General features: G+C 33.2%; 2 protein-coding genes and 1 long non-coding RNA gene across 4 annotated transcripts; 2 read left to right on the plus strand and 1 right to left on the minus strand.

Moving 5' to 3' along the window:
* Positions 1-4292: 4292 nt before the first annotated feature.
* LOC117911726 lies at positions 4293-5596 on the minus strand. Of its 2 annotated transcripts, XR_004650901.1 has the most exons (6): positions 5561-5596; positions 5418-5487; positions 5166-5258; positions 4968-5065; positions 4742-4827; positions 4293-4345 (listed from the first exon to the last, which is right to left on the minus strand). It is a non-coding gene; the product is annotated as an uncharacterized LOC117911726 (long non-coding RNA). The 2 variants fall into 2 exon arrangements; XR_004650902.1 differs by lacking the exon at positions 5166-5258.
* A 16482-nt stretch (positions 5597-22078) lies between these two features.
* On the plus strand, positions 22079-28252 carry LOC117908469 (peptide methionine sulfoxide reductase B5-like). Its single transcript, XM_034822069.1, has 3 exons — positions 22079-22387; positions 27613-27769; positions 27868-28252. The coding sequence occupies exons 1-3, from the start codon at positions 22116-22118 to the stop codon at positions 28030-28032; spliced, it is 594 nt and encodes a 197-aa protein (XP_034677960.1). The 5' UTR covers positions 22079-22115; the 3' UTR covers positions 28033-28252.
* A 1039-nt stretch (positions 28253-29291) lies between these two features.
* On the plus strand, positions 29292-55683 carry LOC117911277 (K(+) efflux antiporter 3, chloroplastic). Its single transcript, XM_034825577.1, has 19 exons — positions 29292-29503; positions 30766-31155; positions 31815-31916; positions 33071-33151; positions 34232-34333; positions 34799-34876; positions 37146-37214; positions 37390-37440; positions 43916-44029; positions 44119-44220; positions 44307-44441; positions 45246-45427; positions 45520-45655; positions 46092-46163; positions 46251-46352; positions 53735-53896; positions 54240-54329; positions 54430-54591; positions 55153-55683. The coding sequence occupies exons 1-19, from the start codon at positions 29453-29455 to the stop codon at positions 55429-55431; spliced, it is 2460 nt and encodes an 819-aa protein (XP_034681468.1). The 5' UTR covers positions 29292-29452; the 3' UTR covers positions 55432-55683.
* Positions 55684-55901: the final 218 nt, after the last annotated feature.

Genomic DNA, 55901 nt, shown 5'->3' on the forward strand with positions numbered 1-55901 from the left:
AAGTGTCATCGTATAGCATTTTATACCTTGACACTAAAAAAAAATGCCATGTTTTTTTAACATCAATGTAGACCCCCTGAACTGGGGGCATGGGTTGGTTTTTATTCATTTTTTTTTTCTTTTCTCTCTTCTTCTTTTCTGCTCTCTTTATCCACCCGAGGACGGCTGGAAGTGAGGGACCCGAGGACAGATGGGACGTGCAGCAGGGAGGATGGCTTGTTGAGGAAGACACAAACAGAGCAGGTGGGGATTTTTTTTTTGAGGAGTGGGCGTTCCAGAGAGGAGGTGGCTAAGGAGAAGCGGGAAATCCATTTTACCATCATTTTTCTGATTCCAGGTATGACTTCAATCCGCTTTGCGCTTCCCATTATGAACTGTTCTTTTCTGTTTCTCATTGTTCATGGTTCATGACGCTTGAAGACTACATGCATTTCTCTGTTCTGGAACGTTTCAAATAAAGATCCATCGCTGCTCTTGTTTTTTTTAAATAAATCTTCACAGCCTCACCTTTCTCTCATTTTTCTCTCGTTTTCTCTCCGCCCAAACATCCTTTCTCGGGGTTCTCTTCTTTTTTTTTTTCTTTTTTTTCTTTCTTTTTTCTTTCCTTCTCTCTCCATCTCCATGGAAAGCCACTCACCTGCTCGAACCCTTCTGCCAACACTAGTATAAAGCCAACTGCTAAAAAAATGGCAATGCTCCAGCAGCTTTGGGACCTTGCCCTCCAGACCAAACGCCCTCCATTAGACGTTGCTGAACCTGTGGTTTGCAAACTGGAAGACGATCCAAACTTCAAGGCCGAAAAAAGTTCAGTGTCGGCCACCAATGGCGCGGTTGAAATGGATGCATTCATCAAGATGGAGACACGCAGAAGCATAGGGGTTGCTGTAGGCAAGACCGTCATCGCCGGAGCAACCAACAAGCGCGCCATTATCGACGGTGGGAGCACATGCAGCGGCGGGCGCGTGGTTAAGCCGAAGGGTCCTTACGGTTGCACCTAGCTGGTGCCCTCACCTGCAAAGAAACCAGCTGGCATGATGGCCTAGAGATTGCTAGATCTCTATACGTTTCTTGAATGCAATGTTGGTGAGGAAATGTGGCAATGCCCGCATGGGGGACGCCTGCTATGGCTAGTGGGCTTGAGGACTTAGGTGTTTTTGTTAGTGGCTTTGGGCTTGTGATGAAGCCCAAGCCCAAGCAGGGAGATAAAAAAAAATAATGAGGAAAAGAAGACCTCATTGATTTATTGGCCCATTTTAAAATTGGCCCATTGGCTTGCTTCCACTTTATACGAATCACTTTCTTTAAAACACTAATTTTTTAATAAACTTTCTAACTTCCAATTTCCAAGCCCAATTTATAAAAATTCAACCTTCAAATAATACTTCAAAATTCCGATCTTTAAAATTCAATTCCAATTTCCAAAAATTCTCATACTCACTTTAATTTATTTAGTCACTAATATTTTATTTATTTATTTTAAGATTCTATTTTAAACAATTCTTTAAAATTTCCGACTTTCGAATTTAATTTCTAATTCCAAAATTCTAATATTCACATTAATCTATTTAATTATTATTATTTTATTTATTTATTCTAAAATTCTATTTTAAACAATTCTTTAAAATTTTCGACTTCCGATTTTAATTTCTAATTTCAAAATTTCCAATATTCACATTAATCTATTTAATTATTATTATCTTATTTATTTATTCTAAAACAAACAATTCTTTAAAATTTCCGACTTTCAAATTTAAATTCCTAATCCCGAAAATTCCCATATTCCCATTAATTTATTTAATCATTAGTATTTTATTTATTTATTTATTTCAAAACTCCATTTTAAATCAAATTCTTTAAAACCTCTAATTTCTGAATTAAATTCCTAATCCTGAAAATTCCCATATTTCCATTAATTTATTTAATCATTAGTATTTTATTTATTTATTTATTTCAAAACTCCATTTTAAATCAAATTCTTTAAAACTTCTGATTTCCGAATTAAATTCTTAATCCCGAAAATTCCCGTATTCCCATTAGTTTATTTAATCATTAGTATTTTATTTATTTATTTCAAAACTCCATTTTAAATCAAATTCTTCAAAACTTCTGATTTCCGAATTAAATTCCTAATCTCGAAAATTCTCATATTCTCATTAATTTATTTAATCATTAGTATTTTATCTCCATTTTAAATCAATTCTTTAAAACTTCAGATTTACAAATTAAATTCCTAATCCTGAAAATTCCCATATTCACATTAATTTAATCACTAATAGTTTGTTTATTTATCTTAAAATTCTATTTTAAACAATTCTTTAAAATTTCTGACTTCTAAATCTAATTTCCAATTTCAAAAATTCTAGCATTCCCATTCATTTATTTAATCATTATTTTCGTCATTATTATTATTATTCCATTTATTTATTTCAAAATTCCATTTTTAAACATTTTTTTGAATCCCAATTTCCGAACTTAATTTTCGATTTCTAAAATTCTAATTTCTTTCAAATTTGACATCCAAAATTCCAATTCTAAAATTTAATTCCCAAGACTCCAATTTTCAAATAATTTTCGAGACCTCAATTTTCAAATAAATTTCAAAGAAAAAAAATACAATCTTCCATCAAATAGTCTTAATTCTATTATGGTTTTCAAATAACCTTCTGTTTCTCTTTTCGATGGAGGCCCGAGATTCGAGTTTTAAAAATAAAATTTGAATGAACTGAAACGTGACGCTTGATGATTTATTATCCAATTTGGTGGCGGGTGTGCTATATTTTATATCTATTCGTTGTGCACTAACCCTATTTCATGATAGCGCATTACGGTTTGTGGCACAGGTATGCATTTGCTCATTCTGATTTTTTTTTTTCCTATACATATTCTGATTCTCATATATGCATGATTGATGTGAGTATCCATTGACATTCTTATCGATTGCCACGTCAGCTTCATTTTATTGGTAGAGACCCGACTTTAGGGACTTAGAGGGGTGCCACGGTCCGTACCGTACCTTCCCGATAAGTAACCTGACCCCCGAGCCCAATCCGGTTTTTCGTAGATCACCTTTTCCAAAATAAGGAGTCGCACTTAGGGTTTTCTTTCTTATTTTGTTTACCCTTTTAAAAATAAAACAAAAATAAGTGGCGATTCCAAGTCATTTTCTTAATCAATAAAAATCATTTTTCAAATTAAAATCGAGCTCGCCATCGAGTGGGAAACGCATGAGCCGAAATGCGGGGTCCACAATCAACCTTGACGCTTTTGAGAAGTGTCATCTTCTGTTTATTCAAGTAAAGCATGACGGTTTAAAAAAGCGTCATCTTATCTCATATAAAATTTTAATAGCCCAGAAATTAAAATGTCCTAATTATGCCCTGTTTTATAATTTTCTATCAACAATTAAATTAATAATGAAAACTTAATTTAAGAATCTCCATTGACAAAAAGTATCAAATATGGTCTTCCTTTTTCACTATTACAATTTATCCATAAACATCATACATAATCAACAACTAAAACCAACAATTTTACAACTTCTTCTTCGACTTTGAATTGTTCATAACCTTCACTACATCTAGTTTTACATCATTTTTCTTCCAAGTGCAAAAGGATGGTTGTAACTCACTTTCTAGATGCTCAATATGCAAAATAATTGAGAGGGTTACATATTTATTAGTATTAACAAATAGTTAAGAAGCAACTTTGTAAATGAAATGTGTATATGCTAATTTTTAAATTTCCAAAATATCTTTCTTCCATTGCAATAAATTTCAAAATATCAAAAGAACTCAACAAACTCCAATAATTTTATTACACCAAATTTCTAAATATTTTAGAACTCTTATTCTATTTTTTTTTTTAAAAAACAGAAAAAAAAAAAAGTTTTTATCTTATTGACTATTTTGGCATGATTTTTATCTTATTTGTGAAACTTCAACCATTAACATCTTCTCATTCTTCTTATAGGTTGTACAAGACATTAGATGTTTTGCATGAGAAGGAACTAAGGAATGAAAAAAAAACAAAAAAACTAGAAGTCCGAAAAATTATAAAATCGTAAATTAACATATTTATGTAAAATTATAAAATTGTGTTAAAATATCTATGTTCTTCTTATTGTATTAGTATATCAACATTTAATAATATGAGGATATCTATTATCTAAATATGGAACTTGCATGAAATGATCTCTAAACATGGAATTGATTCATAAAACTTACAATAACCACAACATGTTACCTCAAAATTCTTTTGATGATATATTTTGAATTGTTTGTGGGTGTCCTTCATCAAGAGCAGTAGTGACGCTGTTAATAGAATGACCTATGCCTTTTTGTACAACCTGAAGAATATATAATAAACAATTTAACAACCAATTAGTAAGAGGTGCTATTTCCTTCCATAGGCTTATTTGTAAGAAGTCTTAAACTAACTTCCTATTTTTTATGTAAAAGAAAATGAAAGTACAAGATATTATAGACTTTAAGCCCATTAGTATAGTAGGAGACCTTTATAAATTTAGATTAAAGAAGTTTATAAAGCTAGTAATCTTAAAGACCAAAAATGCTTTTGTAGATAATAGACAAATTCCTAATTCATGCACATGTAATGAAACTAAAGGCTCTACGAAAATGAGCTTGGACATGCAGGAATTTTTGTAGCTATGTTATTGTAGGATTTCTCCAAATCTAACTGATAATAATTTGTAGAGGAAATATACAAAAGTTGTTACACCTACCATGTCTACTTGGCTTCACCTCTCAATATGCCAACTATACATCAATCATAATAGAGCAACCCCCAAAATGATCCATATTGAAAACACTGTCAACTAGGAGTACAAAGATATACATTAACAAATTATCATTGTGAATAAATCCATTATAAAATTAACATTAACAAAATATTGACTACATCTTTAAAAGAATATGAAGTTGTATTAGACTATAAGTTATAAGAGGTACCTTCAAACATGAGTAATGATTAACTGAGTCACTAACATAACCCAATCTGATCGAACTTCATTAATTTCCATTTCACTATATGATTTCTTCCCGCAAAACTGAATTGGAGTGACATATACAATTCACTAAGTTCAATTGACCAAAAAAAAAAATGCTATAGTAAAATGACCAACCCTATGAATTGAATTGAGTGCAAACCTTTGATGTTAGTTAGTTTGGATTAGCAATGATTTCCTTCATATATCTCATCACGTAATACCCACATTCCACACTACCTAGTTGTCTTGGGCACTATGGGAAAAGTATCAACAATTGCAATAAACACTAGAATGATGTTCTTACTTCTTTAGCATCTTATTGATAATCATATTAATAACCATCCATTTTCTAATTTTGTCAAAAATTAAGTGGTGAAGCAATATATTTTAATCTAAACAAATAAGTACTTACAACCACTTTCACCCAAGTTGGCTCCCTCTTTGATGTTTTCTGTTTTTCCGGTGGGTTGATTCTCATTGCCCTACAAAAAGAATTAAAAAGATGTTATTTAGACACTATCAATTGTATTAAAATAGGAGAAAATATATACTTACATGTTAACTATGTCCTTAAGATCATCACATGGTTGATAGGCCATTGGATCAAGGTAATATGCAATCATTTTCTTCATCTCCAATGCCACTAACACCCAATGGAAACTAAAGAAAAGAAATGAAAATTGTAATATAGTATCCACAAATTCAAACATCACAAACTAACTTACAAACACCATATTGATATTTAGGATAAAAGGTTACTCTGGGTTGTATGGAATAAGCATATATTCAGCATGCTTTGTATTCTTTAGTCGATCTGCAATAACCCTTGACCTGTTTTCCTTGCTTCCCTCTCCCATTCCAACTTTTGAGACCAATGCTGGATTGACAAAAACATATCGTTCGGCCTGCTTTGCATCAATCAACTTTCTATGCAAATGCCTAATTATAACCCACATGACAAGTTATCAACAATCATTATAGGTCATTAGAAAATAACCTTCTATCTCATAATCTTGTGAAAAGTCATTCAAAAATTATAAAATCCCTTACCAGATGTAGTATAAAATACAATTGGATGACACTTCTTTTGATGATATTATCATTTCCATATCTTCTTTCATCATGAAGGTCTTGAAACTCTCACCAAAAACATCATCTGGGAAGTTTATAGGGTGTGTTCTTGATGTACTCAGCATGAGGCCAACCAATGTCTCAAAATTTTTCATATCTTGTGGGTTTTCACCCTTGGATTTGACTTCAACTTCATTTACTTTTTGTTTCTTTGCTTTCATAGATGCCTGTACAATTAAGAACCATGGTACAAATCAAATTAACTAGTTTATATATATATATATATATATAAAGTCACTATAAAGTTTGGTAATTAAATTTACTTACTAAGATGGGAGTACGGATGATGACCAAATCAGTTGGCCACAAAACTTGGTAACCAATTGTAGCCCCAACAGTAGTAGTTTGTCCAAGAATAGGAATGGGAAGGGGTACACTTGAATCATAAGGAGCATCAACAACTACTAAATAGTTGGGACCACATTCAAGTATAATTGTTTCACCTGCCACTATATTTTCCTTGGTGCCTATGGCCAACTCACATTTTCTAACCTACAAAACTCAATTCACAATAATCACTTCAATATTAGTGGGTTTATACAAAACTAACATAAATGCATTATCATCATCAATCACCTTATAGCTCCTATTACAATGATAAATGCAATTTCATTTACATTCAATTGCAACAAACTTGCATGATAACATTTCAATCCATTACATGTAACTCAACCCATAATTTAGACATATCATATTATATGTTGCCACATCAAAGAAGACCATATATGTTGCCACCAACATTTGAAGTCAATTCAAACAACAAAATTAAATTAAATTATTTCTCGTGTTAGAGGAAACTTTGTCATCAAATTAGCTTAATTGAATAAATACCTTCTTCTGTGGTTCTATTGCTTCTGGTGGGGTCACATCTTCAACTTTACAGATTGGCTTATCCACTAGTTCTGGTAGGAGAAGTTGTTTTTGCTTCATGTTTGAACTGCTAACATCAGATTGGGGAGTAACAGCTCCTACTTGAGACAGTTTTGCTAGCACTTCTGCCTGAAATATTCTTTGTTCTTCTTTAGATGCTGCTATGAAATCCCTGATAGCACGATCTGCAGCACTATTGAAATATTGGCGAGGTGTGTAGTGCTTCCCTTTGGCCCTAACTCGACCACTATACTCAGGAGTACCCAATGCTTCCACAAGTATATCATTACTTCCACTAACACTTCTACCATTCTCTTGAGACTCTTTCAATAGCTTGTCCTTAAAAAATATTAATTATAAAGTTAAATTGCAAATTTGTTATTGTAAATAACTTATTATAAATATATGTAATTAAAATTGAAAAATATTCACTTACTATTTTCTCAATTACTGGTATGGCCACTTCATCAAAGGTGTGTCCTTTTTTTCCCTTGCTTTCTTCCACAATATGCTTCGATCAATAGTTTCAGTTGATCCACTTGCAACCATCTTTCAAAATAGGACAATGTATAATATAATTATCATATAACCCTATTATGTATTATGCATAAAATAAATAAAAACAATTAATAGGCTTACACTTACCATCTCTTCCTCAAGACTGGCATATCCTTTCCTACTTAGATGGTGATTATAAATGTTTCTCTTTCTTCTTTCTTTTTGAATTTCTTGATATTCCTATAAATTAAAATTTTATAATTAATGAATGTGAATAAGAGGTATGTAAAGAGTCTTAATTATACCTTAAAGTTGTCAACAATCTATCTTTGACAAATATTGTCCAATCTTCATCCTCAATAAAAGTATATTGAATTGGTGGTCTTTTGAGGAGCTCCGGTTGGTCTTCGAAAGAAAGAATGTACTTCACTGTTAGCAAGTTCTTAAAGGACCGAAAGCATTTTCCCATTGTTAACATACAATTCCTCCTGCTTTTATGATTTAATGAAAAAGCAGTCTGCACATTAATACCAAACTTTAGTAATTTCAAGAGGTTAAGAATGATAGACATTTTGCATCAAGTGATTTAAATAAGAAATGGTTACCTCAATGCTGTCCCATAACTTATCCTTCAACTGTTTAGGTACAACATGCCAAGTTTTATATCTTATTGGCACCATAGTGCGTGCTAACACGCCTAAGTAGCTTGTTAGATGAACTGTTGATTCTCCTATGAAAATGCCATCAAGATTGTACTTAACCGGCAACTTAACCCCCTTGCTTCTGTTTTTTATAATCATATGCTTCTGTGTCATTCCTTTGTACTTCCTTTTTATGGGTTTTTCTCGTTCCTTTGTCTCCATTCTTGTAACAAAAAAAATAAAAAATGATAAAGATTAGTTAAAATTATATTGCATATAACCTAGTCAAAGAATAATTGTAAAACATAACTTTTCAAAGAAACAAATCCATAATCATTGCACAATGAAATGCAATAGATCATGAATTCAATAGATCTTTTTAGAATTGTTCATCATATAACAAGGATAACACTTCATTTAAACTTTTTTTTGTCCCACTTTGTTTAACATTTCATTTATTTTAAGCAACCCAAGGGCCTTTGTATAAGAAAGCTAAATTTGTAGTAGGAATTTCCTATAAGAATCAACATGGAAGGAGCACGTGGTTTCAACAAGTTCATCAAGTCCATAAGAACTTATGAAAGCTTTTGGACTATCGGTTTGTGTTACATTAAGTTTGGAAAACACAACATGCATATTGATAATAAAAAATTTCATAATTTTTTTACTCACAAACATAACTAATTTAGTATCTTCCATGCACAATTTAGGGAAAAGGTTTTAGTAAATATGTTATTGGGAGATGTTAAAGAATGGTCAATATTTTGTGCAAAAAAATAAAGAAAGGATAAAAATTACCTATTTTGTGGCTGTTGCAACCCATTCCATGGCCTTTATTCATACATTAGCATTAAAATACAGCTACATAGAGGATTTGTTCTCAATCCAAATCCCCTCACAATCGCCTCGCATACATGTTGCATCTGAGTCATCCATTACATCAAACGCTTCAATTTGTGGCAATGCCCCTATAAAGGGATGGTGTTCAATCGAATTGTCAACAAAGTCTTCACCTCCTTCCATATCCAAGAAATCTTTTTGAGGAGTTGACAAAACCGACCATCTTGGATCAAGTTGGTCTTGCACATAAAATACTTGCTTAGCTTGGGATGCCAAAATGAAAGGATCTGATTTATGAGCAATTTTGCTAAAGTCAACTAATGTAAAGCCAAGATCATCAACTTTTATGCCATTTTTATTATCAACCCAATCACACTTGAAAACCGGTATCCTAAACATGGTATAATCAAGGTCCCAGATCTCGGTAATAATGCCATAGAAACAAAGCTCACCAAACACTGGATTTTGATCCTTTGCACTTGCGATTTGCATTGTTGAAGCTACAATACTAACTCCACTATTTTGGGTAGCTCGTAAGTCATCTCGTTCCTTGGTATGGTATCGACACCCATTAATGACATATCCATGATATTTAGAGACATAATGGCTAGACCATGAGCTATCCACTTAAGGGTTTCAGATATAGGTTCATTATTACCAATTGCAGCTTCAATCTGTAATTATAAATAATAGTTATTATGTATGTTAAACATTAGTAAAAAGAATACTTCACATTTTAACACCATTCCAATACCTTTTTTCTCAACCAATAAGTAAAAGTCCGCAGTGTTCATCCTGGAGCCACTTTTGTCTTTTTGATTGACGAGGATTTTTCAATTTCAACCATTCCATGTGCTCTCTATGTAATTATTTATAAGAAATTCAAAGTTAATGTCTTAAAGTTATTTTAAGTATCAGACACAAATATTAAGTGTTAGTGGTTCTTACTCAATATAAGGTTGAACAATAGTTGTATTCTCTAAAACATAATGATGTGCATGTAACCACAAATTGGAATCAATTGTCACAACTTGACCTCCAAGTATTGGTGCCCCAACTTTTGGTCAATGTTTGCACTAATAGGAATCCCAATCGCATCTACATTTGATAAATACTTGTACAAAATTCAATAGCTTCCTCTGCAATATAGCATTCAGCGATACAACCTTCGGGCCGATTAGGTTTCGTACATACCCTTTCAAAACTTTCATGAATCTTTCAAATGGGTACATCCACCTTAGGTAAACTGGTCCACAAAGTCTCACCTCCCTTACAAGATGTACAGTAAGATGAAGCATGATATCAAAGAAGGAAGGTGGAAAGTACTTCTCAAGCAAGCATAATGTCACCACCAAATCATTTTGTAACTTATCCAGTGCAGACACATCAACCACTTTGCTACACAGAGCATTGAAAAAAAGCTCAATCTGCAAATAGCATGCCTTACATGCTTTGGCAAAAGGGATCGTAATGACATTGGCAATAACTGTTGCATTAATGTATGATAGTCATGCGATTTAAGACCATAAAGCTTCAAGTCTTCCATTGACACAAGGTTTCTCATGTTAGAGCAATAACCTTCAGGAACCTTTAATTGTGATAAAGTTTGGCAAAAAACCTTTTTCTCCACTTTAGATAACGTATAACATGCAGGTGGGAGATAAGTTCGATTTGATTCAAACCTTGGCCCCAATTCACACCTTAAGCTCATCTCTAGCAGGTCTAGGCGAGAATTAAGTCCATCTTTCGTCTTACCTGGAATGTTGAATAAGGTACCAATGATGCTTTCACAAACATTCTTCTCTATGTGCATTACATCCAAGCTATGATGAACATGTAGGTATTTCCAATACTCAAGATCAAAGAATATGGACTTCTTTTTCCAACAATTTGTAGTATTGACATTCAACTTGCCTCGAGAGTTTTTATTTTTCCCCATGAATTAGAAATGACATCAATTTTCCTTAGGATTTCCTCTCCACTCAATGGTTGCGGAGGTGAGCTAAACTCTTGTTTACCATTAAATGCCTTCTTTTGTTTCCTAAAAGGATGGTTGCAAGGAAGAAATCTTCTGTGACCTGTATATGAGTTCTTTTTCCCATGCTTCAATCTGTGAGAGAATGTATCTTCCCCACATATGGGACATGCAAAATATCCTTTAACTACACAACCAGATAAGTTTCCATATGCAGGAAAATCATTGATTGTCCATAGTAGAACAACTCTTAATGTAAAGACCTCTTGCTGATGCACATCATAACATTCAACCCCTACATCCCACAACATTTTTAAGTCATCCAATAATGGTGCTAAATAAACATCAATGTCATTTCCAGGTTGTCGTGGACCTGATATTAATAAAGATAGCATCATAAACTTCCTTTTCATGCACAACCAAGGAGGAAGGTTGTAAATGACCATTATAATAGGCCAACAACTATGTCTACTGCTCATTGAACTATGAGGATTTATACCATCTGCTGAAATGGCAAGTCTAAGGTTTCTAGGTTCTGAAGCAAAATCAGGCCATCTGTGATCAACTAGCTTCCATGATGGGGAGTCAGATGGATGACGCATTTTACCATCAATTCTCTTTCTTGAGCATGCCATATGAGGTCTTTTGCAATTTTTGGGGACTGAAACAATCTTCTAAATCTTGGAATAAGAGGAAAATACCAGATTACTTTTGTAGGGACTCCCTTCTTCTTTTTAGTACCTGTTCCATCTAACTTCCACCTTGAAGTTCCACAAGTAGGACAAGAAGTTGCATCCTTCAACTCATTTCTATACAATATGCAATCATTGGGACATGCATGTATTTTCTCATATTCCATTCCCAATGTATTCAATGTTTTTTTTTTTTGCTTTATACATAGACAGAGGCAACTCATTGTTTAGAGGCAACATATCTCCAAGAATACTTAAAAGCTCTGAAAAGATTTTATCAGACCATCCATATCGTGCTTTCAGGTTGTATAATTTGACCAATGCAGATAACTTTGTAAAGTTTCTACAACTAGGATATAAAGGTTTTTGAGCATCTTCAAGTAATGTTTCAAACAATTTTAGGTCATTCTTACGATCATCATATGCAACTTGAACCATTTCTATTGTACTATCCACATCGTTAAATTCTACTGTATGATGCCATTCTGCCCTACTAGTTGGTGGTCCACTTGGAGCAGCGTCTCCATGCCAAAACCATGTATGATAACTCTGATCAATTCCATAGAAGAATAAATGTTCTCTAATTTTTTGAGGAGTGTGGAATATCATATTACCACACTGAAGGCATGGACATTTAATGGAGTTTTTATATGTGGAATATTGTAATGCAAATGCGATAAAACTTTCTACCCCATCTGCATAATCCTTTGATCTCCTATCCTTTGACATCCAAGAACGATTCATTTGATGTACAAGAGATAAACACAACTCCTAGATACCACCAACAACTAAAGTTATTAATAAAATCCTATTAATAGGCTTAAAATATAAATCTACCAAATTAAAATTTCCCACATTGTCACAAAACTTAGACCAATCCAAAAAACGACAATGTGCAAGTCATCTAACAATAAGCAATATGACAAGAAACATAATTAGTATATTAGGTTATTCAATATTAGCATAAAAAATGGATCTTAGTTCATTCATGATGTTTGCTTTATTCATGAATAGGAATGAAAAGCAAGATCTAACTTTTAGTCTTCTCTTATATTATTGAATACACCAAGTTTGAAAATTTTAAAAACACATAACCACATGAGACATGATACCATGAACTAAACAATTAACGAATGGAACTAAGATTCGAATGAATAGAAGCAAGTGATTTATACATGATTTAGGCATTCTAACATCTCCAACATTCTTAATTAGGTGGTGGTTCCTATCCCATATAGGAATACATAATCCCTATGTGTCAATTGCCAATATACTTAAATTCATTTTAAAGAAATTTCGGCAGCATTTCCCTATAGTTCTCCAAGTACACAAAATGGATAAGGCACAATATGTGACCTTGTCCAAATATGCACCCAGAGAACAAGAAGAAAGACTACCAAATTTTCTAAAAATTGAATTAAGAACTAGCAATTAACTTCATAGATATCATGTTTTCCTATACTGTCCAACTGGACAATTCAAACATCATTTGTAGAGAAAAGATCTTTATCACATGGAAGACAAATTTAGTAGTTGTCAACTTGAAACTGGCTTAAATATACCCACATTTCACATTTTGACAACTTATTGTCTTAGTATGTAATAAGAGAAACTTCTGTCTCACAATGATACTTGAATGGGAATTCTAAGGTTTCATGCATGCATAGTTGATTAAAACTAAAACATAAATACTTATTAAAATATTACATCTAGTTATGTATTATAAATTATTCATATCAATTGCAATGGTGAGAATAGGAAAATATTGTTTGTAAGCATCACATTTTAGGCCTAAGTTCATAAACTTGGCTAAATCCATTAAAGACCCACTACATAAGTTCATGTTAAAATTGGTTCATCTCCAACCCCAAAATGATTTATCAAAGTTACTCATTTTTTAGAGTCTTGATTAATTAGATAATCGATATAGATACATATAATTTGTATTAATATAATATCATGATATTTTTTCATTTTGTTTTTAGGCTTAGACTTGGGTAGATTTCCCAAGTAAGGCTAAAGTAGAGCTAAGCCGCACCTTGACATGTGTTCTACTTATGTTGGGGTGACCATTCTAGTTTGTGGTCATAAGTGGGGTGTCAAATCTCAATTAGTTTATTGAATAGATGAACCAAACATGACGTTATTATTAATTAGATAACATGTTGTGTAACCCATTTAAAAATGAAGTTGAATAGCATCTTTTGTAACATAAGCAATGAAGCCTATGTCAGATTGTGAAGCTTAAATTAGTAGTAAATGTTGCACTTCGCTCGGGATGTCGGGGGTCGAGCTGATCGGTCAGCTCGCGGGGGTTGAAGGGGGCAGCGCCCCCTGAAGAAATTTTTTTTATTTAATTCAACAACCACATGATTCTGCTCATAGGCAGCAATTATTGAGTTCCATGACACTACATCCCTTAATAAAAATTGTTGAAAAACTTTCTATGCATTCCAAGAGCCCATATCTCGAAATGGCATTTCATCAAACAAGTTATAGGCAGTACCTACAACTCCATGGAAAGCAAGCTCCTTTCGGCATGAACCATTGTACACAAATGGAACAACACCAGAACCATTTCCAAATCTTCCAAAGAACATAAGAACCAGAGAACAAAAACAGAGGAGAGACACAACTGAGCCTAAAAACAGAGGTATAGTATCTTTTTATCGGAGATGCAAACCAAGAAAATAACTGATAATAAACAAAAACCACAACAGATTTACAAGCATTCATACTCAAATCCCAGAAATCAATAGTGAAGAATGTGAATCATGGGAAAACGAGAACATATGGGCTCGTACCCGACAACTCTCTCTTCTAGGTTTTTTCTTCTCCCTTCTTTTCTTTCCTCTGTTCCTTTGGTTCTTCGACCTTTCCTCCTTGCTTACCTCTTCAACCGAAGGCATCTGCCTTTGCTGCTTCTTGCCTCTCTCAACCTACAAATCTAAAAAAACCCTAGCTTTCTCTCATATCTCCATTCATTTCCTTTCTCTCAATCCAACACCCAAATAGTCAAATCGGTGGAACATCCATGAATGCTATCTTCTTGATTTGGAGTAAGAACTTCATTTTCTCAATCGAAATTGGCTGGAGCTTGCTGGTTCAATTAGAGACATATTTGGTAATGAAACTTGAGTGTGGGCATCGGGTATGGAAAAGGCTTTATTACATTTATCTCTTTTTTTTAATTGAAAAATGTGAGTAATTATAAAATGAACAGAAAATGACGCTTTTAAAAACGCCAAGGTTGAGGTTCTCCTACAATGGCACTTAAAAAAGCATCATTATTTGAAATGCATTGTACAATGACACTTTTAAAAGCGCCAAGGTTGAGGTTATCCTACAATGGCACTTAAAAAGGCGTCATTATTTGAAATTCATTGTACAATGACGCTTAAAAAAACGCCATTATTTAAAAACGTCATTATTTCTCCCATTAAAGCGCCAAGATAATGCAAGCGTCATTAATACCCATTTTTGAGAATAAATAATGGCACTTTATATAAGCGTCAAGAAAAAAAGCGTCATAAATTACATTTTTTGTAGTAGTGTACCTTATCATCAAGTTTGGATATATGTTATTTTGGAACATGAACAAAAGTTTTACACCCAAAGATCCTCAAGAAGGAATAAGAAACATTTTTTCTTGTCCATGCCTTCTCTAGAACCTCGAAATTCAATGGACCTGGTGGAGATCTATTTATCAAATAGTGGGCAGTTTGAGTAGTTTAACCCTAAAACACCTTAGGCAACTTTACAATCTTCAACATACACTTAACCCTTCTCAGCCACACCATTATGTTGTAGAGTGCTAGGGACTATTTTCTCATGACTTATACCATTCTTAATGCAGTAAGTTTCAAACTCCCTTGAGGTGTACTCACCTCCATTGTCAAACCTGAGACATTTCGATTTCTTTCCAATTTTTTTCTTAACCATGACACGAAAAACATTGAAAATACTGAAAGGCTTTATCCTTTAATCTGAGCAAATAAATTCATACTTTCCTAGTAGCATCATCAATAAAAGTGACAAAGTACTGGTTTCCTCCAAGAGTTTCCACACCATGGGGCCACAAACATTAAAGTATACTAACTCCAATTTCTCTAACTTTTTCTTGGATCTGCTATTAAAGAAAACCCTATGTTGTTTTCCAACCAAACAATGATCACAAGAAGATAAGGATTCATTTTTTGCCAAGGGAATTAAGAACTTCCTTGCCAAAACTTGCAATCCTTTCTCACTCATATGTCCTAACCTTTTATGCCATAACTCTAAGGAAGTACCCTCTATAGCATGTAACTCATCATTACAAACTTTCTCTTGGGTCTTGTACAAAGTGTAACCTGTTTCTCCTTTTGAACAAACCAATGAGCCCTTAGTGAGCTTCCATTTACCTTTGTCAAAGTGGTTTTCATAACCTTGCTTGTCCAAGGTAAAACCTCGCATCAAATTAAGGCGTAAATTTGGAACATGTCTTACATCTTTCAATGTTAATTACTTAGATCCCATATTGGTTTCAAAGCAAAATCACCCATCCCTACAATCGTAGAATGACTAGAGTCTCCCATCTTGACTGTGTCAAAGTCTCCAACTCTATAATAAGAAAATAACTCCAAGTGAGGAGTAGCATGGTAGAAGGTTGCAGTGTCTACAATCTACTCATCTACATGCAAACACTCATCCGAGAGCACTAAAACTTCATCATTGTTAGATATAGAGGCTATGACATTGTCATCATTTTTTTCCTGATTCTGTTTATTCTGTTCCATTTTCCAAATTCGATAATTCCTTTTCATATGTCATTTTTTCCACAATGGAAACATTTGATTTTATCTCTGAATTAAGACCTTCCCTCAAACTTGTCATGACCTTTCTATTCTCTTTTCATGTTTCTTTCTCTACTTTCTATTATGAGGGCATGTGTATTTTCTGTGTCATAAGCCTTCTTTCTTGTCTCTTCACTAAACAAATTTTTCTTCACAAGCTCTACATATAATGCATCATTCGGAACAAAGTTATTAATAGTCACAACAAAAGTTCTCCAACTATTTAACAATGAACAAAGCAACAAGGATGCTTGCATCTCATCACCCATAACCATTTTCATAGCAACCAAGTAATTAACAATACTCTGAAAAGCATTCAAGTGATTTATCATTAGTTTTCCTTCCTTTAACTTCATATTCACTAACTTCTTTAATAAGAAAATTTTATTCCCAATAGTTTTTTGTTCAAACATTGATTCCAATTTTTTCTAGAGATTATAGGCATTGTTTCATTCGCCACATAATGACGTGAGGATGTTTTAATCCATTGCCTAATATAGGTAGTTGCTTTTTTTATCCATCTTATTATTTTCCCAATCAAAAATATCTTTAGGCCTAACTTCTTCACCCTTAAGAGTATCTAACAAATCTTTGATGGTGAGAAAATCTTCCATCATGGACTTTCACATAGTCCAATTTGAATTGTTAAGTTTTATCATGGAGGTTGAGTTCCCTTCTATTTCCATTCCTTTCAAGAATAAAAGTTCCCACATCCAAACTCTGATACTGCTTGTTGGGAAGTTAAAGGAAAAGATTTAGAAAATTCACTTGTCAAGGTTAAAATATTCATCCACAATAATAACTGCCACTCAACAATAATAACCACCAACTCAACAATAATAACAACCTAACAAGAATGAATAATAATCCAAAAGCATTAACAAAAAAAAAACCAAATATAATGTGGAAAAACCCTCCAAAATGAGGTAAAAAAACCACGGAGAAAATTTCTTCCACTGCAATAAAGTGGGGATACAATAATTAGGTCATCATAGGTTTTTTCACCTTGAAAAGTTATATAAATATCTCAATGCTTATGGTAGGAATCCATCACCCCATAAGAACATGAACATAAAGAAATCAAGGAGAAAACATACTACATGAACTTCCCCAAAAGGTTCATGAAAGAATCTATAACTTCACCTTTAAGCCCTAGAATAGTGCCCAAAAAACAACCCTAATTTTCTTTCTTTTTCTTAATCACCCTTTCTCTCATAATACCAAAGACCTAATGCTATATATATATATATATATATATATATATATAGGGAATACCCAAATATAAAATAGCCTAATAAATGGGCTGGACAAACTTAGCCCAACAAAAAGACCTAAGGCTAGGCTACAAGCTTATTCATGCATGTAATTATGATTGTGCCCTATTTTGGAAAGAGTTTGAGAACCGAAAAAAAATACTTGGAATGTGACGCTATTAGATACAAAACCGATGTTGATAAAGGAAAATGAATTCTTCATAAGATGTTATGTTACTTGCTATTAAAACTAAGAGTACTGTGTTTTTCATTGATTCTATGAAGTGTTTTTAACATTTCTAATAATTGAAAGATAAAAATTTTCAAGTATTAGAAAGTTTAAAAATGTTTTCTAAAATTACTATCAAATGGACTCTAAGACTTAAACAATTTTTTATTTTTTATTGTCAACAATATGGTTATGGATATGAGATGGCACAAAAATAAAAGCATGTTGATGAAAATATGTTGAGGCATCCACTAATGCAAAAGCTTGAAAAGAGTTTGACAAGGAGTATGAAAGGTCTGCATGTGAGCCATGTAGTGTTAGACTTGGCTTGGCAATTGGTGGGTTTAACCCACTTGGTAATGTGAACAATTGTTATAGTTTATGACCAATCATTCTTATTTCGTATAATTTTCTCCAATGGAAATGTATAAAGAAGCCTTTTTTTTTCATGATGTCATTACTTATTCTTATACCTAAAAAACTAGGAAAGAAAATTAATGTGTTCATGCAATCATTGGTAGATGAATTAAAAGGGTAAAAGGAATTTGGGAAGTTATTTATAGTCCATATAATTCATCCATGTAATTGTAAGTTATATCTGGTAGAAGCATCATATGTTTTCAACCTAATTATTATATGTTAGGAAGATGTCTCAAATAGTATATCCTTTGTACAACTCCTAATGCATCCAAATCATGTACAATATAAGAGATATGGGCAAAATACTCAAATCAATGTTGATACACCAAAAAGATAACAAGGGGACAATCAAGTTTGACTTTATTACATAATATCTTACTCTTAGGGGTTTAATCTTAATAGAAACCCATTGGGTTTAGAGTTAGACTTTAATTTTCAAACTAGTAGTCTTCCAAAAACCCTAGCCTCTTCATCTCTCTCTCTTCTCAAGGTGTGTAGCCGCTTTACACATGTCCCAAGGATAGAAAATGAAGCCATTGAGTGGAAGGTCACGAGGCTGTTAAGATCTGTGCATCAATTGAAGTAGGGTTTAAGAGTAGGTAGGTCAAAAGGTATGTTTTTTATAACACCTAAATCTAAGCTTTATGTTTTTGTTTTAATAGATCTAGTAGCCCTAGGGCCTAGAGAGCTTACACTCTTGTGATCTTATTTGCAACAACAACTTCCTGGTTTCAATTAAAACTTCAAATTCCATTTTCTTTGAAATTCTTACTAAAGAACATTCAGCAGTCTAACTTGTTTTAACATAAAATTTCATTGAACATAACATACTTGCTCACAATGATTTTCTTTGCAAAGGGCACCATAAACGATTACTTGTAACACCATTGTTAAAACCTAAGAAATTTGCCTTTTTGGCTTAGGTTTTAACTTATTCTCTAAATATGGCGGTAAGCAAGACAATTGAGTATATTATAATAAGAAGTGGGAGTTCCAAACCATATCTCCATGGGAGTATTGCCCTTAAGTGTTGTAGAATGTCATTTGTTAATATGATAACATGTTTATATCACTTCCTCAACCTAGAATGTTTTTGCTAAATCTACAATATTAGATAACATGCATCTCACCATCTTTAACAATATGTGGTTCATTATCTTTGCCACCTCATTTTGCTATGGAGAATTCTGGATTATGAAATGATATATAATTTTTTTTCCCCATAAATTTGCATAAAAAGATATGACTTATATTCCTACCATTTCAATCATGGTCTTCCATTTGAGGAATACATTAAGAACATCACCTTTATGTCTCATTAAATACACCCACATAGGCCTTAAGTAATCATCAACAAAAGTCGCAAACCAATGCTTACCTCCTAGAGAAGTTGCTTTTATCAATCCCTAAAAATTTGTATGCATGTAATCTGATGTTCCCTTGATGTGGCAGATTGTAGTACTTAACTATTAGGATAGAGCCCTTAAAATCATGACATGATGTAATAAACTATTGGATTTTATTTGTTTAATAAAGTTTCAATTCAAATTTATCTATCATATTTCCATGCATTATATCTTATGAGCACTCTGACTTGCATATTTTGTATTGTACATGACTTAGGTGTATTAGGAGTTGTACAATAAATCCAAGTCATGGATTCCTTGCAAATAAATGACTTAATCAAAGTCGGTTCATTGGTTTAGGCAACCTATTAAAAGCTATAGTGCACCACCTCCTAATTAGAGAGATAACTAGTCTTGGATATTGGGATGAATTTCCCATAGTGAGTGCATTAGTGTATATAGTTACACATTAGACAAAACCTACGATGCGTCGTGACTTAAAGTTATCAAGTAGTCATGATTTCACAAAGTTGCTTCATTGTGTTGTCTTTTAATTGAGTTTGTCTTGAACTTAGTAGTGACTTTGACCTACAAGTGAGATCGTAAGTTGATCATATATTCCTTATAGGTTGGGTCACTGTTAATGAAAGTAGGTAACAATAAGTATTCTCAATAGAGACATCATAATATCTCTTAATGAGACGATATATCTTTACCCTTTCAAATTTTGATGTGTTTTACACGTTACCCCCTCATATTCGAAAGTTAAGACTTTGCGCCCCCCCCCCCCAAAAAAAAAAATTTTTGTTAAAGGGCAATACTTTGACCCCCAAATTTATTAAAAAGTTAATAAATATGTTGTTAAATGAAGAAACAAAGATGAAATGCAATGAAAAACATTTATTATCTAATTTTGAAGTTATCAAACTTCGCAGTAGCATACAAAAATCACAAATAGTAATGTGAATATCTATTTAAAAGCAAAAATAAAAATTGGTAGGTACTACATTTTGAAGGCATTTGAGACATTCAAGTTGAAAGTTGCTAATTCAAAGTTGGTTCTATCTAAGTTCTTGTTAAACTCATTAATAATTCAATAAAAAGTGTTTTGATTTGAAGTTCATTTTTATAGTGAAAAAATTTATGAAAATATAATTATATGCACAAAAAAAAAACATTTTTAGTTTTCTTCAAAAATAATTTTGGAAGAATAATCTATCAAGTACTTTTCCAAGAATCACTCTAAGTGATTTTTTTTTTAACTTTTTAAAAGTGTTTTCTAATTTTGCTATATATATATATATATATATATATATATATATATATATATATATATATATATATATATATATATATATATATATATATATTTATTTATTTATTTATTTATTTTAAAACACTTAGGGCTTGTTTGGTAATTATTTTTTAAAACAGTTCTAAAAAACAATGTTTGAGAATAGTTTTTGAAAATTATTCTTTAATGTTTTGTAAAATAAAAATTGGACACTTAAAAATGTTTTAAAAATAATTTTTCTGTGTTTTGTTTTTATTTTTAATTATTTTACATGTTTGTATAATTATTTTGTAAAACATTCCTTCAAAAACAAATGAAAACAATAGAAAATATCTAAAAAATATTGGATTAATTGATTAAAAAGGATGAAAATATCCCAATTTTGTAAAACTAACCTCCCTCATTTTTTTAACTTGAAGAGTAACAATTTTTTTATATAAATACCCTTCAATATTTTCATTATTTACATGCATGTTTTAAAAGAAATGGTTACTTTTACAAGAAAAATATGAGCATTTTTGTCAAAAATTGGTATTTTTTTAGGTTGAAAAAGGTGAAGGGTTAGTTTTCTAATCCTTTTTAATCTGTTATCCCAAATATATTTTATGAAAACACTTTATATTCTATTCTTAAGAATAAAAAATAGAAAAAAGTTTTTTATTATCAAATATGTTTTCCTGATTTTTCGTTTTGAAAAAATAAAAAAATTATTCTCGAAAACAGTTATTAAACGGGGCTTAGAGTTCGTTTTATAGTGATTCTAGAAAACGCTTTTAATATTTTTAATACTTTAAATTTTTTATCAGTCAAGTATTAAGAATATTAGAAACTTTTTTTAGAATTATTCTTAAACACACACTTAATCTTAATATAGTAGAAGTATTTTCCAAAACACCAATAAACAAACTTTCACTAATAACCAATTTTAAAAGGATTTGAAAAACTTTCTAGTGCTTAAAAATACTTTTAGATAAAAATTTTAAAATCTAAAAAAAGCATTATTGCTTATGTGTCAAAATCCAAATCCATGAAGCCTGAAACATTATCCCATGGCCTGCAACATTTCCCTATCTGAAGAAATTTTCCGAAATGGGCTCCAACGTTCTAAAGCTCTCTCCCTTCTCTTTCTCTAAGACCCTAGTCTTCCCCAAAACCATGTTCTCAAAACTCCTCCCAAGCCCCCAATTCACTTCATTCTCACCAAAAACCAATTATGCGGGTGGGCTTCGCCTATCACTCCCTCGCAGTAAGCGTAACTTTGTAGCCATGGCCGGACCCGGTTCGGTTCAGAAGTCGGACGAGGAGTGGCGGGCCGTCCTCTCGCCGGAGCAGTTTCGAATTCTGAGGCGGAAAGGCACAGAGTAAGATTCACGTATTCCATTTGGTTATCTTCAATTTTGGGATGTTATTTAGTTCATTTCTTCTTCTGGAAGCGGAAAAAATTGATTTATTTTTTCTTGGGTTGTGGATGTTCTTTGATATGCTGATAATTTGGAGAGAAAGTTACGAATGAATTTTCCTGCTTGTGCTGTGATTGTCTCTTGATTAAGTTGAGAATTTTGGAGATAATATAGGAATTGTTCTTTGAATCGTTGAAATTTTTGGGAAATTTGAGCGTCATTTAGTTGATGGAAAATTGGGATGCATTTTCATGAGTTTACGTCCTTTAGGAGTAATGCAAGAATTTTGTTATTGTAATCGACCTTGTATCACATTTGGATAAACCCATTTGATGAATGTGTATGTGTGGGATTCAGGGTTACCCTAATGAGAAATTTATTTGGATTCAAGTTTGTTGTTGGGTGGCTTTGCGGTTCAGTTGTTTCACATTTGGATTCACCCATTTGATGAATGTGAATGTGTGGGATTCAGGAGGTACCCTTACGAGAAATTATTTGGATTCAAGTTGTTGTTGGGTCGCTTAGCGGTTCAATTGTTCCATTTGTTTATTGTAACTTGGGGTTTGGGCTGAAGTTAATGGAATGGATTGGGTTTTCTTTAAAGTTGGTTAATGGTTGCAACTTGCAGTTCTCATTTCATAAGTCTGTGTTGATTGCTCAAGTTTGATGCAGATTGAAGTTTACCTGAATATTCATGCTTCTTTTGGTTGTTTTATTTTATGGTTCAAAATTGCAATACTTTGTTTATAAGTCTGTGCTGTTTACCAGTTTGAGATGGTAAGGTGTCTGGACATGATCTGCTACCCAGTTTCCCTTTTGGTTGTTTATCTTTGCATGAATTTTTAATTTTATATTTTTTCCGAAACATTATAATTTTCTTTCGCTTCTTTGGTTTTTCCCCCATTGTATATCAGATGTAGCTATTATTTATGAATAGTTAATGGGGAAAACCCAAAGAAGCGAAAGAAAATTACAATGTTTCAGAAATATGTATATATATATATATATATATTGTTTAAGGTGGTTTTTTTATTCTAATTCACTCATGTCATATTTGGTTGGTTGGATATAGGATAGGATAAGACATGAGATAACATATTCTATTCCATGTTTGATTGATGATGGGATAGGATAAGTTGTCTTCTCACTTATTACAGTCATATTCAACCAAATACATGATAGGATAAGTAGTAGGATATATTATCCAACCTCTTTTTTTATGTTCTCTCATTTTGTTTTATATTCCTTAACAAGCTTCTCACGCAAAGAAACTTGTCTTAGATGGAGCCCAAGGATCTAGATGACTCCTACTAGGAAAGAAGATGAGCTCCTCGTCTCTAAGATAGTAGAAAGAGACTTCACTGAGACTGTTTATTCACTTGAAACTGTTCACTCTACCTTATTCTCCTTTTCATTCACTGACATACATTATAGTTTAGCAACAAAAAATGTTGTATGTTTTCAAGCTCCTAGTCATTAAGATTTCTAGTAATGCAAAGGTTCTAACAACCCCTCTCCTTCGTCTACTCCCTCAAATCCACCACCCAAGCCTCCTTCGATGAGGCTGAAGCAAATAGTGATTGGAATTAGACATACAAAGGCTCCTTCATGCACTACCTATCTTTCCAAAACTTCACCCTCCTCCCATTTCCCTCGATTAAAGAAATTCTGCTATTAAAAGCATCCTAATCCTTTTTGATAATCTTCCATAACTGATAACGCAATCTCATACCCTTCTTCCTCCCCATATTTTTCACATATTACCTGTCTCCAAAACTCTTCCCTTTTGATTGCATACCGCCAACACCATTTGCACAACATCCCTTTAGTAAGCAATAAGAGTCTCCTTACTCCTAAACCGCCTTTTCTTCTCTCCATGGAGACAGAAGACCACTTCGCTAGATGAAGTTCTCTCTTGAAAGCCCGACCTCCCCACAAAAAATCCCTTTGAATCTTCTCAAGCCTTAATCTAACTTTCTTCGGGATGGAAAACAAAGAGATGAAGTAGATGGGCAAACTGGCTAAGGGGCTTTGAAAAACAATCCTCCCCCATTTTGAAATATATTTCTTTTTCCGCAATGAAAGCCTTCTACAAAACTACTCTTCCACTCCATCCTAGACCCCACTGACTTACACGGAGCACCCAAAGGAAGCCTTAGATAAGTGGTTGGAAGCTCATCCACATTACACTCAATTCGAATGCTTACTCCTCTATATTGTCCACCCTCCCAACTCTAATAAACTTGTTTTTATCAAGGTTAATTTTCAAACTTAAGATGACTTCGAACCATATGATCACCCAACTTAAGTGAACCATTTGGTCATCATCATAAAAAAAACAAGGGTATCATCTGCAAACAATAAATGCGAAATCTCCTCCTCAACCCTTCTCCCCCCTCACCCTTAAACCTGATAGGAAACCACCTTCCTTAGCCCTCATAAGTAGACTACTAAAAGCATCCATTGCTATAAAAATAAGTAGGGAGAAAGAGGGTCCCCTATCTCAATCCCTAGGAACTTCGAAAAAACCAAAAGGGATGTCATCTACTAGAACTGAAAATCTTGTGGAAGAAATACATCATTTAATCCAACCTATTCATCTTTGTACAAAATTCATCCTTCCAAGAACCGTTGGCAAGAAGTTCTAGTTGACATGATCATATACCTTTTCAATACCTAATTTGCATAAGACACCACATGAGTTACCCTTGAGCATTGAATTTATAGCCTCATTTTCTATCAACACTACGTCTAGAATTTATCTTCCCTCTACAAATGCATTCTGATGCTTCGGAACTAGCTTTCCCAAAACTTTTTTCAATCTCTTTGCTAAAACTTTAGCAAGGATCATATGTAGACCTCCCACCAAACTAATAGGCCTCAAGTCTTTTAGATCCTCTACACCCTCTTTGTTAGAAATTAGCACAAAATATTTTGCATCAAGGCTTTTCTCAAACCTTCCATGATAATAAAACTCCTTCAAAAACCTCATAACCTCTTCCTTTACAAACTCCTAACCAAATTGCCAAAAAGCTATAGAGAACTCATCCAGTCCTTAGGCTTTGTCCCCATTCAACTCTAACAAAGCACTAAACAACACCTCTTCTAAAAACGGTTCCTGGAGCTTACCTGCTTTTGACCCATACAAAGACTCAAAAGCTAACCCATTGATGTTAGGTCTCCAATCATCTATCTCAAATAAAAGGTTGCGAAAAGCCGTTACCACACCTTACTTAATCTTCCTATCCACAATAAGCCACACCTTGTTAATCTTAATGTTGGCCATCAAATTCCTTTTATGAGCATTGGACATTTTATGGACAATTTTAGTATTTATGTCCCCCTCCTTCAACCAAATCTCCCTTGATTTTTGTCTTTATGATGCTTCTTTGAAAAGGGCCCACTTTCAAAAATCTCCCTTAGCTAATGTCCTAGTTTCATCCTCTTCTTGAGCTAAGGGACCCAACCTCTCATTGGCGTCCCAAAAATCCACCTGATTTAAAGCCTTCTTCCTCCTAATGGAGTCCAAGACATTTCCAAACACTTCATTGCTCTACACCTTCAAGCTCAATTTTGAAGCTTTCAACTTTGCATCGAAAATGAAACTAGGAGTACCACCGAGGTTATACCCCAATCCACCAACCCCTGAACAAGTCTTTGAAACCCTCCTCCTTTAAGCACATATCTTCAAACATTAAAGGGATAGGTCCTCTCCTCAGATCTCCCCCATCGAGCAAAATAGGAGCATGATAAAAAACAGGCTTCAGCAAAGAACTTTGAACCACCCCACTGAAATGACTCTCCCACCTCTCAGACATCAAATGATAATACTGTTTTTTTTCTTATGACCAACAGATTGAATTAGAAAAAAATAAATAAAAGTTGTACACAATTACTAAAAGGGAAGAAAAGGTGATAAAGGTACTAGGTTACCTTGTATCATTGACCAAGTAAAAGGGAACTAAACAAGAGTAAACCGATGATTAGCAAGCTGATGGGTTTTCTATTTTTATTTTTTCTGCCTAACAGAATGTAAATCACAAGGAAAACATTAAGATTAGTTATATAAAAGGAAATCTCACTATTGGAATCCTTTTGAAATCAGCACCTGCTGTCTCTCTGCTTGAAACTAGCAAAAGCCAATCATCTCCATGCAATGGCTACATTAACCCCTTTATTGGGGAAAAGACAATCCTCAAGCCCTCCCTTTGCCCAGAAGCAAAATGTTTGTTAGTGATTGTGGGAAGATCCACTCAATTCTGAACTTCAACGCCAAAGAGAGGAGGCAAAGGGTAATGAATTAGAACCATCACCCTACTTTCTGCTTGCTTTGCACATGAGAACTCATTTTTGAATCATTCAACTCTTAGAAATGAGATAATCAGTATTAAGATCTTATTTAATATGACTTCCACATTAAAAAAAAATATTTAACAACATAGAATCTACCCTGTCCTTTCCCAACTCAAGATTCTGTAAAAGAAAGCCAAATGAGAACCTAGTCAATCTACAGGGCACCTTGACCTTCTATCCAGAAGTCTGGCCTAACGGGAGCAGTGTGTAATTTTCCCTATAGAGGTCAATACCCATCCATGGGGATTTGTTCTTTTTTTTTTTTTTTGGTAGAATTCAAATATGATATATGGTGCAACTTGCAAGAGAAAGCTATCCATAAGTTCAGAGTCTGAAGTGCCGAATGAGAACCCAAAAAAGGAAATGCATAGACACATTATCATATCTTTTCTCCAAAAAATAAAAAGAAAAAAGTAAGAATTTCTGGTTTCTTCATCATAACACACTCCTGACATCTCTCGCTGACCTTAAGAATACCAATCTAAAGATTGAATAACTTGGTTATTGTTTCATATCCTCAAACAATAAACTCGAGTCTGTTCAATTTGTGTGAAATTGTAAATAAATGAAAACATGAAGCTTGATATTAACTTTGGATTGAGTTCGCTGCTGTAAGATTCCAAGTTTAGTTTTCTTCTCCCATGATCCCAAAATAATCAAATGAAGGATGGGAGAAAATTTAATCAATTGTATCTGGTCTAAGTTAGTGTCAGAATCTTCTTGTTATAAAGAGGAGATGCAGCAAGCCATGATAAATTTCCAGAGTATCTCCGTAAGAAATAGTGTTTTCTTGTTTATATTATTACTCTTGACATGGTTTCAGTGCAATACAGGTATCCAGGCACAGGAGAGTACGACAAGTTCTTTGAGGAGGGAGTATATAACTGTGCTGGATGTGGGACTCCTCTCTACAAGTCCACAACAAAATTCAACTCTGGATGTGGTTGGCCAGCTTTCTACGAGGGCCTCCCAGGAGCCATAAACCGCACAGTGAGTACTCCTCTTCTTTTCTATTGCCTGTGTGACCTCTCAATATTGAACTAGCAATTTGATTTGTAATTGTAACTAGATTTGTCATATGTTTTCAGCCAGACCCAGATGGGATGAGGATTGAAATCACATGTGCAGCCTGCGGAGGGCATCTGGGTCATGTATTCAAAGGCGAAGGGTTTCCGACTCCCACAAATGAACGCCATTGTGTCAATAGTATTTCACTCAAGTTCGCTCCTGCAAATTCTTCATCCTCCCTGTGAATACTTAATGGGAAGGATGTTTAGGATCATCTATTTCTAATAAGAGAAGAATGCAACTATGACCTCTTTTTTAGAACCGTATTCTAATGCAGTTTTCTGCTTCTGTTTTGCCCTTTTTCTCCCCTGTCAAGCCGCTTGTTAACGTGTGAAAATTGTCTTATTCTTGTGTGGTGTACCAACTCTTAAGTCCTGATAACAAAGAAGAAACGCCATTGTTGCAGAGGGTTGCTTTCCCAGTCAAAATCATTTTATAATAATAAGAAGAAGAAGAAGAAGAAGATATAGCATTATTGTAGCTTATCCAAATGGGAACAGGGGGAAATTATTTGTCAGCATATGGCACATGAAGATGGCCAAAAATCCTAAGCAGCCATCCACCAAAATTTCAGCATGACATGAAAGGAAGGGGGACGTCATAATATTGAAATGGGATGCTGAAATTCCAAGTTTGGGTTCAAAGTGAGACTTGTAACAATTAAAATACAAGTACCTTTTATTTATTTATTTATTTTAAATATTTGAAGTCAGAATTTTAAAACTGCATTTTGGTACAAATTTGGAATTTGGGATTTGTAATTTTTATAAAAGTCATATTTAAAGAAAAAAGAAAGTAAGTAAATTAATTGATTAAAAGAATAAAAAGATTTCAAATTTACAAAATCTAATAATTTTTGAACCTTTTATTGACATAAATGGTTTTTAACATATTGATTATTTACGTATATGTTTTTTTTTTAAAATTATTTTTGTAAGAAAAAAGTAAGGATATTTTTATATGAAATTAATATTTTTAAGGTGAAAAAAAATGAAAGATTAGATTTATAAATTGAGAAGATTTCATTTTTTTTTTTAAATAACCCATTTACATAATAGTTTCATAAGATGTCTATGATAAGGATGATTTGGACTTACAAATTTTACCTTTTTTTTTTCTGGAAATAAATAATCAAGAAGTTTTAAAAATTTGAAAATAAGTTAAAATGTAATATAATATAATATTAGGTTGACTTCTATTTTGTTGTGTTACAGAAAAAAAAAAAAAATAGAAACTAAAAATTGTGGAGATGGAGGGAGAGGGGTGGGGGGAAGTGGGGAGAAAAAACAGACAAAAAAGGAAAAAAAAAAAATCAGAGATTTATTCCAAAAAGCCTGGCGAACGGGCCCAATGAGGTCTTTTATTGCAAATTATCATCAAATGCCACGTCCTCAGAGTGTAGACTTGGTTTGAATGGGCTCACAATTCATAATCTATTCCTGTCGTCTCTCTCCAAATGCTTACCTCTAGAATCACAGGCATGCCTCAAAAACATGTGGTCACAGCCCCTTCCTCTCCCTCTTTTCACCCATCTCTAGATTCTCTCCCTCTCTCTCTCTCTCTCTCTGTCCAGCTTCTTGAAATGCCTATTGGCTCCTCCACATCATGAGTGTTGTCACCATATTTGAATCAGTGGCATTTTCCCACTCTCATAAGGTACCTTTTTCGCTGGCCCAGTGACCCATCAATTGGTTTATTATCAATTTTCTTGTTTTTCGACTTCGTTATCTGTCTAGTGTTATGGGTTTCAGCTTGTGAATTTCAATCTTTCTTCCCATGTTTCTCATTTTGGTTTTGTCATTTTGAGATATGGGTTTTTGTGCTCTTAAAAGAGTTTATCATTTGTTTGATAGAAGCTATTTTTAGGGGCTCAGTAGTTCTATTGAAGTTGAATATTATGAGCATTGTGGATGAATTATAGCGTTACCAAGTTAATTAGGTGAATTTTATTATTCTGCCCATGTTTTTCCTTTTCTTTTCTTTTTAATCATATGGGATATGGTGGAATTCAATATTGAATGATTTAATTAATTGTTTGATGAAAAGTTATTTATAGGGGCTTTAGACTTTTATTGAAATTGGAAACTACTACTATTTTGGGTTGTTCTGTGTTTTAAATTACTTAAAAGTGGGGAAAGAGATCCGGACAAAATTGTATTCCAACTGAGGTGTGGAATTTTGGTGATATGAAGTGTTTTAGTTGATCAACTTGTTCTACAAGATTGTGAAGATTAAGAACAAGAAAGCAAAATTATCCAGTTCTAGATTAGATTATCTTTTAAGTTTTGCTAACTATCATTGCATTAATATTTATGAGGCTATGAAAACATAATAGAGCATTTGTTCAAATATGGCCATGAATAGGGCTGAATGGTGAAAAAGGGTTCATGCTGCTGACCTCATGTGGCAGGTATAAAACCATTTTTTCTGAATTGAATTGGTTCAATTTATATGAATTCTCTAATCCTCAATTTTTAATTTTTTAATTTTAATAGTTCTTTTCAACAACTGAATGTTCAATTTTATATTCTAGCAAGATCTAGAATCTAGACGAGCAAAAACTCTTCTGATATCAACTTAGATTATTTCTATGCTCCCTCGTTATGGTGTATTCACATGCACCCAAGTCCTTGGATATGTTTTTGGGACAATTGGGACATCATATATTTTCTTTTCATGAGTTTAGGTTACTCATAAATGGTCTAAATGTTTGTTTTTTCATTTATTACAACACACCTAGTCATACTGAGAATTTGCTACACTTGATTTCTTTTTTTTCTTTTATATAAATATTTTATTTTATTTTATTTTTTATTTCTTAACCATAAATGTCAAGTATCTAGTATAATATTTTGTATTCATGGAGTAAAATCATTGCTATAAATGCTAATTGATCACATATTGTTGCTTCCTTGCAGAGGCATGAGATTATTAGTCAGACAAGCTTGATACGAGCCTACACCCATGATTCTTCACGTCTTTCTCGACATTTTTTTTGTGGGCCACTTTCCCATAATCAGAGAGTACATTCATCATCATGTGCCATAAATTGCAGGATAAGTCATTTCTCTTTGACTTCAGGGAATATCTCCAAGGGCACACCTTTGTTAACTTCTTCTGTTTCTGGTTGGAGAGGATTCTATTTCTCCTACCACAGAAAGGCCCATTGGGAAAGATCCCGGATATATTCATCACTTGATGTTGCCAATGCTGTTGAAGTCATTAATGATTTAGGATTGGATACCCTGACATTCTTAGCTGTGACTGTTATGGTTATTCCTGCATTCAAGATCATCAGAGCTAGCCCTGTAAGCCTGATATTAGTACTTTGGATTTTTCTAACCTATTTACCTTCACTTGACTTGGTAATATTTATAGGATATTATTATTAATACCACAAGACTATAAGCATACTGATTAGAAAAATAAATATGCATACATAACATGCTTAAGAATTAATCATGGTTCATACTAAGCTTATTAAAATTTATGGCAAGATTTATATTCTTTAACTGAACTTTCACATTTAAATCACTGAACCTTCTTTGGAGAAAATAACCATCAAGGTCTAATACTAGTAAGGTTGGTTGATGTCTTATGAGCTTGATAGTTTACATGCACATAGATCAGTATATATTTATGCCTGTCTCAAAATAATTTCTAAATTTGTTAAATTTAGGGAAAATTAAAATTATACTACTGATCCATTAGTATAAAGAAGCATTTTTTAGTATTATCTACAAAAATTACATTCACTTGTCTATGTAAGTATATGTATATGTATTTGCTTGTATGAACATATATACATGCTCCAGCTATTGTGCATGAAAAAGATTCAACTATCTGGAAAAGACTAGATTTTTTTTTTTTTTTTTTTGGTACTAGAATATCCTAGTATAATTCTTGACAGGTTTTATCAGTTGCAATATTTTTCAAATGATGATTAAGAGATGATAACTGGTTTCAGATACTTGGTTTCTTCTTTGCGGGGGTTGTGCTCAATCAGCTTGGACTGATTAGGAATCTTACAGATGTTAAAGTTCTATCTGAGTGGGGGATTCTTTTCTTGGTAAGGCACTTAATTGCTAAGTTGCTCTTCTTCTGCTATATCTACTGCCAAATTTTCTCAATGCAATCTGATTGGCTGAGTCCTTCACCCATAATAATAGCAGTGACATCTAGAACAACATACTATTTATTAATATCATTATTGTTGTCGAACTTGTTTTTATCAACCAATCATCATCGTTATTTATTTTTAACTGAACTTGTTACTGATAAAGTGTGATTTTAGGAACATGCGTCAACACAATGTTAGAGAATTAGAGGAAACAATTATCTTGAGACTTTTATCATTGAGTGTAGCTGCATACATGGTTGATTGTGAAAAGCAATTCACTCAAATCTCCTGGATGAGTTATGCATTAGTGCTGGATGTATACTATCCAAGTGATATATAATGTTCATAACCATTAGAAAAAATGTAAAGTGTTGGTTGCTGGCTTCGATTACTTATTTAGCATAGAGGTAGTGTTTGTATTCTTAAACTTAAATTAGTGTAACTTTTAGCCTTCACACAGGTATTCTATTAAAAATATCATTTCAGATATCTCTTTTTTTGGCTGTTAAGGCAGTAATTGTGTTTAGATCTACTTCAACTCATCATCACACCTAATGACATATAATGAATGATCCCTTTTATATGGAGTTTTTAAGACATTTTTTTAGCAAATATCTAACAAGATGATCTAATATTATATTCTTCTTTAGATTATCTGGTGTGGAAGCAAAGAGTTTGCTGACTGAGTTTATTTGTGCTTGAGCCCCTAAGGCTGCAAAGTATTAGATATGATTTTCCTACAATCTTAAGCCATTGAAAGAGAATGAAAGTGTGCATGTGTGGATGGTGAATTATGAAGTCCTCCATCTCCAAATAGGTGTTTATCTGCTGATTAACTCTAACAATACTGCTAAAAGTTTGAGCAAGTACTTGAGGTTCATGTGTTGTACTTTTAGAGTTGCTTGCTGGTTTTTCCAGTTATACTTGTGCTCTTTATCATTTTATTTTTTTATGATTACTTTGTTGTTTTTATTTAGTTGCCTCCTAAAATGAGAACATATAATTTGACTAAGAAGCTTGTTATTCGCTTATGATGATGAGTCCTTTCACATGCAGCTTAACTGATTTATATTCATTTTGGACTAATACATTTTCCTTGGCAGCTGTTCGAGATGGGTTTAGAGCTTTCACTTGCACGTCTACAGGCTCTTGCAAAATTTGCTTTTGGCATGGGATTGACTCAGGTAAGATGTTGATAAAAATAAAGTTAAAATTGTCCATTGAGTCAATAGGTGTGCAGATATGTGGCCAATAATTATATGATATATTCATCTTTCAACATTTTAATGAATAACCGACTACAAATAGTTTAGTTAGGTTGTTTCAATATGCATGATACCAAAAATGAAAGAAGATCCTGACTTGTCAATTCAAGTTTTCCTCAAATTTAATAATATAAATGGTTTATTTTGTTGGAGTACTTTCCAATTAGTTGCAATAACTATTGCTTAAAAAATACTTGTATTGATGTTCTGATATGGCAATAGTTGCAAAAACTAGGTTTGAGATGGTTCCAGGAAGAGGGCCATCTGTTTATTTGTCTTGTTCACGTAAAATCCAGAGTCAAATCACAACAACGAAAATTGACTAGAACGTCTTTTTTTTTCCTGTTCAGTCTACTTCGGAGAAGAAGTAAATTTTTTGGTTTGTTTCAGACACCATGCTGCAGTATGATTACTTACCATACCAAGTTGAGACCCAACCTGGAACCCAAATGTGGAGAGGTCTTAAAAAAACTACCTCTAGAAATGAGATCCTGGTTGTCCTAACAAATGAATACGCTTTGAAGTTATTTATTTGAAGCCTTAATTTTTATATTTCTGTTATTGATAATGATCTAAACATTTAACCTGTAAGGCATATGACTAAATGGTGTTGGATCCTTTCACTATATTCTGTCCTCATCACATGACATGAACTAATTTATTTTGATTATCATTTTTTATTGCAGACACACTAATCAGCCATCTATTGTCACCTAAAAGGATTTCATGAAATTTTTTTGAATGAGTTTTATTGACGATATTACAAAACTACAGATATTGTATCTTATTTAAAGTCAATTCAGAAAGGTCATATTCGTATTACCAATCCTCTGATTTTATCTTCCTTTACTACTCATCTTTAGTTTTCTTGACTTGTCGTCTTATGCTATATGTTTAGCATGCTATTTTCTCAAGTGGTTTTTCCAAATTGTGATCATTCTATGAATGCTATATGGGTCTGATATTATTGCTTTATCTTACCACTTTTCACTCTCGAAGGTTGTGTTATCTACACTTGCTTTCACAGCATTTGAACTTCCACCTAATGGGGCTGTTGGAACTAGGATTTTGGAGTTCCTTTTCCACTCAAGACCTGATTTGGTGAGAAATCTCTTCTCTATTTCATTAATTTTAATAGTAATGATTACCTTGCATTATATAGCACTATCATTCTTCTGCCATGATTTTGGATTGGAATCTTTATTGATTATTCTTTATGGGAAGTTTTCGCTGCAACTTTAAACTAGTGGCTTTACCATAGTTTGCAGCTTGCTTTTGATATGGTTTTGTCATCCTTCTGCTTTAAAATTTTATTTAACTTACTCCATAAACATGTATAATGCTTTTCCAAATCAGTTTAGATTTTGGTCTTCATTTCTTGTCAAGACAACAACCATTTGTTTTATTAAGTTGAATAAATTTAAAAAGTTCATCCAAAGTTAGAATTTAAATCCATGATCTGAAATGGAGTGCTTTAAACTGTAGTTTTGGTGTAGAAATTCTTGCTGCTGTATAAATACCTTCAGTAATTCTGCTTTGTTGATATCTGGTTTGAATTAATTGCAGGTCAACATCAGAAGCGTCGATGAGGCTGTGGTGATTGGTGCTGCTCTTTCATTGTCTTCTTCAGCTTTTGTGTTGCAGGTATTCTAATTCTAGACACCTAAGAATGATTTTGTAAATGAAATATTTGTTTCCCATTAGCTGACAATGGCACCTCAACATGTTTGCATAATAAATAAAATACCGATAAATTTTGACCTTCAAGCCAATCTAATGGCATACTTACATTTTACATTATGTTTTATTAATTTTTTTGTGCAAGAAAAAATTCCAAGTTCGAATGGTTAAACTTCTGACTAATCATATGGAAAAAAGTTTTAAAGAAGTAAGGAACTCAGTTGGCGGTGGTAGATGGAAAGTGTTAACATATCCTACAATCTACATTTTACAAAAGTAATAATCCTTATAAGCTTCTTCTTGTCCTGCTTGGACTTAGTGAAGTTAAAAGATTGGAAGATATCTATGGTAAACATCAAAGTATATTCAACTGCTGCCTTATAAGGGACACAGGAGTTTAAGATGGCAGGTCAGGGGGAGTTTATCCTGCCACAACTTGGGGAGCTTCTCATTCTCATTATCAATTAACTAACTCAATAGAATACATGTTCCCCAAGTAAACGAGGAGCAATTTACAGTGCTTGTAGTGGGATCTCCTTTTTCATCTAACTCTGTACGTGCTTTGAGTTACATATATTCTCTTGCTTCTTAACCTCTTTTCTTTTGAGGATGTTTCTTTGTTGTATTCCTTCTTCTTTAATTTCCTTTAGCAATCAAATCAGAAGAATGGTTCTGCTCTATCTGAGTAAATTATATGCGGAAATTTCTTTCTTGTCTGTAGATTAGAATATTGCTACAAAGACTTGATATAGCAGTCTAGATCTTACCAAGCACAATATATAGCTTCTTGCAGAGGCTTGCCTTGTGGAAAAGGAATTATATCTCCAAAGGCGGTAGAATTACCCTAATTCGGAGTACTTTGTCAAGTATGCCCATATACTTGATGTCTTTACTTCGAATGCCAAGAGTGGTTAGTTTAAGATTGGAAAAATTCAAAGGGATTTTTTGTGGGGGGGAGGAGCTTTGGAGAGGAAGCCTCATCTAGTAAATTGGGATTCCGTATGCTCGGACATAAGGAAGGGTGGCTTGGGAGTTAGACGCTTGTCTATTCTCAATAGAGCCCTGTTATGCAAGTGGAACTGGCGGTTTGCGAATGAAAGGGAGGCTCTTTGGAGGCAAGTCATTAGTAGGAAGTTCGGGGAGGAAGAAGGGGGTTGGTATACTAGAGAAGTTAGGGAGGGGTTTGGAGTAGGCTTGTGGAAGGAAATAAGGAAGGAAGGAGCTCTAGTGCAAAACAAAGTTGTCTTTTCTGTGGGGAATGGTAGAAGGGTGAAATTTTGGAAGGATAATTGGTGTGGGAATTTCTCTCTCAGTAATTTGTTTCCCTCTTTGTATGCCTTTGCTTCATCTAAAGAGGCTTGGCTAGTGGAGTTATGGGATCATTCGGGTGATGAAGGGGTTTGGAATCCTAGCTTTTCTAGGTCCTTTAATGACTGGGAGGTGGAGGGGGTGGAGAGATTACTTTTGACAATCTGGGGTAGGAGGCTTAATCCTCTTTTGGAAGATAGAATGCTGTGGAAAGAGACTAAAGATGGGATTTTCTCAGTTAAGTCCCTTTATAGTTCGCTAGCTTCAAGAAGAGATGTTCAGTTTCCTTATAGTAACATTTGGAGTATTTGTGTGCCTACCAAAGTGAGCTTCTTTGCTTGGGAAGCTTATTGGGGTAAGGTGCTAACATTGGATCAACTTAAAAAGAGGGGCCGGTCTCTAGCTAACAGATGCTTTCTTTGCGGTATGGAAGAAGAGTCAATTGATCATATTCTTATTCATTGCTCTAAGGCAAGAGGGTTATGGGAGTTATTGTTTGCATTGTTTGGTGTTACTTGGGTCCTCCCTTCTTCGGTTAGAGATACTCTTAGTGGTTGGAGTGGCTTCAAGTTGGGCAAGAAGCGTAGGAAGGTGTGGAACGCAGCCCCTTTGTGCATTTTTTGGGCGGTTTGGAAGGAAAGAAACAGGATAGCTTTTGATAATGAAGAGATATCAATTCATAGGTTGAAGAATTCTTTTGTTTGTAATCTTTGGCTATGGACTAAATCGGTTGTAAATGAGGGTTCTCTTCCTTTGATTAATTTTTTTGATTGGCTAGGCACTAGTTGAGGGCGGGTTTTGTATCTCTTTTTCTTTTTGGGCCTATTGGCGCCTCTTGTATACATCCTGTATGCTTGGGTCAGCCTCAAGGCGCCCTTTTCTAATATATTTATGTTGTGTGTTTGCCTATCAAAAAAAAAAATAGCTTCTTGCAGAGAAAGGTGAGCTCCCAACACGATTTGGTTCAGCAACTTTGGGAATACTTCTACTACAGGTACGATTTAATATTTGCGTAACTCTTTATCGTCCTCTTTTTATATAATTAATGATGCTTTTATATTTCCTTTTACTTTTCTTTCTGAATTTAGCTAGGGTGGGTCATGCAAAGTAGGCATCAAAAAGTATCAAGTCAATAACATTTTTGGATCCCCACTGCTTGATATTTGCAGGACATAGCAGTTGTCCCTCTCTTAGTCGTACTTCCAGTGCTAGAAAGTCAGGTACGGGAACACTAGTTACTATTTTCTTTTGTGTGGTTAGATTTATTGATGGTAGAACAGTACTTTCTAAATGGACTCAACTTAGTTGTTATTCTGTTATGGGACCAGTAACTGTGGTTGTGCTACTCCTTTTCCCTTTTCTTTTTGATGCAGCACACAATCTTCGTTAGTTTCTATTTTAGATTAGTTTCTATTTCCATTAGTTTCTTACATCATTAGTTCCTATTTTAGATTAGTTTCTATTTCCTACATCATTAGTTTCTATGTTAGGTTAGTTTCTATTTTCTACATTATTAGTTTCCATTGTATGTTCATCATTAGTTTCCTATTTTTTTTCATAGTTTTCCTACTTTCCAATTGTCTTGGTTTCCTATTTCTAGTTTCCTATTTCAATTATTTCCTTTATTTTTGCATTACAAACATTATTTATAGGCTCATTGTTTAGAGAGGAATTCAATATATTTTTTCAGAATTATTTTCTAATTTTCATATCCTATTGTGATCTTTGTGTTGGTTCTCGAGTGTTTTTCTATTTCGTTTTGAAACAAACCTTCCGCTGCACCAAAATTGGTATCAGAGCAAGGATTTTTACCTCGATATGATAGTTAACGATGGTTCTAGTGGAAAATGAACCATCGACGACGAACGACGGTTCGAAAAAATCAAGCAATGACTCGACGGGATCGACGAGACTCTTCGCAACCTCACGCAAATGGTGGTTGCATTGAGTATCGAAGGGAAATGTGAACCCATGAAGCGACAACCAAACCAATGTGCCAATTGGCAAGAGGACGACTACGACGACCAACGCTGGCTGCAAATCGGTTCGGAAATCAATGGCGGAGGTGCGATTCGCACGAAGCCAATGCAAATCACGATTTTTGCGACCCCTATCCATTATTAATGTATGAGTGTTAGAATCGGGGAGCTCCTAGGCGCCGTGATGATGACAACCTCCAATGAGGGGTTTTTGATGAACAAGATAAGTTTTGTCTACCTTTTCAAGATGGTGATGATTTTTGACTTCCACAACGAAGGAATATTCAACAAGGGTAGCAATAGAGGTTGGATTTTTCATCTGGAGAAGAAGATGATTTTCGTTTCAATTATCGGGCTAACAATCAGGGTCAAAATAACCAAGAATGTAAGATGAAGATGGATTTACCAAGTTTTGACGGTTGACTACACATTGAAGATTTTCTTGATTGGGTCCATACTGTTGAAAACTTTTTCGACTATTTGAATATTTTAGAAAAAAATCAAGTAAAGCTCGTGGCATATAAGTTGAAAGGCGGAGCTTCCGTATGGTGGGAACAACTTCAATATAATTGTCAACGACAAGGAAAACGTGTTCGTACTTGGTCTAAGATGAAATAGTTATTACAAGGATGATTTCTCCCTCCGAATTATGAACAATTTTTATACCAACAATATCAAAGTTGTTACAAACCAACCGGACGGTGAATGAATACATGGAGGAATTTTATCGATTAAAGGCCCGACTTAATTTGTCTGAGACGGAGGATCAATTAATTGCTCGTTATATTGGGGGCCTAAAGCTGGTCATTCAAGATCAACTAGCTCTTCAAGGGGTTTGGACCATGATAGATGCAATTAATTATGGCAATGAAAGTGGAAAGTCAAATCAATAGGTCCACGATGTGCGCTCAGGGTAACTTTCGCCGACCAACCCAAGAAGCTTCTTCTTCAAAGGTGTCAACAACTTCAGGCAGCAATGATAACAACAATAAATATGCCCCTTCAACTCAAAATTCAATGCAGAATCGAAGTGGAACTTCAGCCCTTATTCGATCTAATACTCGAGGCCAAAACTAGTAGCAACAATGAATCAATAATGACCCTTATGTGTGTCCAAATCTAAGGAAGTGTTTCCGATGCAACCAGCTAGGCCATCTTTCAAATAATTGCTCAACTAGACGATCCGTTAACTTTATAGAAGAAGGTGGCAGCGAAGAGGAACAGGTTCTTGAAGAAGATATCTATGAAGGTGCTGAGTTTGCGAAAGGAGATGTGAGAGAAGAAGTGGCGTGCATTGTCCAATGACTTTTGCTTACCCCAAAAAAGTCGAACGACTCTCAATGACATAAAATATTCTAGACTCGATGCACTATTCGTAATAAAGTGTGCAACGTGATCATTGACAGTGGAAGTGGTGAAAATGTTGTTTCCAAGGCTTTGGTGAAAGCACTAAATTTGAAGACTAAGAAACACCCTTCTCTGTACAAGATTGCATGGATTAAGAAGGGCTCGAAAGTTCAAGTGCTAGAAGTTTGCAAGGTTCCTTTGTCGATCGGAAAGTATTACAAAGATGAGATCATATGTTACGTGGTGGATATGGACGTTTGTCATATTTTATTGGGGAAACCATGGCACTATGATGTTGATGCCACTTATAAGGGTCAAGATAATATTTTTGATTTTTGGTGGTTAGATAAGAAGATTGTTTTGATGCCACAATCTCTATTGTCAAAAAACAATTCAGGTACTAAGAAAGATAAGCCGCTATTCACCAACATAACGGGCCTAGAATTCTTTAAGTAAGTCAAGGAGCCAAATTTTGTTGTAGCATTGGTGGTTAAGGGCCAATTTGAAGCAACTATTGATATCCCCACCAAGGTTCATTGTTGATTTTCCTGATCTATCTCCTAATGAATTACCTAATGAGTTACCTCCTATGCAAAATATTCACACCATATCGACTTAGTACCTGGAGCTAGTTTGCCTAACTTGCCACATTATTGTATGAGCCCAACTGAGCATGAAGAGTTGTAGTGGCAACTTAACGAGTTGCTTGATAAAGGCTTGATTCGTGAGAGCATGAGTCCTTGTGCAGTCCCAACTTTACTCACCCCAAAGAAGGACGGTAGTTAGTGCATGTGAGTGGACAACCGTGCTATCAACAAAATAACGGTCAAGTATTGTTTTCCTATCCCACGTCTTAATGACATGCTTGATAGGTTAGAAGGTGATGTGGTGTTTACCAAACTTGATTTACGAAGTGGCTATCGCCAAATTCGTATTCGACCAGGAGATGAGTGGAAAACAGATTTCAAGACTAAAGATGGCCTTTATGAATGGCTAGTGATGCCATTTGTGCTATCAAATGTGCCAAGCACTTTCATGCAGTTGATGAACTAGGTTCTTCATTCATTTATTGGAAAATTTGTGGTGGTTTATTTTGATGATATTCTCATCTACAGTAAGGACGAGGAAGAACACTTATCACATCTCAGGGAAGTTCTCTTAGCCTTACAAGCTAATAAATTGTATATCAATCTTAAGAAGTGTAGCTTTATGACTAGCCATCTTTTATTCCTTGGATTTATAATGAGAAAGGATGGTATTCAAGTTGATGAGACGAAGGTGAAGGCAATTCGGGAATGGCTAGCTCCTAAAACTGTGCGTGAAGTGCAAAGTTTCCATGGTTTAGCTACTTTTTACAAGCGTTTTATTCGAGAATTGAGTACAATCATGGTACCCATTACCGATTGTTTGAAGAAAGGCCAGTTCCAATGAGGCAAAGTGCAGGAAGGCATCTTTGAAGTGATAAAAGCAAAGTTGTGCACTGCACCGGTGTTAGCACTCCCCAATTTTGAGAAAGTGTTTGAGGTAATGTGATGCATCAGTTCTGGGAATTGGGGCTGTCTTATCTCAAGAGGGTTGCCTAGTGGAGTTTTTTAGTGAAAAAGTTAGTGAACCTCGATAAAAGTGGTCCACTTATGAGCTTGAATTTTATGTAGTTGTTCGAGCCTTAAAGCATTGGGAGCATTATTTGTTTCATCAAGAGTTTGTGCTATTTATGGATCATCAAGCTTTAAAGTTTATCAATTCTCAAAATACGATGAATCAAATGCATGCTCGATGGATTGCCTTTTTACAGAAGTTCACTTTTGTTATCAAACATAAGTCTGGCCAACAAAATAAAGTAGCTGATGCATTGAGTCAACGAGCCTCTTTACTAGGTACAATTAGTATTGAGGTGGTGGGGTTTAATTATTTGAAGGATACTTATGCTGTTGATGAGGATTTTGGTGGCATATGGGCACAATGCAACAATAAGGAGTTTGTTACTGACTTCCTTGTTCAGGATGGATTTTTATTTTGAGGTACACAATTATGTATCCCTTGTTCTTCTTTGCGTGAACATTTGATTAGAGAATTGCATGTTGGCGGACTAGGAGGACATGTTAGCCGGGAAAAAACAATCAGCTTGGTAGAGGAGAGATTTTATTGGCCCCAACTCAAACGGAAACGGGATGTTAGGCATTTCGTTCGATGTTGCCTAGTGTGTCAAAAAGCCAAGGGACAAGTTCAAAATACTGGTCTTTATACTCTACCTATTCTAGAGACGATTTGGCAAGATTTAACTATGGATTTTGTTCTTGGCCTCCCAAGAACTCAATGTGGAGTTGATTCTGTTTTGGTTATAGTTGACCGATTTTCTAAGATGGTTCACTTCCTTCCTTGTAAAAAGGCTTTGGAAGCTTCTTATGTGGCCAATTTATTTTTCTGTGAAATTGTTCGCCTGCATGACATTCCTCGTTCAATAACTTCAGATAGGGATGTGAAATTCTTTAGTCATTTTGGAAGAACTCTCTGGAAATTGTTTGACACTTCTTTGAAGTATAGTAGCACAAACTATCCCTAGACCAATGGGCAAACTGAAGTGTTTAATCGCACTCTTGGCAATATGATATGATCTGTTAGTGGAGATAAGCCAAAGCAATGGGATGCTGTCCTTCCACAAATTGAGTTTGCTTTTAATAGTTTGCCTAATCGTTCTACTAAGAAGACTCCTTTTGAAGTTGTCTACACTAGTATTCCAAGGCATACAGTGGATTTGATTCGTCTTCCCCTTTCTCATGATGTCAATCCTAACGTTGAGGAGTTTGCAGAGCGTATTCAACAGATTCATCAAGAAGTGAAGAAGAATTTAGAAGAGGCTAATCTTCGTTACAAAACTGTTGCAAACCGACATCGGCGCCTTAAGTTGTTCAATGAAGGTGATCTAGTAATGGTCCGTTTCTGCAAAAATCGTTTTCCTACTGACACGTGCAATAAACTTAAAGACAAGAAAATTAGTCATTCCTACATCCTTCAGAAGATTGGAGATAATGCTTACAAGATTGATTTTCCAGCTGATATGAACATTTTCAATACTTTCAACGTTGCTGATATTTTTGAATACTTTTCCCCGGATGAGTTTTCTTCAAGTGGAGGGGATTGATGCAGCACACAATCATCATTAGTTTCTATTTTTAGCTTCCTACATCAATAGTTTCTATTTTAGATTAGTTTCTATTTCCATTAGTTTTTATTTTTAGTTTCCTACATCATTAGTTTCTATTTTAGATTAGTTTCTATTTCCTACATCATTAGTTTTTATTTTAGGTTAGTTTCTATTTTCTACATTATTAGTTTCTATTATAGGTTCATCATTAGTTTCCTATTTCTTTTATAGTTTTCCTAGTTTCCAATTGTCTTGGTTTCCTATTTCTAGTTTCCTATTTCAATTATTTCTTTTATTTTTGCATTACAAACATTATTTAAAGGCTCATTGTTATTGTTAGAGAGGAGTTCAATATAGTTTTGCAGAATTATTCTCTAATTTTCAAATCCTATTGTGATCTTTGTGTTGGTTCTTGAGAGTTTTTCTGTTTCGTTTTGAAACAAACCTTCTACTGCACCACTTTTCCTTTCAGGCTCTGTCTAGTTCTTAGAAACTGTGAGGGAGGAAAAGGAAAAGAAAAGGGAAGCAAAATAAAATGTAGACTCAAGCCTATTGATCTTCTCCTTCAGTTTTTATACAAAAAATAAGGAGTTTCAAATTGTATACATTTCTCATGTTTTCCATCATATTTTCTATCCTAGAATAATTCCATCACAACTGAAGTATGGAAATTGCTATTCATTGTCATTTTCTCTTCTTCAATGTTCTTGAGACCCAAATGGAGTCTTAGAAGCTAATTCTTTTCATGTCCCTAGGTTCTCAAAGACTACATGATTTAAGTGCAAGGAAGGATAAGTTATCCTCAAAGAGAGCATGACTCCAAGTTCAAACAGCCCAGCACAGTGAGCTGACTGGAAAAGCTGAAATTAGAAAGAGAATAGATGTCCTAAACCAACATAAACACAGAGAACCAATCCCCGTAATCAAGGGGCATCAGAGTCTCCTACAAAAATGTCGGGGAATCTGGTGTGGCCCTCTTGCATGTCAGCTAATCACATTTCATTGTTTTGTTATTTAGATCTTATGCTTACGTCATTTCTTTTTCCTTCACACATTTATATCATCTGGGAGGTTATACAAATTCTTCTTCTGTTACGGGAGTTTTGCTATTTCTTGTTATAATCAATCACACCCTCTCAAAAATAATTTAATTTCAGTTTATTTCTGTTTTTCAGACAAGTAATTTATTGATACCATGACTCGTTATCCTCCTAATTCTTTCAGAATCTGGTAGAGGAAAGTATTTGGCCGATGCTCGCTAAAGAAAGTTTGAAGGCTTTAGGTGGATTGGGTCTGCTTTCTCTTGGAGGAAAATTCTTTCTTAGAAGATTTTTTGAGGTATGCATCACTTTTTTGAACCAAACGAGCTCCAACTGCATGTTTTACATCCTGCAGAAATAAAATAAGGTTTTGTTGATCATACCCAGGTTGTTGCAGAAGCAAGGAGTTCTGAAGCTTTTGTTGCTCTTTGCTTACTGACGGTTGCTGGGACTTCACTTGTTACCCAGAAGTTGGGCTTCAGTGACACGGTTTGTTATCTTGTTTAAAAGATAAAGTATCCAAGTTTGACAATTTTCAGGTTTAGGCCATTACTGACTTTGATCTTATTGTGCAGCTTGGAGCATTTTTGGCTGGGGCAATATTAGCAGAAACAAATTTCCGAACACAGATTGAAGCAGATATAAGGCCATTTAGAGGCTTACTTCTTGGGTTATTTTTTGTAACTACAGGGACTTCAATTGACACGCAGGTGAATTTGATTATTTAAAGACATGTATTGTCCATTAGTAATATCATATGTAGTTATGTATGGGTATCGTTTTTTGTGTGCTTGACCACAAGATCAATATGGTATTAAGCGAGAATATATTTGTGAGTGGTGCCTGTTAGCTTCATGGAGTAACATGTGATGTGACATTCTATTAAAAGACAAAAGTTACTTAATATCATGACTTGGAAACTAATACGTTAGTATACCCAAATATTTGCATATTTATTTTAAATAAATCACATTATGAGCTGGGCAATGTAGTGGTAGTCTCTGCTGAATAGGGATTGAAGGGCTATTGATGTTGAAGATGAATTTGCTTAGCTCCTACCAAATCCATTGTCCTTCTAGTTCAAAAGCAAATAAATGTGTACTTGCTTGCCACCTTCCCACTATTGTTTTCCAAATTGAGGAAATAAAAGTAAACTTGAATCCTTGATTATGGTGGAGAATTACATCGACAAATTGTGTCATGCTCCACAAAAATCACATGTCACAATCTCATGGAATTTTGGGGAAAAAAGAAGTGTATATGTATGTGTGTTTGTGTCAGAATAAAAGATGCAATATCCATCTCTGTCAAAGATGGCAGTTAAAGAATGATTGGATCACTTACATTATTCTTTTGTTTGAATTGACCAGTTTTACCCTGTAGTTAAATTAATATTAAGTGCATACAATTTTTTCCAATTTATGTTCTGGTATAGCAGGAAGTAAGAAGCAGAATTGTCACTACTATTTTTAGCTGCATTTTCTTTTATACAATTCATCTATTTTCTTGTGCAGCTTCTTGTCCGAGAGTGGCCAAATGTGCTTTCGCTTTTGGCAGGTTTAATTGTTATCAAGACACTTATTATATCAGCCATAGGTCCTCGTGTTGGACTAACTATTCAAGAAAGTGTAAGAATAGGATTTCTTCTATCCCAAGGAGGCGAGTTTGCATTTGTAGTTTTTTCTCTAGCAAATAGGTTGGTCACAACTTTATCTTATGCGCATTTTTTCTGGTTAATAATTCCATGTTTCTTTTTTCTTAATTAGTTTGTTTCCTTCTTGTATACAGGCTAGGAGTGCTACCACTTGAGCTGAACAAACTTCTGATAATTGTTGTTGTGTTGTCAATGGCACTAACCCCCTTGCTCAATGAAGTTGGAAGAAGAGCTGCTGATTTTATTGATGAGAAGTTTGTTGCAGAGGATGTATGTCCTTACTTTTAGGTCTGTTAATTTTGGAGTTTTAAATGGCAAGTGAGAAAAGTGGCGGCAACTGTTGTGAGCAACTGGGTGGTTGAAAGATTTTAATAGAAGATATATCAGATGCTGAAACTTAAACTAAACAATTCAAATGCCATGTTGTTTGCATTGTTGAAGTTTCAGTAAAACAACTGAACAGCATGAATAAAAAATTTGCCTAAAAACATGAAAATTGAAGGATGAATGCTAAAATCATCAGAATCAATAGCATACAAGATTAGTAGTCTGGTCATCGACCCCTGCTTCACTATTTGAAGCCTTTTGTGCAATCTCTAGATTCTTCTGGATAGACAATTAACATTTTCTTATATCCCTCATATATTGGATGTATTACTTCAACTGTATTTTTCTGTGCATGAACTGAAACTTGAATTCTTTGCAGAAACCTGATGACACGATCAATTTTGATGTTAGTGAACCAGTTGTCATTCTTGGATTTGGACAAATGGGTCAGGTACATCATTTTTATGAATTAAGCTAGAACTACAAATTCAGCTGAAATATGCCCTATGTTCTCAGTATTAACTATTCCTGCATATAGGTCCTTGCCAATTTCTTGTCAGCCCCATTGACATCTGGAGTGGATGGTGACATTCTGGGATGGCCTTATGTAGCTTTTGATCTTGATCCATCAGTGGTGAAGGTCAGTGAGATTTTTGTCCATGTAGTTGTCCTCTTTACAATTCTCGTGGTCTGATTAATTGGTAATGGGAATGGGAAGTTGTCCTCCTAGATATACGAGACACATGATAATGTACAGAAGAATTTTACTTATTGGGTTATCACAAAAGAAAAGGCAATAAAAGCACATTCTCTTGAATGGTTGAGAGAATGTCTTTGTATCACTCTCCAAGTTCTATGATTAGGTTAATCAGATTTCTATCCATAGACATTTTGTGCATGGGGCATTTTACCAATGGGTGTATTAGGTACTAAATTTTGAGCATGTAGGAGATCAAAACTTGTGATTTACACTATCTGAAAGAAACATTTGTAACAATTGCAAGGGAGGGATTATGAAAAGTACAGGATGTTGCCTTCTTTCTAACAATTTTTTTCCGCTATTCTGGTTCCATCCACATAATTTCAATGTATTTTGAACACAAGTTTTAGTCAAAATATACTTTCTACCATGTTTGTCCTCTCATTTACTTTGACCCATATGTGTTTAGAGTCGAGGGGCTGCTTTTGTATACTCCCTGTATACCTAGAGGGCACTAGTTTGGTGTCTCCTCTTTCATTTTAATATACTTCTCTTTACTTATCAAAAAAAAAAAAAAAGAATTGAAGATTGATACAAAAATGCCAAGATTACCCTTTTTGGGTTTTTTTTATCCTTCACTTTTAATATTTGTATTTTCTTCCACTTCTTATGCTATTTCCATGTTGCAATTATTATGATGCCCTTTCTTGGTTGGGATGACAATCAAACAAATTTGGAACTAATCACCCTTATCCCGACCTTGGCTAGATTATTCAAACCTATTCCCATTCCCATCCCATAATAATAAAAAAAAAAAAAGAAAGGAAAAAACTAGGAGAAATTATTAAAACACTAAGAGAAACTAAGAGAAATTATTAAAAAAACTAGATTACTTTTCGCCTTACAATGATGGCAAGAGAAATTATTTCAAAACTCTTAAACCTGAAGCTAGAAATGCTTTATGTAAACAATATGAAAAATACATGCAACAAATCAAAATGAAATTCCCTTTTTGCACTGGTTTTTCAAGTTTAGGAAACCTCTTAAAAGGAATTAGAACATTAACCACCAAACAAGGAATACAAAATTCTCCACATAATCCAAATAATAAACTCTTTAATCAACAAAAATCAAATCTTAATAAAAAAGAGTCAAATTATATAAAAAAAATAAAAATAAAACAAAATTTAATCAAATTTTGTTTTCTTTTGCCGTGGGAGAGGTAGGGGAAACAAAACAAAAATTGAAACAAGTAAAATAAATGAGGAAGTACCTAAAGATTCCACTCTACACACACAAAAGAAAAAGAAAAAGAAAAATGAAAAACAAAAGATAATGATATAAATGAGGTAGGAGACATCAACATCATTAGACAAAATAATTCAAAAAGTTGAAAAAGCTGAATCAACATTATTACAAACAAGAATTGAAAAGGAAGAAACAAACAAAATAGGAAACAACAAATCAATAGAAATAATAAATAAAATCCAAAATAAAGACAAGACAATAAACATAATCTCTTCAAAGGTAGATAACCAAATATTTTTTTATGTTATAGATAAAATAGATGATATAGAGACAAAGTGACATAGAGATAATATTTACAAAACTTAAAAAATTTAATTATCATTAAAAATACAAATAAAGTTCAAGAAATCAAACCTACTCAATACACTATGGATGAAATATTTAACAAATTAAAAAAGATTAAAAAACCTATAACTATTGAAGATTTGAAAATTGAAATAAAAGAAGAAATAGCTCAATTAAAACAAGAAAAATGAACAAATAAAACAAGAAAATGAATAAATTAGAAATTTAATAGAATTTAAACGAGAAGCTTCTATTGAAACTTCAAACAATCAAAATCCAGGAATAATAATCCCAGATGAACAAACTCTTATAGAAACATTCATAAATACAATATCTAAAGTAAATTTTCAAAGATGGTACATTCAAATAAGACTAATGGTTGAAGGCTTTGAAATAAAAATGATAACTCTAGTATATTCAGGTGCGAATATGAACCGTATACAAGAAGGAATTATACCTATTCAATATTATGAAAAAACAGGTGAACAACTTTACTCTGCAAATAATTGTGAACCATAAATGAAATACAAACTTGAAAATGTTCATATATGTCAAAATAAATACTGTTTTAGAACTAAATTTATCCTAGTACAAAATCTAATTCAATCCATAATTTAATAAATTCCTTTTATTTCATTACTTTACCATTTTCAAGTGAGTGAAGAAGATGCCAAAACTACAATATTAGGAAATACAATATTTTTTCCTTTTATACATCCATTATCTAGAAAAAAATACATCAAATCCAAAGTGATTCGATAAATAAAAAGATAAATTTAGTTCAAAGAAAACAAACTCACATAATTTTTTTTCATAAGAAATTCAATATAAGAAAACAAAAGAACAACTTTTAGAAAACAAAGTTCAAAAGAAAATAAAAGAAATTCAATATCTTTTTCAAAAAGAAATTGTTCTAACCTTCGAAATGCGTTTTGGAAAAGAAAGAAACATGAAGTAAATCTACCATATATTCAAAATTTCAATGAGTAAAAAATACTTACTAAAGTCAGACTTATACAAATGAATAAAAAATTTTTAGAATATTACAAACAAGAAATTGATTCATTTTTGAAAAAGAAATTAATTCGAAAATCTCCTTAGAGTTGTGTCGCTTTTTATGTTCAAAATTGCTAAACTTGAGAAAGGTGCACCTAGATTAGTCATTAATTACAAATCTTTAAATAAAGTATTACAATGAAATAGATACCCTATACCTAATAAACGAGATTACTTAAGAAGACTTTATAGTGCAGTAATTTATTCGAAATTTGATATGAAATCAAGATTTTGGTAAGTACAAATTAAAGAACAATATAGATACAAAACTGTTTTTACAGTTCTTTTTGGTCATTATGAATGAAATGTTATGCCCTTTGGTCTAAAAAATGACCCTTCTAAATTTTAAAATATTATGAATGATATTTTCAATTCTCATTTCCAATTCATTATTGTATATACTGATGATGTTTGAGTATTTTCTAATTCATTAGAGTAACATTTTGTGCATTTTAATTTTTTTTTTCAAATTAATCAAAGCAAATGGAATGATATGATCTGCACCATATATGAAACCATGCCAAACAAAAATTAGATTTTTAGGTCATAAGATTTATTAAGGAATGACAAAACTCATTCAAAAATCAATCAAATTTGCTGACAAATTTCCTAATGAAATTAAAGATAAAAAACAATTAAAAGATTTTTAGGATGCCTAAATTATGTTTCTAATTATTTTAAAGATTTAAGAATTAGTTGTTAACCTTTATATAAGACTTAGGAAAAATGCTCCTGCATGGACACAAATGATTCAAGAATTAGTCCATGTAGGTGCATTTTTCCTAAGTCTTTTGTATAAGAGTTCATAAATGATTCTTAAGTCTTTGAAATAATATAAAACATAATTTAAACAACCTAAAAATCTTTGCAATTGTTTCTTGTTTTTTATTTCATCAGGAAATTTATCAGCAAATTCTATTGATCTTTGAATCAGTTTTGTCATTCCTTAATAAATCTCATGACCTAAAAATCTAATTTTTGTTTGAAACAATTTCATTTTTAGAGCAAAACATGTCATTCCATTTTCCTTAATAAAGTTAAAAAACTTTTTTAAATGTACAAAATGTTTTTCTAATGACTTTGAAAATACTAAGGCATCATCAATATATACAATAATGAATTTGAAATGAGAATTGAAAATATCATTCATTATATTTTGAAACTAAGATGCTGCATTTTTTAGACCAAAAGGCATAACATTTCATTCATAATGACCAAAATGAACTATAAAAAGCAGTTTTGTATCTATCTTGTTCTTTAATTTGTACTTGCCAATATCTTGATTTTATATCAAATTTTGAATAAATTACTACACTATGAAGTCTTTTAAGTAAATCTCGTTTATTAGGTATAGAGTATCTAATTCATTGTAATATTTTATTTAAAGGTTTGTAATTAATGACTAATTTAGGTGCACCTCTCTCTAGTTCAGCAATATTTTGAACATAAAAAGCAACACAACTCTAAGAAGATTTTAAAGGTCAAATTAATTTCTTTTTCAATAATGAAACAATTTCTTGTTTGCAATATCCTAAAAGTTTTTCATTCATTTATATGGGTTTGACTTTACTAAGTATTTTTTACTTATTGAAATTTTGAACATATGGTATACGTCATGTTTTTTCTATTCCATAATGCATTTGGAAGGTTAAAACAAATTTCTTTTTGAAAAAGATCTTGAATTTCTTTTTTTTTTTTTTTTTAATTTTGTCTTCTAGAAGTTGTTCTTCTGTTTTCTTATTTTGAATTTCTTTTGACAAAAAGTTTTATGTAAGCTTGTTTTCTTTCAATTAAATTTATCTTTTTATTTATTTATTTTTTATTTTTTATTTTTTGATAGGCGAATATCTTTTTATTTATTGAATCACTTTAGACTTGATGTATTTTTTTTTTTTCTAAATAATGGATATATAAAAGGAAAAAATATTTTATTTCCTAATATTTTAGTTTTGACAACTTCTTTACTTACTTGGGAAGGGTAAAGTAAGGTAATAAAAGGAATTCCAAAAATTATGGATTGAGTTAGATTTTGTACTAGGATAAATTAAGTTCTAAAATAGTATTTATTTTGACATATATGAACATTTTGAAGTTTGTATTTGATTTCTAGTTTACTATTATTTGCATATTAAAGTTGTTCACCTATTTTTTCATAATATAGAGTAGGTATAATTCCTTCTTGTATACAGTTCATATCTGCTCCTAAATCTACTAGAGCTATCATTTTTATTTCAAAGTCTTCAACAATTTTTCTTATTTGAGTGTACCATTTTTGAAAATTTACTTTAGATATTGTATTTATGAATGTTTCTATAGGAATTTGTTTGTCTTAAATTATTATTCCTGAATTTTGATTGTCAGAAGTTTCAACAGAGTTTCTTTTTTAAATTTTATTAAATTTCTAATTTGTTCATTTTTTTGTTTTAATTGAGCTATTTCTTTTCTTTGTTTTTTGTATTTCAATTTTCAAATCTTCAATAATTACAAGTTTTTGAATCTATTAAATATTTCATCAATAGTGTATTGAGTGGGTCTAATTTCTTAAATTTTATTTGTATTTTCAGTTAGAATTAAATTTTTTAAGTGTTGTAAATATCGTCTCTATGTGTCTGCATCATTTATTTTATTTATAACATCAAAAAATATTTGCTTATTTAGATTATGTTTATTATTTTGTCTTTGTTTTGAATTTTATTTATTATTTCTATTGATTTGTTGTTTTTTGTTTTGTTTGTTTCTTCCTTTTCAATTCTTGTTTGTAATAATGTTGATTCAACTTTTCAACTTTTTGAATTATTTTTTCTAATGATGTTGATTTCTTTTCTACCTTATTTATATCATTATCTTTTTGTTTTGTTTGCTTGTGTAGAGTGAAATCTTGAGATACTTCATCATTTTTTTTTTTTTTGTTTCTCCAACCTTTCCTCAAGGTAGAAGAAAACAAAATTTGATTAAATTTATTTTTATTATTATTATAATAATAATAAAATTAGATTGGTAGGGTGGGGTGGGTTTGAGAATTTCCCATATTTGTCTTACCACGCTACCACACTTATTGAATATTTTTTTTCAAACTTTTTTGTAAAATTTTCTGATTATGTTAAAAAATAAATGTACTTTATTAGTAAATAAATGTTTTAATTTTTATAATTTACTTTTATGAGAAGTAATTTTTTTCTAATTTTATGTGATAAAAAGGAGAAAAATGAAAAAAGTTAAATAAACTTATTTTTTAATTAACTATACATAGTAAATATGATAATATATAATATAGATCTCATGAGTGTGCTAGAGAATACTAAAATGTTCTAAGAAAAACAATAATAATAATATCAACAACATTAAAAATAGTAATCTTAATATAAATATTCATAATAATAATAATAATAATAATAAAGTAAAAGAGTAAGTGGGCGTTTGGTAAACCAACTTAATAACTTAAAGTGACTTAATAACTTAATTTAAGTCATTAAATAAATTAAGCATGTTTGGTAAAATAATTTAATGGTCTGACTTAAAGTCAAAAACAACTTTAAATAATAAGTAAAAACAATTAACTTATTCTTAAATTCACATATTTATTTTACCTTTTTACCCCCATTTGCCCTAGTTACCTCCATAATTTCCTTTGCTAGTCCACCACCTTCACTATTACTCCACCTCCTTTGCTCTAATTATAATTTATGAGGATAATGTCAATTTGATGATTTAAAATATGATTTAAGTTATTTTATCAAACAACTTTAATACTTAAAGTAAGAATTAAGTAATAAGTTTTAAGTTAACAACTGAAGTATAATTTAACTTAGAGTCAACTTAAATCATTAAGTAATAAGTATTAAGTTTTATCAAGCATCCCCCTACCTAAGGTGAAAGAAAAATAATAATAAACAAAAGGAAAAAAGGACAAAAAGTTTTTTTTTTTTTTTTTACTAACCATAGACTCTCCACCAGTTTATAAAGTTTTGTGTTTATTCCAATTATGCCACTTTCCCAACCATAAAGAACACTTTCCTTTTCTTTTCTTTAATAAAAAAAAAATATGCAGATGTTTGGATGAGTAATACTTTCAAAGTTACATTTTGATGGGCATTATGGATTGCCTAAGTTGGGTATGGTCAAAATACCCAGACCAAGACCTTTGAGCCCTTAAAAGGGGTATACTGTGGATGAATTTTATTGCTAGTATGCTCTAGAAGTTATAAAGTTCCCTAAAAGAAAATGAGATGCCACTCTTCTACTTCGATGATGGGAATACCACTTTTAACAAAAGCATGAAAGATGTTGGAATTACCCTTTACTCTTTATGCAAACCATATTTTGTACTGTTCAGTGAAAGGGTTGTTTTGATGTGAGACCCAGGAGATCTCTGTAGTTTGATTTTTTCAGTGTTCTATGTAAGAAGGGGCATGGAAATCAGTTGCTAAAAGTAAGTGTTGAAGGCAAGGAAATCAGTAGCTAAACATAAGAGTAGATTTTGTATTACATTGGTTGATGCTTACAATCCTGGAGTTTTTTTGGCTTCTCTATCTTTTGATCCCAACCTTATTTTGTGAACGGCACAACTGCACAAGTAGGGATGACAATACTCGCTGACTCTGTTTCCCTTTTCATCTGATTGTCCTCCTGTTGGTAAGTCATGGCCTGAAGTTCTTTCATGATCTCCTGAACAGGCATCTAGGAAACTTGGTTTTCCTGTTCTATATGGTGATGGATCACGTCCAGCAGTTCTGCAATCTGCTGGTATCTCTTCCCCGAAAGCTGTCATGGTCATGTACACTGGACGGAAAAGGACAATGGAGGCTGTTCAAAGAATTCGGAACGCCTTCCCTGCGGTATGTAGTTTCGTCTCCTCCCACATCTGCATGTTTGTCTGTGGGACCAAAACAAATAAGTAGTTTCTCTAGTTGAAAAATCACAAAATGCAGGAAGTGTTCCATTTGGGTTTAATTGAAGCAAATCAAAAAGTTTTATCATCGTCATTTCATCATTTGCCATGACTCTGATTGGTATCCTCCCATCTGTGTCCTAAGATGTAGTATACCTCTCTGATCCATATCATTAAATTAAATTTCAAATAAATTGTTATAGGATTTGTATTTTTCATTTTCTAACCTCATTAGTGCCATTGGAGTTCTTATAAATGGTTAATCCCATGATGAAATTTATACATAGCAGGTCCCAATATATGTCAGAGCTCAAGACCTCACACATCTGTTAGATCTCAAGAAAGCGGGTGCAACAGAAGTTATTCTTGAAAATGCAGAGGTATCGATAAATTGGTACTCCATCCAATATTAGGTCTTATAATGAGAAAGTTCTTCATACTGTAGCACACTACTAACTAAAAATCCAATTTTCCCTGCAGACAAGTTTACAGCTTGGCTCTAAGCTTTTGAAAGGGTTTGGCGTCATGTCTGATGATGTGACCTTTCTCAGTCAGATTGTTCGTGATTCCATGGAGATACAAGCTCAAGAAACACTTGACAAAACAGATGATCCGGAACTTGATGTTTTGAAGCCATTGCAGGTACTAACCCATGCAAACCACTTGAACATTATAGCAAAGAAGGCCGTTACTTATTGTTGGTCCTGCCCAACAGGATCTTTGGTGGGGGGGTGGATGGGTTGGATACACAATCCTATGCTGCATGTTTGCCATGCACCAGATAATGTCCCCTAATTTGTACATTGTAGCCAAGCATTCTTCTATTCCTTTCTAAATCCCTTCTTTGATCTCTGGTCTTTCTGATTTTTTTGTGACATACTAAGAGGGATCCTCCCAATCAAACACCACCACCTTGGTTGGACTAAACCTGAGCCAAGTTTTCTTTGGAAAAACCACTTTGTCACTATTCCAAGAAATGGCTTGTTTTACCCTTTTTAGTTGCAAATGTCAGTATATTGTCTTTGGAATTGCTTCGACTTAATATTACATATCACATGATTTATTTTCTTAATTTGCCAAGTGATAGGAGGTTTACATGATGTTGATGGATTGCGTTATTTGCTTTTGCTTCTGATTTTATTATTCTTTCTCTCTTGTATATATCTCTAACAGATTCTTGATCAATATTAATAAAAAAACCAGGCAACCGTTGCAGACATAATTCAGGCCCGACCACCTGAAGAAACGCTGTCAATAGCTAACCAAACAGATACTACACACAACATGCAATATCAGGGCTCTGTAGATCGATCAGAGCATGATGGTGAGCTCCAACAATCCAAGGATTTAGATGGCAATGGCGTTTTATATTGTGACTTGAATACAGAGAACAGCTATGTTAGAACAGAAGATGCTGAGGGTGAGACGAAAAGCATAGTAGACCCATCAATACCTTGCATTACTTCTACTGAATTTCCTTAGATATGTGGACTGATGACATATTCTTGTAAAATTATCAATTTGTTGCTAGCACAAACAATATGCAGATAAGCTAGCTAAGTTTTGTGAAAAGGCTACTGAGACGGGTTCTTTTGACAACAAAGGAGCTCTGTGGCCTCATACCCAGTTCATTTTTTTTTTTTTCCTTTTTTCCAGAACCACAGAGACATGCATGTATATTGAATTTGATTAAAATGATTGAACAATGAAATCTGTTACTTCAACTTGCCTCTATGCTTATGAGGATCTTGTTATTGCTCAAGAAACAGGAAAGCAACTTTGACTGTGTCTCCAGATACCTTTACCAGGGTGCAGTGCCTATGATGTTGAGAACCCTGGTTGCTTTAGAGCTGCAAATGGTAGTTTGAATTGCTTCAACCTCTTTGATTCTGATTGCCAATGGTGATGATGTTGAAGCAAAAAGACCATGAAATGGTGTTCCCTCATCCATC

This window comes from Vitis riparia, chromosome 3, assembly GCF_004353265.1.
Source record: "Vitis riparia cultivar Riparia Gloire de Montpellier isolate 1030 chromosome 3, EGFV_Vit.rip_1.0, whole genome shotgun sequence".
NCBI classification, from domain to species: domain Eukaryota; kingdom Viridiplantae; phylum Streptophyta; class Magnoliopsida; order Vitales; family Vitaceae; genus Vitis; species Vitis riparia.

Bases quoted from the DNA above. Each gene is read 5' to 3' on its own strand.
- LOC117908469 (XM_034822069.1), top strand. From the start codon at position 22,116: ATGGGCTCCAACGTTCTAAAGCTCTCTCCCTTCTCTTTCTCTAAGACC. The intron at 22,388-27,612 runs GTAAGATTCACG...AGTGCAATACAG, and splicing joins CTGAGGCGGAAAGGCACAGA to GTATCCAGGCACAGGAGAGT. The intron at 27,770-27,867 runs GTGAGTACTCCT...ATATGTTTTCAG, and splicing joins CAGGAGCCATAAACCGCACA to CCAGACCCAGATGGGATGAG.
- LOC117911277 (XM_034825577.1), top strand. From the start codon at position 29,453: ATGAGTGTTGTCACCATATTTGAATCAGTGGCATTTTCCCACTCTCAT. The intron at 37,441-43,915 runs GTACGGGAACAC...TAATTCTTTCAG, and splicing joins TTCCAGTGCTAGAAAGTCAG to AATCTGGTAGAGGAAAGTAT. The intron at 46,164-46,250 runs GTACATCATTTT...TCCTGCATATAG, and splicing joins GATTTGGACAAATGGGTCAG to GTCCTTGCCAATTTCTTGTC.